General features: G+C 38.6%; 2 protein-coding genes across 8 annotated transcripts; both read left to right on the top strand.

The window, feature by feature from the left end:
- The first annotated feature begins 12,585 nt into the window (after positions 1 to 12,585).
- On the top strand, positions 12,586 to 26,671 carry LOC131223375 (sulfate transporter 3.1-like). 2 transcript variants are annotated; one of them, XM_058218784.1, is made up of 12 exons: positions 12,587 to 12,932; positions 13,024 to 13,231; positions 16,106 to 16,277; positions 17,100 to 17,165; positions 17,644 to 17,757; positions 21,246 to 21,362; positions 21,460 to 21,586; positions 22,848 to 23,134; positions 23,357 to 23,547; positions 24,355 to 24,440; positions 24,773 to 24,849; positions 25,926 to 26,671. In XM_058218784.1, exons 1-12 carry the CDS (start codon positions 12,620 to 12,622, stop codon positions 26,118 to 26,120), a joined length of 1,953 nt encoding a protein of 650 aa, XP_058074767.1. In that variant the 5' UTR covers positions 12,587 to 12,619; the 3' UTR covers positions 26,121 to 26,671. The 2 variants fall into 2 exon arrangements, with proteins under 2 accessions (XP_058074768.1, XP_058074767.1); XM_058218785.1 differs by lacking the exon at positions 17,100 to 17,165 and having other exon boundaries at positions 12,586 to 12,932.
- An 8,043-nt stretch (positions 26,672 to 34,714) lies between these two features.
- Positions 34,715 to 70,327, top strand: LOC131223374 (coatomer subunit beta'-1). Of its 6 annotated transcripts, none has more exons than XR_009160405.1 (26): positions 34,716 to 34,913; positions 35,131 to 35,151; positions 35,253 to 35,314; positions 35,816 to 35,870; positions 45,297 to 45,333; positions 45,417 to 45,742; positions 45,863 to 45,994; positions 46,089 to 46,237; positions 47,925 to 47,993; positions 48,309 to 48,459; positions 48,569 to 48,634; positions 54,680 to 54,868; positions 55,349 to 55,489; positions 55,591 to 55,665; positions 55,798 to 55,974; positions 56,075 to 56,166; positions 56,251 to 56,367; positions 57,522 to 57,636; positions 57,786 to 57,857; positions 59,667 to 59,863; positions 59,972 to 60,065; positions 60,318 to 60,424; positions 65,919 to 66,054; positions 66,598 to 66,751; positions 69,160 to 69,215; positions 69,708 to 70,327. XR_009160405.1 is itself a non-coding variant. In XM_058218782.1 (26 exons), the coding sequence occupies exons 1-25, from the start codon at positions 34,911 to 34,913 to the stop codon at positions 69,177 to 69,179; spliced, it is 2,712 nt and encodes a 903-aa protein (XP_058074765.1). In that variant the 5' UTR covers positions 34,716 to 34,910; the 3' UTR covers positions 69,180 to 69,215; positions 69,708 to 70,327. The 6 variants fall into 6 exon arrangements, 2 of the variants coding, with proteins under 2 accessions (XP_058074766.1, XP_058074765.1); XM_058218782.1 differs by having other exon boundaries at positions 66,598 to 66,706; XR_009160403.1 differs by having other exon boundaries at positions 34,717 to 34,913; positions 66,598 to 66,757.
- Positions 70,328 to 72,089: the final 1,762 nt, after the last annotated feature.

The following is a 72,089-nucleotide window of genomic DNA, read 5'->3' as shown; positions in this document are numbered from 1 at the left end:
GCCTTTATTGTGGACCATCTATCATGTGGGGTCCACTTAGAATATACCCTTCGTTTAGTTAATTTAAGATAAGTATAAATCACAATTTGAGAATGTATTCATTCCAATTGTCATTTTGGTGTGACACGTTTGTGTGTCGTGGTTATACACCAAGTGTAGATATGAAAGCATATACAAAATAAAATAAAAATAAAAAGATAATTAACTTTAAGACTCCGTTAGACTGATAGTTGATAATGCGTACACATATTGTACACGTCATATGCATTTTCTTTGCCTTTCAGAATTTACTTATCACATCCTATGTGGGGCTTACTTATCACATCCAATGTGGGGCTCTCCAACAATGCCTAATCCTAAAGGTCTAACAACAAATTCAATTCTCAATCCAAGCCACCAAGATGGAAAATTCTAACATATAACTGGCCAATAAAAATGTAATATAAATTGTAAGTCGGCAAATAATGAATAAGGTTTGTATTATTTAACCAAAATCGATTTTGGGTTTATGACACCACTCAATTTGGACAGTTTAATTTTAGTTTGTGTATGACATCTATAGAGTTTCTAACTTCACCAGATAAAATCAAATAACGTCCTCAAGAGAAAATTAATTAAATGATTAAAATAGATTCAGGATTTATATATAAAGAAAAAAGAAATAATTTCCCAATTTTTAAATACAAAATCTTTCCAATTCGACCTGTTTCTACAACTAAAAGGTGTGCACTGCAAGCTCATCTGTGTCAATTCCATAAATTATTTAGAAAGGAAGTTATTTGATACTCTGCCAGAGTATGCCATTTAATAAGCAGCCACTATTAGTGCCCAACATTAATTCACGTAAAGGTAACAGAATTGCAGAACCCACTGTCTGACCTCTGATTTATGTACATGGATACTTGTTTATTGAAATAGGACTCCAAAAAATTGACCTCAAATAACTAAATATGCAACCCTTAAATTGGATAGTTTAGTTTAGATTACTTAGATGCATGTACCTTTTTTCTTTTTCTTTTTAAACTTTTTAAACACATGCACACACCGCCACACACTCACGCCGTAGTGGGATTTCACCACCTAAGGGTACTCGAACCCTTGACCAGGTGTTGAAACTCCCAGGAGTCTACCACCGGAGCGAGAGCAAGGACCAGATGCATGTACCTAATTTCTAAGTTCCTGTGTATCATCTTTCACACTCTGCCTGAGTATTGAATTTTTTTCTCATGGAGCTGTTGGGATTCTTTAACACTATTTGACACCCTTTTTATCATCTGTCAATTTAAACTTTTAACAAGGATGCGGCAAAGAAGATTCTATCCAAAGTGATAAGTTTCGATGGCTCATCCCACCATGTGTGTAAAGTCCTTTGTTACAGAACTTCATGCGGGTCCACTCATTAGGTGGGCCACAGTGTAAGAAATAAGTGGGCAGATTTGAAAAACTTTGGGCAAGTTGCTTTGTGCGACCAGCCCATAACAGATTAGAAAAGTAATATTGACCAAGTTTTTATTAGTCTTATATTAGTTTTGTGCACTGACAATCCTGATTCATGGGCTACGGCATATACACGATGGGACCCACTTCGTGTATGGCTCAGATGTTTCAAGGGGTTGGGCTACGTACCATAAATGCCTGGTTTTTACAAGAAAACATGGACCAATTAATCCAAAGTTGCATTTACTATTTGATATTTCAATCTTGCACGTGGGTTCAGGTAGAATAAGAAATTTTCAAAATTTGCAGTTTAATTTTCCTGGGTTATTTGTTTTTTAATAATAAATGGGTTGGCTTATATGATCTTGTTTATAGACCATACACCAAAAATCTGAATACAATATTAGGAATTACACCCGAGTTTCAAATCTGACAAATGAACCCAAGGTTTTGCAAAGTGGAAAGGACTACTTAGACATGACATCGGTATTGTGGGTGTCTTCACGTGGTACTAAGCCGTTGCCTTTGTAAAAGGGGTTACATGTAATTGATTTAAAGCCGTTGTAAAGTGAAAAGGGCTACTTGGACATAAGCCCAATGTTGGCTACAAACCTTATTAGCAAAAGTATATTAAAAGAAGATAAAATTATTTAAATTAACAGTAGGCTGAATCACATATAAATACATTATCCTTAAAGCTTGATTTGCCCACTTCTTAATTGTTGATGGGTTATAGGTGAATTGCTTTCAGGATAAGATAAGTCTTTTCTATAAGATCTTGAGTGCAACAATCACGAAGGGATCTTCTCAGGAACTTGATTAGCGCAGCTAATCGTCTAGAAAAATTTTCTTAAAAGGGAGATGTTTGGAGAGATAAAATCAGATTCTGGTGGGATCTGTTGATTCTAGACCTGGATGGTCTAGTTTATATAGCATCTGAGGTGTGGATCGTTGGTAGGTGGTCCTCAATGGTTGAGAATGTTTGTAAAACATTTATGACCATTGGTACTAATTTCTGTGCGTTTCAGATTGTTGGATCAGCAATCTTACCATTAGGCACATCTCACATTTCCCGCACCGCGATCACACCGTGTCGTGAAGTACAAAGTACACCATTTAGCGCTACTACAGACATACTACCCACACCTTCGCCCGTGCCCGAGCTGGAGCCCAAGAGCAGGCATGCATGCGTTTATAGTAGCACTGGAACACACAAAGCGAGCATCTCATCCTCCATTTCTCTAAGTAAGATCAACCACTTATAAACCACAACTTTTCTCTCACTCTTTCTAATGTGGGACTAAAGAAAACACACTTTTTTTTTCTTTTTTTTCAAAACCGTTTTGGAGGAAAAATAAATTTTTAAAAAAATATATTATTTATTTTTTAAACCAAAAATTTTAACAGACCCATCATAGTTGTTGACTATAGAAAACATTGCTATGTTACATTTCCATGCTTCCATCGATCTCTAGGGCTTTAGTCCATATTGAGTCCCATCACATAGTGACTCGTGGAAAGGGCACCTCGTAGGAAAGTGAAAGATGCTACTCAAACATTAGTTACGTGTAAATACCTATGGCATCATATAATTGAGCCCTAGACACATCCGGTTTGAAGAAATTTACTTTAGATAGGGAGAAATCTCTGTTTGAAGTGTGAACCATAAATCGATCATAATTTTTTTTTTATTCAGGTATCATTATGGGACGCACGACCGATCAATCTTTGCCGTAACAGGTTATTCGAGGTCAACCGATCCACATAACGGGTCACATCTATCTATTTCGTTAGAAAATGCACGCTTCCCGTTCAAAAATGAGATTTTAATGAAAAAATATTATTTTTGTCATATTTCTTTATTTTAGAAATTTAGATTTCCAATCTTTTTTAGAGATTAATTTTAATCATGCCACAAATCTTCTTGTAAGGTTGATTTAGGACTTTTTTATTTTTTAAAAAACTTACTATTTTGTAAGTTCTATTCTAGCCAGATTAGGATTTCTATTAGGGTTAGAATTTTGTTATTTTTTTGTCATTACGAATTAGGTTTTATTTTTCTTTAATAGTTGTGCAAGATTAGGATTTCTATTAGGGTTAGAATTTTGTTATTTTTTTGTCATTACGAATTAGGGTTTTATTTTTCTTTAATAGTTGTGCAATCGAGAAATCATACACATTAGGCATTATTCAATAAAAATATTTAAGTTTTATCTCTTTTTCTTGTGGATTTAAGGTTTTGATTATTTGAGAATGGCAATGATCTTTCACATTATTATTTTACGCTCTTCCTTGCGTCAATACTCCACTTGGTAATGGATAATCAATCACGCATGATCCGAATGATCGATTTTTATATGGAAACCTTAAACCACACATACTTAAGTCTATGTAAGTTAGTATAAGCGGTCCAAATTACCTCAATCTAATTGAAATTGACTCAAAGCTTAATACAAGCCATCCAAATCTAAAATAAGACTAAATGGGCCAATTTATTTTTTTAAAAAAAAGAAAGTGAAAATCCAAAATCTATCCCTAACAAAATAGCAAGTTTTTAAAATTAATAAACTTCTAAAAATAGCAAGAGTGGAAATCCAAAATAAGTTCACACCTTTTCTCTTCTAGAGGATGCCAAGTGTTTTCAATAATCAATGGGCAATTAGTCAAATATCATGATTTGATTAAATATCATAAGTCAAAATTATATTTTTATTTATTAATGGCGACTTAGTTATGACATCATTTCTCAATTTTTTCCAATTTCCTATCATTCAGCACTTATCAAAAGTTATTCTTCAATTTCTTTATCAAAAGTTATTCTTCAATTTCTTTATCAAAAAATCTTAAAAGAAAACCACTTGATATTTTTTCCCATAAACTTCACCCAAACTACCGAACTAACTATGCCAATTACCCAATTGTGAATGCTCGATCGTGAGGATTGCATTCACTGGGGTTTTTTCAGGTTTTTCTGGTTGTGCGGTTATGAGTCGGGGTATTAGATGTTTTACTTTGAGTCACCACTAGTCAGTAAATCAAATTTCCGCAGTCAGCTAGACCCCACAAAATCCTTAGAAATCAAAGAATTCAAGAATTCTTTATTTTATAACAACTCCTGATATGCAACTTCGAATTCTGAGTAAGGACCACAGTGACAAAGAAAAGAAGATTTAGGCACCTTCTCTGCCCATATTAGCATATGGTCTTTATTTCACTAAACTTGGTGAATTATAAAGAATCTAATTAGTCCATCATCGAACTATGCAATGAAATGGTATGTGATACAACGATGTAATGTCCAACTTAGGAGTGGGAGAAAGGGATGAGCAAGGGAAATCTGTAGGACCCATTTACCTGAGAGTGACGGTAAAGAAAGAAAATGACTTCAATTGATCCAAGCTTTTGATGTGACAAGAGTTGAACAATTGATAAATCATAAAAGTAGACAATCAAACCTAGTAGAGTATGGCGATGATGAGAAGATATATATTGATATAGATATTTAAAAAATAATGCAAATGAGGGGTGCAATATCCAACTCAAGAGTGGGAGTAAGGGATTAATACGTGCAATCTACCATGACCCGTTTAATTAAAAGAGATAGTAAAGAAAAGAAAAATACTCTGCTCACTCTAAGTTTTTGATGTGGCAAGATTCAGGTGAATCGGTAAGCGTTAAAGTATAGACTTAGATAGACTAGAAAAGCAGGGAGCTTACGGAGAAATGTGATTATGCAAATGCTACATGTGAGACTCGAATCGGCTATAAGAGCAAGATGTGAGAAAGAAGATGTGTTGCAACTAATTATGAGAAAAAAAAAAAAGCCATGTGGAATTACTGTAAAAAAAAAAGATGTGAGAGACGAAAGAAGAGACCCAATACTTTTCATAAAAAAGATGATCAAATATCTTCAACCCCATCCCTACTCCGCAAGATCTAAAACATTAAGACAACTTATATTGATTGGACGATGGCTTTAAGCAGGTTAGACCAGATTAAATGTGATATAAGGCTTAGATGAATGGCTTGGATTGGCTAGATTAAGTAGGATATGCTAGGTTGACTAGGTTGGATGGTTTGGATGGTGCCTTTGATGATTTAAGTGGTTTTGGAATTGTGGTTTTATATTGGTGATTTTGGAATGGTAGTTTTAAATGGGGGTTTTTTTATGGTGGTTTTGAAAAATGGTTTTAGATTGATGACTTTGGTTAGTGGTTTTGGTTGGTGATTTTGGAAGATGGTTTTGATTAGTGGTTTTGGATTGGTGCTTTTGGAAAATGGTTTTGGTGGGTGATTTTCGATTGGTGGTTTTGGATTGATGGTTTTGGTTGCTTGATTTAGAAGATGGTTTTGCTTGGTAGTTTTAGATTGGTGATTTTGGATTGGTTGTTTAGGATAGGTGGTTTTAGATTGATGGTTTTGTCAATGGTTTTGGAAGATGGTTTTATTTTGTGGTTTTGAATTGGTAGTTTTGGATGGGTGGTTTCAATTTAAGTAGTTTGGGTAAGATGGATGGAGAGTGTTGGATACTTATATGGGCTAAATGGGCTAGGTTAAGATAAGTTGGGCTCAGTTAGGTGGCTAGGTTGGGATAGATTGGGATAGGTTGAGCTAGATTTGGCTAAGTTGGATGGCTAGGTTAAGGGCCTGTTTGGGAGCGTGGATTTGGAACCCCCTGGATTCAGAACCCCCAAGATTGGAAACCCCCTGGATTTGAAATCCTCCCAGTGTGTTTGGCACCCTGGAGTGTGAATCAACTTTAATCCAAAAGTACCTGTGCATGGTATATTTACAGGGGTTTGAATTTAATTACTAAATCAACTTTAATATCTCTAATTAGTGAGATATGTAATTTTTGACCCAATGGTTGTGATAAGCTCGCTGAAATATATGTTTTGCCCGAAAATGATGAAATTCCAAGTCTCGGGAGGGCCACAAGCACAAGATCATGTCTGAGTGACACCAACAATTTTTAACCGTTGATTTACATGGACAATGTTTGGACGGTGCTGATTTACATGGACAATGTTTGGATGGTGCTGATCATCATTAGTGGACCATGTGCCCAATAGAATGATAATGTGTATAGTGACACACATGTTACACCTACAACTATTGAAATGATTTTAGGTGTAATCCAAACTCTCACCGTGGATTGCAAACCCCCTCAAAGAGGTGATTTGAAACCCTTAGATTTGAAACCCCCAGTTACTTTATGCCGTCAAACAACCAGGGGATTTGAAACCCCCTCTAATCCACGGTGCCAAACGACCCCTAAGGGTTTAAGGAGAAGAAAAGTTTGGGTGAGCTCTCTCCTCTCTCTTCTCTTTGGTGTGTAGAAAACGAAAGGGAGAAACCCCTTTTTATCGTTGGAGGAATGGAAAGAATGTAATTAAAGGTTACATGAGGGTTAAAAATAACACATGAAATGTTCTCATTAACAAGAGGGGCTTGATGCCATATGACATCCTCTCATTTGCTTTGGGAGTGGTATAGGTTAATTAAGAAGAAATCCAAGGGCATTTTGGTAAGAATGTTGACTTTCGTATGCGTTCTCGCTTGGATAAACCTTCTCTTGATGCACTTATTGGATTTTTCTTGAGTTTGAATTTGGCTTAGATTTTGAGATTGATTAGACTTAAGGAATGTCTTAAGATCTAACTTGGGGTTTGGCTTAGGATTGGACTTGGCTTGGCTTATGATTTAGCTTAAGATTAGACTTAACTTAGCTCAGGATTTTGCTTGATTTTGGGCTTAATTTGAGTATAGAATTGAGACTTGCCTTTGGGCTTAATTTTGGGCTTAGATTTTGACTTGGTTTGGGTATGAAATTGGGCTTGGTTTGGAATTTTTTAAAAGTGGATGAATTCAAGATTTTAAAAGTCATCAACGATTTGGATCTTGATGCAATTGGTCATCCCACCCAGGATAAGGTGTCTACACCAATGAGAAGATGTCCTATGTCTGAATGCTTCAAAAAACCAATCACAACAACTCACATTGATCTATAAACACCCTTCACTCCTCTTATTTTCAATAAACTAGTAGATCATTGTTGAGAAAAGCCATAGAGAAAAGTATGAAATATTATCCTCTCTCTAAGGATGGACCATCCTAGGCACTTGAGTTATAAAGACTCGGTGAGGAAGTCCTAGTGAAGATGATAAATATTCCCCTCTCTAAGATCTCTTCTCCTCAAAAGCTTGGTGTGAGAAGGTCCTAAAAGTAGGGCACAGATCGAAAAGCTCCGATCAACTTCTTTAATCGAGGAATGCTAGTGTTTTTCTTCGCTCACACTAATTAAAGTTTGTCATCTTCTTACAATCGAAGATTTTGCAAAGTAGAGTAAGAAATCTAAGAGCCTCGATCATCTTTTCCTTAGGAGTGTCAAAATTATTTCTTCTCTACTCACATTTTTAGGCCCTTGATTAATCTGAGTGGCTCATTTACTACTTTCATTTACTGTGTTACTAACGATGGACATTATCATCATCACATGCATGAAATAAACAGTCATATGCCCAACTATGTTGGAAGTCTGTGATCATGACTTATCATATGCACTTATATATGATCCAATCCCTCCACTACCATAGTCATTCACTAAAGACCCAATGCCCATACAGATTAAGTAGTGGAACTCTAGATTTGAACCATCAAACCATCATCAAGTGGGATTAAAATCATCTTAATAGTTGAAACAAAAGTTTAACAGTTGATAATATTTGTACAACCTTTTAAGTGCTAGGTGCAACAATAAATTACTTAATAAACATCCGATCTCCTAGATTTAAGTTATAAATAAGTTCTTAAAAAACTAGTGGATCCTTTGTTGGCCCATATGAACTCAATGGACCTTGATAGACATACCCAACTACACCCACTTTTATTGGTCACAAAAAAGCTTTATAAAGTAAGCCAAAGCACATTTAATCAAGATCTTAATCCCTCTCATACATCCTCAAGTTTAAAAATTAATCAATTTTACAGCATCCCCAAGTCAATCACATTTCAAGTCTGATGGGCCTCGTGGTTAAAGTCTTGATCTCAATCCATCAATTCAAGTACTGCTTAATAAATTTACCCAAAAGCAAGTATCCATGCACACTCATACTCTTATATGGAATAGGAAGAAGACACACCAACTTGTCGTCATGCCCGATGGTGGATACCTTTCATCCTAACTCATCATTAGTCCCTCACATACGATGACCATATACAAAATAATAACCACAAATTCATCATAAAATCTACTAAGTGATAATGGTACAACACGGTACTGAGATCCATGGCCCACAACTCTCCCTTGGTCAGTGAAAATTGTGTCCAATCTCAAATTTCCAAGGACAACCAGAGGAATCCCTCTCCTTTAACACTTAATACATTTATAATACTCTCACATATCAACTATGGCATAATCACGTCTACTTAGAATCCATGGTCATCATAATCTATTGCTAAGATCTCTAATATCACTAATACATCACTAGTGGATAAGGTCTACATTGGTTTTTTAGGGCATAACTCCAACAATTTACATCTAAACATTAATCTTTTCAAAACCCATTCTCTTTTAAATATGTTATTATAAGAAAATCATTATGAATACAATACTTGTTGAGATGAAATTATTACAAAATGTACCCGAAAAGGTCAAGCCTAAGGTTAAAACCCATACCTTATCATTAAGGGCCTGCTTGGATAAAATACAAACTGAATATGCAACCAGTTTAAATTGACAAGACATTTGCACTTGTTTGGAAAGTAGGGAATGTTATAATAATAGCTAAGACTTCTACTATCTTATCCACATCACTAGCTCCACGTTGGTTTTCCATGGTGTAACTCTAACAAATAACATCTAAACACTAATCTTTTCAAACTCATTCTCTTGTAAAAAGGTTATTGTTAGAAAAACATTATGAATACAATGCCTGTTAACATGAAATTGTTATAAAATATACTTGAAAGGGTCGAGCTTAAGGTTAAAATCCACACCTTATTATTAAGGGCCTATTTGGATAGAATACAAACTAAGGAATGTAATCAATTTGAATCAATGAGACATTTGTACTTGTTTAAAAAGCAACGGATGCTATAATAAAGTGTTTGCATCCCCATCTCAATAGTCCCGAATTTCTCACAGAACTCCCATCCTATCTCAGCAACCCGTACCATCCTTGACCGAACCCTGCTGCCACTATTGACCATACTACTAACAATATCTATCATGGATGAACTTTTCAATATATGGCTATTATCCATAATATGAAGAAATCTCCACAAACAAGTGATGAATTTGATACTATTGATGGAAAGTTTGAATAAAATTTGTTTACAAAGCTACTTGTATAAACATTAAGCCCTAATTTCTTAACTTTCTCGAAATACTAATTTTTTATGAAATAGTAAATTTTAAACTAACTCAAATCCGTACCTATAACCAAAAGAAGACTTTAATCTATAAGGACTCTTTAAATAGTAAATTTTAACTAAAAACTAAAAATTATCCCATAAAGCAACCAATTTTTAGGAAATCATTTAGAAGTCGATAAGCATGAGCATTGGCTAACATGTATAACTTGCAAATAGCTTTCTAAACAACATATTATATGCACAAAATGGATAACCTTCACAAAGTTATCGTCATCAGATATATAATAAATGTTGGAATCTTGGATTGTTCTAACCCATTTTCCTTCAATCATGACTGCGCATGAGATCTCCCTTAACTTTGTCCAGTATCTAATTTGCCTCTGATGTAATATTTTAAATGAAATTTTTGGAAGAAAAAGAGTTTCCCTTTGTGGGATTACAAAATCCAAACAATTGCAAATGCAAAGAGTCAAAAATAAATAAATAAATAAATATAAAATTAAAAAATTAAGACTTTTCTTTAATAAAAATTTTCAACTGGATTTTTTTTTCCCGAGCAAATAATGTCACTTTGCATACCACTTATATCACAAGTTTGCTTGGCATCACCTTTTCCGGCCTGCTCTCCACCTAAACAAGTCCTAAATAGCCAAGTTTGAAATTTGCCTCACCGATACATTTGAGCTCTTAAGACGAGCTGGCAACAAGGTCAAGCCAAGGAAAAACAATTTTTTAAAACTGCCATAGGAGGAAAAGTTGTAATGGCCAAAGGTTTGAAGTAGTTTTAAGAATTATTTTTGTATAACCTCCCTACGCAACAAGTCCCATCTTATAAATGGTTTGGACCATCCAACCATGACATTGGATCTCAAGAGTGTCTTTAAATTATATATGTATAATTAATTGAAAATGCCAACCACCTACAAGTATCGATCTTTAAGCCTTATAATCTTTTAACATAATGGGGCCCACTTGATTATTGGACCAGGCCAGGCATATCTGAGCCATTCATTGTTAGCTCAGGCCCAATCCTGCCCAATCCCTTTCTGCCTGGGCCACCGTACTAGGCACGGGTTTTTGGCTTGCGCCTCGAGTTAATTGGGATTTTGATAGAACGCTGTCCTGAGTCATTGTAACCTACCACTGGGGGTGTGGTTCTCACCGTTTGATGGATTGCGTGTCAAAAATGTGGGCCACTAATCAGGTAGCATACATTGTCAACCGTGGAAAGAAAAATATTGCTCCCCTGATCAGTTAGATCACACTAGTGCACTCGTTCCAGAAAAACACAGGAATTTAGAATTGTGGGGCCCATGTGATATATGTATGACATCTAACCTGCCCGACAGATAGATGCATCCCATCGTGATTATCAGGCGGCCAAAAAATCAGGCCAACCCAATTATCAGGTGGGCGATAGGTAAATTTGAAAGTCTTGGGTAGTGGACATTGTTCTCTATGCCAACACCAAAATATTGGGTGGTGGCAAAAGAACTCCCTTTCTTAGGCATGTTTTAGGGAAGTGCAACCATCCCACATCAATGGCTTAGAAGAAAGATGGCCATAGAAAGGGTTGTTTGGCACACCCTCGAAATCTTATATCTGGGGGCAATTGTCAGGATTTGTAAAAGTGGATCATTTGGCACTTCTTCTAGAATCTAGGATTTCAATTCCCATGTAGTTCAAAATCAAAGATTTTCACCCTTTCCAAATTCCAAAGAAGAACCTGACTCACAAAATTCTGAATTTTCTAAATTCTCTAGCTATCTTAACTAACCATTTTCCTCTCTCAAGGTATTCATGCTCATTCATATTCTTGGATATTTTCACTTGCAATGGCATTATGATAATGGGATACTACAAACATTAAGATTAAGCAATTATTATAATAAAATTACAACTACCTAAAAAGAAATATGAGATTTTCAAGCCACCCGTTAAATCACTTGTGAAATTAGTAGCCTACTTTTGTGGGCTATCTAACACTTGGAATTGCCTGATTTTTATGTCAAGATTATCTTACAATGGGTTTATTATAATTATTTTCTTAAATGTTACACTTGTATTAGGTTAAAATATTGGGGCAAATTTACCTCATTGTATGTAATTTACCTCATCGCATTCATCATCTTATAGATATACAAAATAATTCCACAAATTCCCAAAGTCAAATCCAAGCAACTGAATATAATTTTGAATTCCAAGATTTTTAAAATACAGGATGCCAAACATAACTAAAAATTCAGGTCTGTAATCCAAGATTTGGAGCATGATATGTGTTTTATATATATATATATATATGAAGCAACGAGCCTACCTATGATTATCTTACTCCCGGATCATCAATATATCCACACCATTTACCATTTTTTAGAGTCAATTTCAAGGCCACTAATCAGATGGATAGATTATCTAAATCTACATCTACAACTACAGTGAGAGAAACTAGATGGGCGGTCCAAATGATGATTCATCCTGCCACGCCTACGGTGGGAAATGGCTCTACCATATTCCGATTCTCACTTGCCTTTCTCAACCATATACACCGAAACCACGGTGTATAAGAGAGATAAGACGACCTTACTTTCATTCATCTAAATACAATAAAAAACCGTTTTAGCAGTTAAAATGAGAACAAAAACCCAACATAATCCATGTAATTACTGCCCATACCATAATAGTCGAAAAGATCCACGTCAACAGTCATACCCACTAGAAACCAATCACATCCATACACGTGTCCATCTTCCCCATACTGCCGCTCTACATATACCCTCTCTCTCCCCTCCTTGAAACCACAGCAGCCATGGCAGATTCTTCAGAATTCCTCCACAAGGTGAATTTCTCATCTTCCAGAACCTTCGGAAGCGCCTTAAAATCCTCTTTCAAAGAGACCTTTTTCCCCGATGATCCGTTCCGTCAGTTCAAGAACCAGACCCCGTTACGCCGTACAGTCCATGCACTCAAATACTTCGTGCCGGTTCTCGACTGGGCACCGAAATACAAATTCAAACTCTTCCGTTACGATCTTCTTTCCGGCATCACTATCGCCAGTTTGGCGATCCCTCAAGGAATCAGCTACGCCAAGCTCGCGAATCTTCCACCGATTATCGGCTTATGTAATGTTCTTGATCTGTTCGATCGGTTTCGTTTCGAGATTTTCAGATTGGATTGTGGAAATGAGGTTTTGGGTTATTCTTGTTTTTGCAGATTCGAGCTTTGTACCGCCTTTGATTTATGCGGTGTTTGGATCTTCGAAGGATCTAGCGGTGGGGACGGTGGCGGCAGCATCGCTGCTCATGGCTTCGATTATCGGAAGTGAAGTATCGGTGGTGAAGAATCCGACATTGTATCTTCACTTGTTTTTCACTGCTGCTTTCTTCACCGGAGTTTTCCAGACTGCGTTAGGGTTCCTAAGGTATGCATTGAAGGTGTCGCATCTGACTCGCCCGAGTCGAGTCGGTTTTGGAATTCTCGACTCAACTCGAGTCACCGAGTCGGAAAAAACATGATGGAATTGGAAAAGATGCTTGTCCCACACTCATGGCACACGTGTGATTGATCTGGGCCTTAGCGGACGTTTAGCATATCATATGCCGAAATGCGGTGTAGTGTGGTAGCCAAGCGAGCCACACGTGTATGTTGAATTTGGACCGTTGGAGTTTTTCTTCTAGCCGTCCGTTTTCTCATTCAAGTGTGATCTCTTTGATCAGCTGGCCAAGTAGTTTTTTGGTACAGGACTAGTTCACAGAGGCAGTACCTAATAAATGGTCCATATAAATCACACGTATGCCATCTGGCAGTTGGAAGGCGGGGCCCTGCGTTCCATCATAACCGTGCATCCAGATTCGTGCACACCATGGTTCGGCGATCCAGACCATTGGTGTGTTGCGTCCTTCCCTAAAAATCGGAAACGGATTGGCTACTCCCCTGCCACCAGCCCCGTGGCTGATGGTCGGTGTTATGTGGGCCTCACCATGATGTATGTGTTTCATCCATTCCGTTCATCCATTTTTAAATATCATTTTAGAGCTTGATACCAAAAATTAGAGGAATATAAATCTCTGGTGGACCACACCACAGGAAAACAATAGTGATTGGATATCCACCATTAAAATCCTCCTAAGGTCCACTGTACTGTTTATTTGACATCCAATCTGTTGATTAGGTCATACAGACCCAGATAAATGGAAAAAACAAATATCAGCTTGATCCAAAACTTTATGGCCCCCAAAAAGCTTTTAATGGTTGACGTTCATTCAATACTGTTTCCTGTAATGTGGTCCACTTGAGATTGATATATACCTCATTTTTTGTCCAATAACATAAAATGAACTAGAAAAATAGATGGACGCATGGATGAAACATATACATCATGGTGGGGCCTATAAAGGACCGACCATCAGCCAATAGCTGGTGGCAGGGGAGTAACCAACCGTTTCCGATATTACCTGGGAAACAGCTAATCTGCTCCCATGCATTCTATCAGAACCCTGTTGGGGAATGGATGAGTAGGAACACACCAAATGAGTAAATTCGTGTATATCATATCCCTTCTGGAAATCCGGATGGATATCCTTCTCCCTAACTATAAAGACGTATCTATCTCAATAATATAGAAGTTTTTATGCACTATACTTGGAGAAGCGTGTGTGAATCGGGGCCGTCTATCAGGTAGGACTCCGAGTCATCTAATACAGGTCCTACTGGATGAACAGTCGTGATTCGCAAATGGCTGCCACGTGTACGGTGGACAATGGTTACTATCTTATTATGATAAAGATGCACCCATAATTAATACAACTCCAATAACCCTATCGTACACATGTGTACGTGTGAAATATGCAAACTTTCTTGTTTCGATACATACCCCGCATTTTCTACTTTTTGTGTATTCAAGTAGAAAATTGGGTTAAACATTAAAACATTGGGTGTAAATTATCTCATTTGCTTTTCTAATACGTAAGGATAGGAAACGGATTGGCTACTCCCCCTGCCATCAGCCCCGTGGCTGGTGGTCGGTCCTTTGTGGGCCCCACCATGATGAATATGTTTCATCCATTCCGTTAATCCATTTTTACAGATCATTTTATGGGTTGATACCAAAAATGAGATATATAGAATCTCAGGTGGCCCACACCACAAGAAAACAATAGTGATTGGATATCACCATTAAAATCTTCCTAAGGCCCACTACACTGTTTATTTCACATCCAATCTGTTGATTAGGTCATGCAGGCCCATATGAAGGTAAAAAACAAATATTAGCTTGATCCAAAACTTTTATGGCCCCCAAAAGATTTTTAATGGTCTACGCTCATTCAACACTGTTTCCTGTAATGTGGTCCACTTGAGATTGGGATATATCTCAGTTTTTGTATCGTATCATAAAATGATCTAAAAAAATAGATGGACGGCATGGATGAAGCACATACATCATTTTGGGGTCCACAGAGCACCGACCATCAGCCATTGGCTGGTGGAAGTAGTCAATCCGTTCCCGTAAGGATAGATATTCTCGGACGCGGATTTCCCGCCGAAGCCTTTCGCAGTAAGTTCCTTCACAAGGATGCTGGGTGGGGCCCACTGCAGTGTATGTGAGAAATCCATTCTGCCATCCGCTTTTCGAGTTCATTTCAGAATGCGAGACCAAAAACGAGGTGGATATAAAACTCAAGTGGGTCACACGAGAGGGAAAATTGGGGAAAGAAATTCCTATTGTTGGAACCTTCCTGGGCTCCAATTTGAGGTTTATATGCTATCCAAACAGTTTATAAACACCAAAATATGGCCTGATAAAAAACTTTTATCGCCATAAGAACGCTTCGACAGTTCTCACTGAATGTTCACTGGTTCATCTCGTGTGTCCCATTTGAGTATTGAATACACCTCATTTTTAGTCTCACGTCATAAAATAATCTCATAAAACGTATGGACGGGGTGGATTTCTTACAAACATATCCGTGAGCCCCACCCAGCATCCTAGAGCAGGAACTTCCTGCTAAAGGCTTTAGCAGGAAATCCGCGTCCAGATATGCTCTTTGGTCCATCTGAACTGTACACAATGTCCAATATACATTTCATGGTCTACCATGCACCGCTTAAACAGGAGGCCAACTTCTAGATGGATCAGATCATCCAACCGGTGTGATTTTTTCCGAGTATCCCATTAATGTGTGGGGGACCTAATGGACAGTATCGTACTGTACAAGTGTCTCGAGTGTATGTTTTCATTATATACATGCATGATAGCATATATACGAGAAATGGCCACTGATATTTCATCTCCCAGGCTTGGAATTTTGGTTGATTTCTTGTCACGGTCGACGATCCTTGGGTTCATGGGGGGAACGGCCACGATCATCTGCTTACAGCAATTGAAGGGCATGTTTGGACTGCAGCATTTCACAACTAATATGGATGTGATCTCTGTCATGCATTCAATCTTTACACAAACTCATAAGGTTTGGAAATTTATAAAATCCTCCTCAATAATCAATATCCATTAATTTGAGCTAATTTTCTAATTAAGAGAAATGATCCAATGCTCTCTTATCCATAATCCAATGCCCCTAGCTGTACATTGTGCAGTCTAATCGATTGATCTGGACTGTCCATCAGATGCAGCATATATTTAATTGGATACCATCTTAAAGTAACTCCAATCAGACAATTCTAAGCATCCCATCCATGACCTATAAAATGGACGGCTCATGATCAATTACACAAAAGTGGGTCTAATCAATAATGTCAACCATCCTTCTTTTAGGTCTTACTATGGATCTCTTATGGTTCCAAACAACCATTTCTATGGTGCCTATCATACCCTTCTGAATATCCCCACCATAGATTAACTTACAGACGGATCAGATAATCCGATCAGCATGATCTTTTTTCTTTGGTAACCCATTGCATGTGTGCTGGACCGAATGGATGGTCCGGATCAATCAATTGGACTATCAAAGAACCCCAATGCAACTACGAGCACTATAGCTTACATTGCTCTAGGAACACTGGGTCAATTTCCTCATACCAATACCATAGTGTATGACAATCAGAACCATCCAAACAGTGGCTAACCTTTTTGATGAGCTGATCGAATGAATCTAACCGTTGATGATTGAGATCATGCAATTTGAGAGCTGTGGTCCGTATAACTGGCACTATTTGTAGGGTGTAGATAATTGTTATACTCTTGAGTCTTTGGTGTATGATTTATACACAGAAAAACTGTGTATGACTGATCGACTGCTGTATGATTTTCACTTCTTATTTTGTTTTTACAGTGGAGATGGGAGAGTGCCGTTTTAGGAATTTCCTTCCTTTGCTTCCTCCTCTTCACCCGTTATCTGGTGAGACTTGTGATTGGACCAACGATTTATCGGTCTAGATTTTCGATCCACGGTGGAGCCCATCATATCAAATGTCTGGACCACCGATGGGACCCACATGTATGGACAGATATATACATGGTGACCTATGATGAGAAGGCCTCACGTGCACCTATTTGGACGATGAGGTAACGAAATCCAACCTATTCAGAATGTTGGTCCCACCATGCAGCAAAAACCAGGCCAATACATTCATCATGTGTATACTGTGGTCCATCTGATTTGTGGATTTGCCTGATTTTTGCTTTAAGTGATCTTCACGGTGGGACCGACCTGTTGGACGGGTTAGATGTCACACAAATGACACGTTGGAAACCATACGATAGTTGGGCGTGTCCAACTAGTTGCATGTGAAATGTCAGCTCTTTTTATAATTCCATTAAAATACCCTTTGAATAGTGCAAAATAACTAAAAATACATGCGTATCAATGGATGCAGAGTAAGAAGAAGCCAAGGCTATTTTGGGTATCGGCGATTTCACCCTTGCTGACCGTGATCTTAGGCTGTCTTCTCGTCTACTTCGCACGTGCCGAAAAGCATGGAATACAGATAGTTAAGCTTTCTTATCCCTAATATACACCGTAATGACTGTCTATTAGGATTTAGATAAAACGTGCCCCGCTTGAAAGCTCTTGCACGTGAGATGGCACAACTGCCAGCGATCCTGGCCATTCATCAGGTAGTGATAAGTGTGATGATGCATGTACCGAAATCAAAGTGTACACTCATCTAGTGGTCTACACATTACATTTATATTATCATCCAGAGCATCTTAACAGTGTGACTGATTTGATGAATGGCCTCGATCTCTCACACGTGTCTCATTCAATCGTGAGAACTAGTCACTGCATGGTAGCAGCCATGCGGGCCCCGCATTCTATCAAAATCCCTCTTGCTTTTGGAACTGTTTTGTTGCTATCACTTCCTTGAATTTCCCGATATGAAGGTTGATAGATTCCGTTTCAAAGAAGGATTTCACAACTGGAATTTGCTTTTAGGAAAGTGGAAGTAACCATCGACCGTACACGTGGCGTGTGACTACATAGATACAAAACAACTTTAGGTCCTACCGTGGATGAGGGATATACCCAAGATAACAATATCTGATTGATAGATGTTTGTTGGATTTGGATCGATGATATTTTTAGGTCCAACCGTTCGTTCATTGGTTAGATATCAACGGTCCAGATGCTTTTAGTGTGATCTTTACGGGGATTTAAGTGTAGGTATCTTTGCTCCCATTACCTAAAATAGCAAGACCGGGTGGATTTATCCCAAACATCAAGGTGGCCCTACTTATCTTCGGATCGCAAGAACTTCCCGTGAAAGCCTTTTGCAGGAAATCCGCGTCGGTTTGATTCATGGGTCATGGCCCACTTGATACAAAAACTCCTTTGGAAACGGATTGACTACTCCCCCTGCCACCAGCCCCGTGGTTGATGGTCGGTGCTCTGTGGGCCCTACCATGATGTATGTATTTCATGCATTCCGTTCATCCATTTTTAAAGATCATTTTAACTCTTGATCCCAAAAATTAGAGGTATGTAAATTTGAGGTGGTCCAAACCACATGAAAACAATCGTGATTGGATATCCACCATTAAAATCCTCCTAAGGCCCACTGTACTGTTTATTTGATATCCAATCTGTTGATTAGGTCATACAGGCCTAGATGAACGGAAAAAACAAAAATCAGTTTGATCCAAAGCTTTTATGGCCCCAAAATGTTTTTAATGGTCCACGCTCATTCAACAATGTTTCCTGTAATGTGGTCAACTTGAGATTGGGATATAACTCATTTTTGGTCTAATACCGTAAAATGATCTTAAAAATATATGGACAGCATGGATGAAACACATACATCATGGTGTGGCCCACAGAGCATTGACCATCAGCCATTGGCTGGTGTCACGGGGAGTAGCCAATCCGTTCCCAACTCCTATGGCACACGTGAAGTTTTCAATGGTGGGTGTTTAATCCTCGTGTTTCTTGTGATGTGGTCCACTTGTACTTTGGATTTGTCTCGATTTTTAGTCTATGCCTTAAAATGAGCTGTTAAAATGAATAGTCGGCTTGGATCATACAAATAAATCATGGTGGCCCTGCATAATTTTAAACTTTTTCCTTGCTATCCATGTCAAGTCAAATCAAAGGTCACTGCGTATGGGCGGCTGCCGTGTATTTATGGGAAATAATAATTGTTTATGTACTTTTATTTCCAACAATAAATGAGAAAACAAACACTCCCTAATCTTGAGGTCACTTGTAAATTAACATAGGAACCCTTCTATCCAGTAGCCCCATGGTTTCGGTCTTTAAAAAATACATTTCAGTTCTAAGTCTACGCCCGCTGAATGAACGTACTGGAATAGCAGATGTGCCACTTGGCATGTGATTTTAGTTGTTTAGTGGCATTTTGTTTGGTTTGAAATTCAAGTATTGGTATAAGTGTACGGTGGCAGGTATAGCTAGGCCTTTTGTAGTTCAATTTGTATCAAACACCTATGATCTCAAGAGAACGTAAGTAGTTGTTAATGATTAAAAATAAAATAAAAAATAAAAATAAAATAAAATAGTTCATATGTCTATTAAGTGATCTCTAAATGAAATAAGGTAATTGTAAAGGAAATGATTCATCTCTCTAATAAGTTCTTTTTACCTTTAAATCAAAGTAACTTCTTCTCACCATGATAGCAAAGATGATATGATTCATGCAATGTGAGAGTAAAAGAACTTAATTATATTAATTGAAATACAAGTTTTTTTTATTATTATTAAAAAAGAAGCTTACAAAAATATACCTCAATGATTTAGCATTTACAGCATATATGGCAAGGTTGTAGATCTAAATCTTCCTTGGTCTAGTAACTTGTTTGATGATGAATACAATTATACTACTAAAAAAAAGTATTCCTTGTGATCCAACGCTCTCGGCGTAGATAGAAAAATTACACCACACCTAATTTAGATTAGTTCAATGTAGAGATGTAGATGGACGGAATTATACTACTCTTATGTTAAAGCCAGTCCTTCGTACACGGGTTGTCTTAGTCTAAGATAATTAATTAAAATAAAATTAAATTAAAAGGATAGGCAGCGTTGCATTATAAATTTGATTTCTATTGAGTTTGTGAGGACTTGAAGCTTTTCAATATTTCTCTTATTTATAGGATTTTTAAGCAACAGCTAGAGAAATATTTTCGTAGCCACTCCTCATGTCTGCTGATGTAGAAATAATTGCCTAAACCTAAAGATGATTGTGGCATATCAAGCAACATCACATATGCTAATCATTTATCTTAGGTTGCCCATTAGTTGCACACATCCTACTTCCATCATGTGAACAAGATTCTCTCTCGAGATGCCATGTGTAGGTGATGGCTATCCATTTCTACACGTGAATGTATGTAGAGCGTCATGAAATTCATCCAACTTGACATTATTATTACTATGCTCTTTAAATATTTTCAGCTATAAGGACTTCTACAAAATGCCATGGTTAACCAAATTCGTCACTTGCCATGATCATGTTTCAGACAATACACATTTCGATTATAAGGCCACTTTGGTCAATAGTTGTGTCATATAAGTGAGAAATGCGACACGTGTCTCATAGTTGTAGCGATAGGATGATTTTATTTTATTTTTTAATTACTCATGACTTTATGAATTTTGATTACATTTGGTTGTCAATGCAACCGAATAGATTTTTCATTTATCTTTTGTTGAGATTTCATTGCTGCGTGTCTTCATTTGAATGGTTAAATCTGATGTGATAATTAATATCAGACAAACACATTTGACTCTTTTTTCTCTTGTCAAAAACATCAAGTTGCATCCTCATCAAGTGGACCACACATGTATAATAAAAATAAAAAATGGACGGCTAGAAAATAGTGACCAATAGTCAATATACACGGTGCAAGAAGACAGACATGTGTGCACTGACTCCCCGTGCGCACCATGCCACAGTAAACTCGTGTCTTTTTCGTTAAGAATTTCTTTTTTCTTTCCTAATATATTTTATAAGGTTTTTGGCAGGTGGGCCCATTGAAGAAAGGATTAAGTCCTCCGTCCATAAAATATTTGAACTTTGAGCCTCGCTATCTAAAAGTAACCGTTAAAGCTGGGATCATTTCAGGCATCTTAGCTTTAACGGTAGGGATAATGCTACTAAATGACTATTTTTCTTTTTCTTTTTTATTTACTTTTTAATTTTAAATTTTTTATTATTTATTTATTTATTTTTATGCAGGAAGGAATAGCCATTGGAAGGAGCTTCGCAATGATGAAAAACTACCAAATAGATGGCAATAAAGAGATGGTTGCTTTTGGGCTCATGAACATTGCCGGCGCTTTCACATCATGCTACTTGACTACCGGTACATGGCTCTCACACTACACAAAATCCGTTGTTGCTCATGGGAAGAAATAAGCATTCATGAGAAGATTAATGGCCCACTTTCAATGTACATTTATGGCCACTTGATTATAAGATCTGTCTAGTTTTTGGGTCATGACATGTACTAAGTGGGACTAACTTGATGCACGTAGAGCCGTACACGAGTCAAACCGAGTTGAGCTTTGCACAGCTTGACTCAGCTCCGCCACTAGCTGACATCAGCTGAAACTCGGCTCACCTCGGTCCTCGAGCTTGATTGGCCAGCTCAGCCTGGTTCGGTCAGTAGCTCGGACAGTTCAGGCCAGTTCGAGCCAAGTTCCACCATGGACGGCAGGTTCTGATGTTTGATACTAGATCACTTAAAATTTTTACAAGTGGAATATGTCCTCAATCAAACCTATCAGGTCATGTGCCCACTTTAGGTATCCCGTCGTTATGGAGTTCAAATTATTTTAATTTTTTAACATCTAATTTTGAGGATTGGGGAATACAACCTCAATCAAGCCTATCAAGTCATGGGACCCACTTTAGATATCTCATCATTGTAAAGTTCAAATCATTTCAGTTTTTTGACCTCTAATTTTGAGGATTGGGTTTTAACTTCATGCCATTGATTATTTTCATAAGCTAGGCCATGATTTGCATAAAATATTTTCGCTGAATATCTTATTAAAATTGTGACACCAAAACTATTATTTTTCTGAGCCCATATGATCCATATTTCATACACTAATAAGGCCCAAGTATTGGTGAAAGGATATTTTTTATATTTTCTTCTTGAAATTGTGGCTCTTAGGATAAGGTATGTTAGGGTTAAGAGAGAGTTATAAATTTAAGAATTTTTTTTTTTTAATGTTTTGAAAACCTTCAAAAGAAAGCTAGGGTTTTTTTGTTGCAAGTTATCTTCATCCCTGTAATTTCTTTAAATAGTAGATTGATCATCGCTTTTTACTATGATTTTCCTACAAAGATTTTTCACATAAAAATCGTGTGTTCTCCGTGTGAGGTTACTTAAATTTTTTGTTTTCTCTTGTTTGTTTCAATCCGAATTAAGGTGCTTTCGAGCCAGTTCTCCTATATATCTAAGTTTTTCTCATTATAAAGGAAAAGGAGACATGGACCAACAGTTACAGCTATACGGCTTTATCAAATTACTTAGGTGTTAATCTCAATCAATTTACACATAGTAGAGAGATAAACTCCAATGAGAAATCTCACATGAGCAATGTTCTGATTTTCAGGGCCATTTTCCAAATCAGCAGTGAACTACAATGCTGGGTGCAAGACACAAATGTCGAATGTGGTGATGTCCATCTGCTTGATGCTCACTCTCTTGTTCTTGGCTCCTCTCTTTAGCTACACTCCTCTGGTGGCTCTTTCGGCCATCATCATATCTGCCATGATCGGTCTCATCGAGTACGAAGAGGCTTATCACCTTTTCAAGGTCGACAAGTTCGATTTTTTAATTTGCATGGCAGCATTTCTCGGAGTTGTCTTTGTCAGCATGGACGTTGGGCTCATGGTGTCGGTACGGATCTTCTCCCATGCATTATAAAAAAAAAAAAAGTACCAGCTTGCGAATCACCTGGTTCTTATTGGATCTGAATGTGTGGCCTAAACCCTATTAGCTCCTAGCTGGTTTGGGCTTGGGCTCAGGTCATCTTCCCATTTGTCACTACCAAGGAATATCATTTTCTTTAGTAGATGCTATCATTTCTGGTTCATGAATTGTTGGTTAATTCCATTGCAGGTGGGCATTTCAATAGTTAGATCACTGTTATATCTGGCGAGACCCGGGATTTCGAAGCTCGTGAACATTCCAAACACCAAGATGTATCGCGATGTAGAGCAATATCCATCTACAAACGACGTGCCGGGCATTCTTATTCTAGAACTGGGATCACCCATCTACTTCTCTAGTGCTGGCTACCTAAGAGAAAGGTTAATGCTAACAACAAGAATCCTGGGTTGCAGAATATTGTAAAACTCTAGCCCATAGTCTAAGGGCATGAATCAAAGTCCAGCACAGCCCATGAGCTAAATAATAAGGCTCTTGATTGGCCAGTCCCACCATAAAAATAATCAGCCCCACCAATCTAAAAATGCTGGGCCAGCTGATCAGTTTTATCTATTCTGCATTTAAGAAAATGCAAGCACATTGTTTAAAAACTGGGGAGAAAAAAATTCGACAACTCAGTCAAAACTCGTGACAAACACCGACTCCACTCGGAACTCGGTAGAACTCAACTCAACTCAGCATAGCTTGACATTATATATTATATTTTAAAATATTAAAAATTACTGTGAAGGGGCTGATAAAGCATATGGGTTTTCAAGGAAGTCATCCGAGTATTCGAGTTGACTCGACTCGACTTGGTTTCGACTCAAGTCGAATTTTCGTAAATTTGCAAGCCCAGGTCTAGCCCAAGTAATTAATGGGCCTTGAATTCAGATTTGAGGGCCCAAATAGCCAATTCAGCCAAAAGTGGGGATGTACTCAAGCTAGTCCAGGCTGGTTTAGCCCATTTGTCACCCCAACTGAGACACCCGTCTAGGAAGTAAACATGCCATGGCTTCCTCCATTTGAAGGTAATTCTAAGTGGGTCCAGTTAATCTGTTTATCGGGTGGGCCCAGTTCCCTTCGCAGTTGAATCCTTTGGTAAGATTCGTCGGCGAACGCTCACCGTAGAACTCTTTTAATTTCTTTTGTTACTTCCTTCACACTATTCTTATGTACATTCCACACAGGATTTTGAGATGGATCGATGAAGAACATGAGAAGATCACAAATTCTGGCGGAAATGAACTGCAATACGTTATCCTAGATATGGGCGGTAAGCGTTAAGGACCTCAAAATTTCTGTTCAGTCAATGGAAGAGGATGCATGCTAGGAGATGATCTATTGTTTAGTTCATGCACTGAATTGTTAATAAACTCATCGCTGACATCTGATCACGTTTAGATCAGTGAGTTGTGGAGCCCATCGCATGCTTTAGGAACTGCCCCACCCAAGTGGACCACCTAACCTTGTCGATGTCTTAACATGATCAAATGGCAGTGATGAGGCACATACATCAAATTGTCAGAATATGTGATCATTCCAAATTTCTTGAGATATTTAAGAGCCATCATTAAGATGATAAGCTTATCTTATTATATATCATAGGGGTGACGTCCATAGACAAGCCGGGCATCGAAATGCTGCATGAAGTCCAGAAAAACATCCATAGAAAAGGGATCAAGGTATGATATGCAACTTTCTTTTAGTTGCAATTTGGTTAGAGTCACTTCATTAGACTAGTTACTGATATTATAATCCATAATAAGGGTGTCAATGGGTCGAGTAGGCCCGCCTGGTCTGACCCATTTTCGATGTGGGTTCAGGCCAAGTTAAATTAGAAGTGGTTCACATGTGGTTAGAAAATATGGCCCATTTAAGTAAATGGTTTGGGCTCAGGTTAAACCCTATTTGACTTGACCAGACCCACTCGCATAGGTTATCAATGGGCTAGGCCAAGATGACCCAACTTGACCCTCCAAAACTCATAAAGAAAATAATGGAATTTTTAAGTATTATGCAAGTAAAATGATCACATAATATCAACACTACTGTAACTTTTGACAGTGTCGCCCTCAGTGGGGCCAGCATGACATTTTTCTCCATAAAATGTGATCTGTGATATTAGGGTCAAAATTTCAGGCAGGCGATCCCACGTGGAATTATTAGGAAGGGACTCAACCAATAAAACCTCCCAAACTATTTGTGGGGCCCGCCATGTTGCATATATTAAATCCATTCATCAAATGCATCCCATTATGGGCATATTTGGTTTTTCCAATTTCCAATGTAATATATGCAAAGTAAATGAGTCATCATCATCATTTCAAGGTGTTTGTTTAAATAAGAATTATAGCTCATAAATCAAGAGTCAAATAACCCTCCGAACAAAACAAGTAAAAAAATTTTGAAATTATTATAGTGATATTTGGGTAAAACAAACAACTAAAATAAAACCGTCATTAGAGTCAAATATAAGTGATGTTACCATACAATTACAGGAGTAACTAATCGTTACAAATTTCTAGCTATTTATCATTGTAATTGGAAAACCAAACATACTTAGGTTTAAGTGATACACCAAAAAGTTAGGCCACTCCAAAATTGTCATGAGCCATAAATTGGAAATACACTCCTTCCAAGTCTAACTTAGCTATATCATGATTTGGTTACTTCCACTTTATTGGCCTAACAATTACAATTCAATTCAAAAATAGATTGATCAAACTCACCTAAATATTTTGTTGGTTTACTTTCTCAGATGGCATTAACGAATCCCAGAATTGAAGTCATGGAAAAGTTTCTATCCTCTAATTTCCTGGAAACATTTGGAAAGGAATGGGTGTTTCTATCGGTAGCGGAGGCGGTCACAGCGTGCCGGTTTATGCTTCATGAATCAAAGCAAAAGGGCTTTGCAGGACTCAATGATCACACCATAGCAGTTGATAATGCTTAAATTATCAAGGCCGACTTGTATCCATCATGCTAGATCAGGAAGTGCCGTTAATCACCCAATACATGATACATGGTGGTCAATCTAGGCCTTCCAACTAATGGGCCTTATATATACATGGCCCACAGTTGAGAATCAAACTGATCGGATCATCTTTACCATAAGTCTGTCATGGTAGCTAGATTCGTTTTCGTTTTGAATGTTCATTTAAATGCCTACCCATTTGGATTGGATCATAGGGTGCGAATGGGTGGCCCACAATCTAGGCCTTTCAATTGTGGGCCACCCATTCACAGACCCACTAGATGGATGGTCTGAATCCACTGCCCACCTAAAACTTAAGTATTGGGTGACCAACGTGCACTTTTTGATTGAGCATGACAAATGGAAGAGCTCTAAATCATATATGTGTGTGTATGTCAATAACTATGATTAGCAGTTCCCAATCAATAACAGTAAGGGATGTTTTGAAAGGGAGCTTTGTTGCATGTTATGTTGTAACGTTTGGATGATCCAACTAATAAGAATAATAAAACTCCATCGTGTTTAAATCATATGTATATTATAGTGAATTATTGCCCATAAACTCTAGTATATCAAATTTCTCTCTCTCTCTCTCTCTCTCTCTCTCTCTCTCTCTCTCTCTCTCTCCATGACGGCCGTTTCATATGTACGATCTGACACTTTCATAAATGATACCGACCATACATTTTGTAGGCCGTAGATGGGACAGCTAGGATTATCATACCAAAGTGAATGTTGATAGCAATAGTAAAACAAAGATTAAGCTAAAGATCTCTGGATATGAATACGAGATTAAGCTAGTATTAAGATGTATGGTCCAGAGTCACGATCGAATTATTTTTTGTCATGATTAATCGAAAGAGACCATCCAGTAGAATGATAGGAAAATGTAGAAGAGGTGGAAGATCTTTAAAGATTTGTAGAAGATCTCTAGATATGAATACCAGATCTTAACAAATATACATGAATCCACTCATATATTTATAATTTATAAAATGTACGGTTATACATAAATATCCCACTCTAAAGCTCTCCTTTAAGTTAGAGCATGGACATGAATCGTGCCCAGCTTGCAACATGCACTCAGAACACAGTGAATATCAGCATGAGCCACTCATCACATACAACATGTTAGGATATAAAATCTTCAAATATTGCTTATCGTTAGATTAATTAATTGCTTTCGTCAACCGTTAAATCTTCTCTCCTAATAGTAGGCCATCCAAACTAAATAACTATTGAGCGATTAAATTATATATTATTCATATGCAAAATCCTTTCAAAGATACACATGCTACACTACACCATAACAGTTGAAGGGGAGATCCATAGTGGCAAGTGAAGAGCATATGAGTAAACTATATATACTTACTACTGATGATAATGGCCTAATAAGAAAGAAACAATGAACAAAAAATGAAAACTAGAGTACTATATATCTTGGGAGTATTGTACCCTAAAATTAAGGTGATGACAATGGAGATAATGTTTGACGGCAAACATAGGGAGCTTGCAGCTGAAACAATAGGTGGATAGAAGGATTACCAAGATCAACTGGAATAGGCCCACTTGGATTATAGAATTTTGTACTCATGTAGACTATGAAATTGTTAAGGAGCATACACTGGATATACACCCGCAAGGACCAGAAAAGAAGAATAGAGAGGGGTGTGAGTACTACTCTCATGGCCTCTTTTCTTTTCTAGCCCGAGTTGCAAATCTATTTCAAGTCGAGTGACTTTTGTCGCGCCTCGAATTAAATAAGTTTTTTAAATTCTTCAATGCTCGAATTTTTAATTTTTGCTTTAATTTACTTTTTCTATTTTTTCTAAATCCATATTTCCATAATTACAAATTTACATATTCACATTTTCAACAATTATGACTACTCCTATCACCTCTATTTTTTTCTAGCCTAAGTTGCAAGTTTGGGAATAATATACATATCCAAGAATCTCAAGAGAGGACAAGAGTCTAAGTGGGGTTAAGTTTTTATAACGATGAGATACGAATTAAAGGTGGCTGATCCAGTGGAGCATCGGTACTACATGAGTTTAAAAAAGATAGCAACATTAACATTATAATGTGAGAGATGTAGAGGCTAGTTAGATGATGCTGGAGATGCTAAAGAATGGCGTGATCAATCAGATCTGGACAAAAATGTTAGCCAAAGTACTCTCGAGTAAATGTTGGACCAAATCTGGAGTAGCAGTGGTGGAGGGAAGATCTGACAAAAGGATGAACTTAATCCAAAGTAGTAGTAGTACAGCAGATCTGGTGACCAGGTATGGATCTGACTGTTTGGAGTCGTATTTATAGCTAGAATAAGAGAGCAAGGAGTCGAAAATCAATGGCTCAGTACACAGCTGTGGATATCAGTTCATGAGATGGATTATCATCTTGTATGAGAGAACTGACTTGGGTCAGGATAGACAGTCTTCACCATCGGTTTATACCTTACCCTTATCCTACACGAGAGTATGAGTGTACGATTAACAAATGATCCAAGTTTGGATCTTTTGTCACTTACATTGGTGAATCGAGATCAAGTTAATAGTTTGGGACTCATTGACCTGAATTGTGATCGTGAGATCAGGACTTGATGATTCATGAAAGATGATTAATCCTTAGATCTGAGGATGTATAAGGGTCATGATCTTGATTGGTTAGTTTTAGCTCTTTCTATGAGGTACATACAGGGCCAATAAAGTGGATATACTTCCATCAAGTGCCATTGATTCTTGCACAGTCCAACAAGAGATCCATTGATTTGCCTAGGAACATGTATATGATTTTGATCTAGATAAATTAGGGACTCATCAAGTGATTTTTTGTTGAACCCAGCGCTCTAATTGTTTTAATCAATTTTTCAAATGCTTTAACGGTTGAATTTTGTTTTACTCGTTAAAATTACTTTGATCGCACTTGATGATAACTTGATGGCCCATATCTGATAGTTCATTTTTTTTTTTTTTTTGGTATGAGATATAATCATTAGTGGATGGCATGGTAATGGAGGGATTAGATCATGAGTATATGCATATATGAAGTGGATCAATACACTTCCCTCATGACAGGTTACAAAGTTGTGTGTAGGGTGACAGAGTACTGTACCGGTATTCTCTTAAACTCCAAATTCCTCCTTATTTATTTATCATATCACAAAAGAGTTAGTATAAGAAGCCCTAAACACCATTTTATTTTAGGTTTGTGAATTAGAGAAATGAGAGAAAAGTGTGTAAAGAGAGCAAATGAATGAGTTTTCACCCTGTTCCGCATCTTATCCATCTTTATGTGGTCTATCCTTGTGTATTGTTGTGGGATTTATGGGCACCTACCAAAGAAAATTCCTTACACTACTTAAATCTCTCCATTTCTGAGATAAATCAAGGACACACCTCCTAGATTTGAGGGTCATCATCGACATTAGATCATTAAACATTATCAAATTCCACGTATAATCTAACATTCCCAAGTTAATTTTTTTATTCTAGAAAGTGTACATAATTGTATTTCAGAAATCGTAGGTTTAAGATTTCAATTTTGAATTCAAAAACAGTCATATTTTGTTGCACGATCCAATGAAATTTCATCAATTCCAATGGTTTGGATCAGCCTTATGGTGGGACTCACAGATAACCAAGGGTCCAGTTCTCCTTACTCTTCTCTCTCTTTCATATGGAATAGAAAAAGAAGAAATAAAAATATTTTTATACAAAAATCCAAAGCTAATGGCTTCATTGGTGAGGCTTTCTATTTATAAACTATGTGGAATTTATAAACCCAAAGCTAGTGCCTCAATAGATAAGTCTAATGCTCAGGAGTTTTCATATCCTAAATAACTTCTTACATTATTTCAACCAATAGAGAAATTCCAAACTCGTTAGCCAATAAAAAGCACATATTTAAGACTATTATCCCAAGATAACTTAAACCAATAGAAAATAAAAGACATGAGAGATGAGAAATAAAAAATAAAAAATTGTTGCACATTTAGTCTTTCCTAATTTATGAAGTTCTTTAGCTTAATATGGGATCCACTCCTGTTCTCAGAGCTTGACATGTAGATTAGAGACACCTCCAATCGACTGCAACCAAAGAGAAGATGAGAGAGGCATGCACGTTTGAATTTTTGGATGTGGTTGCCCTTCAGAACTCGTATTCAGGAGAACTTGAAGAGATCCGTATGCCATCTGAGACAAGTTGATTGGCATGGAAAAATAATTTTCACATCCTAGCAAGGTGTCCAATGGGCCATGAAAATTCTATTTCTATGTCTTAGAAAGGGTACACGTGTATATAGAGCCATCAAAACTTTTAGAAAGCAGTTGTAACAGCTGTTGTGATTTTGGTTTTTCTCTGACTTTGGATAGCCCGCGCACCATGTAGAGTCTACAAAATCTCTCAATCAAACCGGATCTTGACAAGTGGTCATATGGATTAAATGAAATCATATAAAGTATGTCACAAAATACTTGGGGGTTATTTGTTTTTTTTTTTATTGAATTCTATGGTAAAATAATATAAATGGCTATCATTATTATTTTTCAATATTTGTTTAAACAAGTATCATGACATATAAATCGAAAGTTAAATGCATATAATAAGATAGGTAGGTAAATGACTTTATAATCATTATAATTTTACATTATAAAATCTCAATCAGTAGAATATTTCATAGCTAAGATAAATAATGAAAGCATGTTATTATTGTCGTTAAATGTAGTTAACATCACCAAACAAGTAAAGCAAATTATAGTCATTGTCCCTTTTATTTCATTTACTGAGGTAATTTAAAAAACAAATATTCCCATAATGAAAATTAGAAGAAATCGTGACCGAAAAAGTATTCATTAGTCAATATGTTTTCTGAAAACTTCGTAATACATGGGTATTTTCACATCGGGCTCGAGTGGGCTTGCTCGTGAGATGTAGGGGCACACTCGAGGTGAGCGGCTCATGTGAGGCGGGTGGCTTGTATGAGGCAACACCCATATGATGTAGGGCCCATAAGGGATTTGGCCGATGTCCTAACCTATGAGATATGGGACCTAAGATACGAGATAAAAGAATCAATTCATCATGCTCTATCAATTTAAGCTTTTAGAGCAAGTAATTAATTATCTTGCATCACTTTGAAGCTTCTCCATCACCTTGTGAGGCTTGCTTATCATGATCGTGAATGACATGTTCTTCTTCTCAATGAAAGCTCTACAACAGAACATAGATAGTAAACAACTGATGTAAAACTAGAGAGATCCATGGATAAGTTCACTATTCGTGCATTGCGTAAGATTTTGATGCGGAATAGCCAAAAGATCTTTTGTGCATTGGATATGGAGATCTGAAGAAGTGAATGGCTTACCTTGTTGTAATGTCATTGCTGTAGATAGGGATGCTGAGGTCTTCCTTTCCTAACACCCTTTAGAGAAGATATGATGGGGCTCAAGCTTTTGTCGATGGTGTTGGATTGAGGACCCAGCCCTGGTAATATAGGTTAGAGGGGTAAGGAGTTTGAAACCCATCAAAACTCCTCTTCCCAAGGCTCCATACGAATTGGTAATTCTAGTTCCTCTAAAACACTGTGTGCGTATCACAGTTGCAACACTCCGCCCCTTACATGAATTTTTGAATGTATCTCAACTTGGCGGGCCCGCTAGTGCACCCGATCACATTATCCAACCCTTAGGACAATTCAGACCATTGATCAATAAGGCCCACCTTATAGAGTTCTTACACATTGCTCATGCACTAGCTGTGTTCTCTTCATGACATGGTCTTGTTGATCGAACCACCTAGATTTCATGGTCTGGTACAAACATACATGACCCACCATGATCTAATAAATAAATGTGGTCCCCAAGTTGATCGGGATAGTTATATATATTGACTATCATGATTGATCTAAACAGGAGCTTATCTTCTTTTCATCCCATCAGTCAATTCAACTGATTTGGATGACCCAAATGTTCTCTTCATCCTCCCCGAGTGGGAGAAAACTCGGCCTCAAATTTAAATCATGGGATACATCTTTGCAGCACACTTCCTTCCTTAGCTAAGGTTGCTGATGTAAAGAACCTATCATACCTGGGCGAACATATTTTAAGGCTCTTAGCCTGACTTTGTCTATTTTATTCAACATATCAAGTAAATGAAATAATAGATACTGCTGGATGATAGGCTCAATGGATAAAGGTTTCTTTGGTGTAATTGGGCTTATTGACGGGCACACTGGATGTCTAAAATCGAGAGGCTCAAGCTTAATCGTCAGGTGGAGTTTGTCCATATTTTCAGAGAAGGTAACACGCCGGCTGATGGTATGGCCCGTATGGACAATGAGTGTCAATTATATTCTCTGGTTCGTAATTTCTTGAATCTTCCTTTCCATATTCGAGGTCTGCTATTCCTAGATAAGGTGGGCCTGGGTGCTATTAGGCTTGTCTCAGACAGTGACTCCTAGTATTCAGGCCGCGGCGTCTGTCTGTTTAGTTTTTTGCATAGCCGTAGTGTAGTTTTCTCCTCTCTTTTTTTTTTTTCTCTTTTCCTTGCTTTTATGATAGGCTTAGCCTGGTCCTTTTTCTCCAGGGGAAGCCACGGTGTGTCAGGAGTTGTATATGTTGTCTTTTGGATTGCAATGCAGGAGAATTCTTCCTTAAAAAATAAAAAATAAAATTAGGCTTATTGACACTATGATATAACACTTAGATCCCACCCAATCTAGCTCCACAACCAAAGTGAAGACTTAACTCGACCGGAACAAGTTAGACCAAGTCATTAACCAAGGTCTGAAATTAGTATTATTATTTTTACTTTTAAAATTTTAATTACTCACTAGGGGAGTTTATGAATGGGCACGGATTCCATCCGGTCTTTTCAATAGGCCCCACCTTGATGCGTTTATTCTATAACACACCATCCATCCATTTTTCTAGCTCATTTTGGAAAGCCGATTGGTTACTCAGTAGGCTAAGCATACTTAGTAAACTCTATGGGGCCTATTGTGATTTAAGTATTTTATCCACTTTGTCCATCCATTTCACTAGATAATTTTAAGGCTTGAACTTGAAAATGAAGTATATCCAAAGCTCAAGTGGACCATACTGCATGAAACAGAGTAAATTCAACGTCTACTATTGCAAATTCCTTGGGGCCACGTAAGTTTTAGATTAAGTTGATAGTTGTGATTTCCCTTCATTTATGTTTGTGCCTTCATTTATGTTTGTGTGATCTTATGAACAGGTTGAATAACAAATAAACATCATTCTATGCCTTGGATTTCAACTATGGAAATCATTATTATGGTTTACTTGGGCTTTGGATATGCTTCAATTTTGAGATCAACCAATGAAATGAGCTAGTAGAATGGATGGCATGGATAAACTATATATACTCACGATGGGCCTAATAGAGTTTACTTGGTACAATAAAAACAGATAAAATCGTTCTTACGCGTGCACAATCCTCAATTTAGGGCATGGCCCAAAATTGAAGTAGATCCAAATATCTGGTGGACCACGCCACATGCAACGTTGGTAATTGACAATTAAAAACTTTTGTATGCTACAAAAGTTTTGGATCAAACTGATATTTGTGACTTCCCTTCATTCAGTCCATGTAACTTTATCAACATGCTGGATGGCAAATAAATATCACAAAAGAGTTAGTAAGTTTGTAATGGTGGGTGTCAATGATCACTGTTTCTTATGGTGTGGTCTACTAGAGATTTTAATTTGTCTCATTTTTTGGCCCAGTATCGAAAATGATTAGGAAAAATGGATGGACAGCGTGGATATACAAAAAATACCTCAAGGTGGGCCCCACATAAAGACTAGATTAATTAAGCGCCGGTATGAGATTGTCTCTAGTTAGAGGTGTACACGAGTCAAACCAAGTCAAGCTTGGCACAGCTCAACTCAGCTCGGCCACTAGCTGACCGCAGCTTGAATTCAGTTCAGCTCAGTCCTTGAGCATGACTGGCTAGCTCAGCTTAGTTCAGTCAGCAACTCGAACCAACTCGAGCTTGTGCAGCATTTTCACAAACACATGAAGTGCATTTTCAATTTCTCATTGTATGTAAAGCAACAATTATTTATAGGTATTTCATCAAACAACTTGTAGGTAACATCAAAATCAAGAAAAAAAAATGGTATTTATTTCATATACATACCTTTCTTGTCACCTACTGACACTTCGTTGAGCCATTTCATCAAACACTTGGTAAGCAACATCAATATTGAAGTAATCGAGTCACCGAACTGGTTTGATTCGAGTTGGGGTTCGATCTAGGCCGAGTTGAGCTTGAACTCGGTTCGAAATTTTTTCGAGCTAAAAAAATCAGCTTGAACCCAGTTTCGAACCAAGTCGAATCGCGCTTTTTGGAGTCGAGTCGACGAGCTAACTCGGTTCGTGTACAGCCCTGGCACTCTCTTGTCCTTGGCCATTTTCCCGCAGCCAGTGGCAATCCCGTAAAATACCCAAAAAACCTAGACGATTATGTAAACATCGCATGCTTGCATCGAACTCAACTGAGGGCATTATCGTAATATGGCCTCGCTCTTACAAAACCAGGCCATTTTGCTCGAAAATCTTCTCTCTGTTGCGAGAGAATTTCCAGCGAAGAATCTCCAGATCCTCTCTCCTCTCTCCTCTCTCCTCTCTCCATTCCCGATCTCTCCATCCCTCTATTTCTAAGGCTTTTCCAATCCCCGATTTCCATTCTAATCCCCACTTAATCGATCTCAGACTCTTCTCGCGTTTCCAGCAGCAAAAATGGTAACTTTCATCGTCTTTTTCGCTCTCTTCCTCGTTTTCTCGCTCAAAGTACTTCAGATCTAGCACAAATCCGCTTAAATTTGAAATTCCTCTCGAAATCGTGATTTTTTTTAGTTCGTAGTTTGAAATTTCTCGAGATCTGTTGTTTATGCAAGAACTGATTGATTATTTGCATTTTTCTTTGCAATTTTTTGCTTCTTCACGGTGGCAATGGCAGCCTCTCAGGCTCGAAATCAAGGTACTTCTCTTCAATCCTTTAAAACTTCTTATATTTATCAATTACGTATACTATTATTGTTAATTTCATGTTTAATCTGATATTGATGATTTCTGGATCAGAGGAAACTTGCGCAAAGATCAGAACGAGTGAAATCTGTGGATCTGCATCCAACAGAACCATGGTAATTTTAATTATATTAAAAAAGATATCTCTAGCAGGTGTTTGGTTGCACCAAATATCATGATATTTTGCACCAAATTAGATTGTTTAATAATGAAATTTCATGATATTTGGTGCTACCAATGCACCATAAAGTATCTGCATTATGGGAATTTTCCTTCTTTTTTTTTCCTTTTCTTTCTTGAAACTCTCTCTCTCTCTCTCTCTCTCTCTCTCTCTCTCTCTCTCTCTCTCTCTCTCTCTCTCTCTCTCTCTCTCTCAATAATTAGTAAATTGATTCAAGATCTGGATACTTCACCATTTCCTTTGTTTCGTTAGTTTTGTTTCTCAATTGAGAAGGAAAACATTTTGACGATTAAAAAAAAATAAGTTGACAGAATTAAGCACTTATGGTTGAATTTTGATGATAAATATTATTGTTTAGTGCTTTCAGAAAGTGGCTCTTATCCTAGAAATTGTTTGTTGTTGGGAATCATAATTTGTATTGAATTTCTTTGTGTAGGATTCTTGTGAGTCTTTATTCTGGAAGTGTCTGCATCTGGAACTATCAGTCCCAGGTAAGTAATTATTGTTGAATGTCGTTCTTCTTCATTTTATTTTCTTCTTGGGCTGTTCTGTTGTTTTAGTTAGTGATAGTATAGGATGATGATATAAGATACATTTGTTAGTCTTTTGAGTTTTGTGCAAGCAGCGGGATTTTTCTGTTTTACACGACCTGCTATGTATTGGCTTTTATTTGTCTATTGAACTTTGTATCAGTATGGGGTCTAAAGAAAGTAAATCCTTTGGTTTGGATTTGATGGTGGTCCACAATGTCTTCAGACAAATTCTTGACCTTGGGGATATTTTAATCGCTTATTATGTTTCCAGGGTCTCATTGCGGTTTTGGAAAACCTTAGCAAGTTGACTCAACTTGATCAAGATGAACCTCCTTTTTAAATAATAAAACAGAGTTGATTACTCCAAAAACTCAACCCGATAGTTGGTACTCTTGAAAGACATGAAAAATCTAATTATACCTTAAGCCCTTTTAAACTCACAAACAAGTACCATAGCAAGTTTCGCTGGCTCTTACTTGCGTTTTGATCTTTCATTCCTAGTTAAGGATATGACATGGGTGTATACACGTTGTGCATGGAAACAAGGCATGCACCTTTAAATGGATTCACAACTCCACAAACAAGCACACTAGTAGGAGTGGACACTATAATATAAGGGCTGAAATTTCAATAATGTAACAAAACTAGGAGAAAACTCCAAATTAATCAATAATGATTAGAAAACTTGTCCAAAATTCATCTCTTCAAAGACCCGTTAATGCAGGGGCATTTTCACACTGGGCTCGTGTGGGGTGGCCTGTGGGATGTAGGGGTACACTCGAGGTGGGCAACTCGTGTGAGGCGGGCCCCACCCGTGTGAAGCAGGTGACTCATGTGAGGCGGTACCCATGTGATGTGGGGCCCATGAGGGGGGTTCAGCCGAGGTCCTATCCTACGGGATGTGGGGCCTGGGCTATGAGATAAAGGGATTAATTCGCCATGCTCTATCAGTTCAAACTTTTAGAGCAAGTGGTTGATTGTCCTGCATTAAATTGGTATCAGAGAAACTCCTCACCGGGGGTGATTAATGCAGGGGCATTTTCACATTGGGCTCGAGTGGGGTAGCCTGTGGGATGCATGGGCACACTCGGGGTGGGCGGCTCGTGTGAGGCGGTACCCATGTGATGTAAGGCCTACGAAGGGGGTTTAGCCGAGGTCCTAATCCACGGGATGTGGGGCCTGGGCTATGAGATAAAGGGATTAATTCACCATGCTCTATCAGTTAGAACTTTTAGAGCAAGTGGTTGAGTGTCCTGCATTACCCGTATTCATAACCGCTTGAAGAACTTTAAAACCAAACTAAGGGCCCATCAGTAGTCAATCCTAAACACCCACAGTTGGTGATCTTAATCATATTTGATCCATTACCAGTCAAACACAACCATGCATATTTCTATGTTGGGCCCTCATTAGATGATCTTAACCATGTGGTTATCTTTGTTAGTCAATCATACGCATGTGTATTTCCATGTTGGCCCATCATTAGATGAACTTAGCCACATGAGGCCCATCATTAGTCAATCATAACCATGTATATTCCCATGTTGGGCCCATCGTTTGATGATCTTAACAATGCGGGGCCTATAGCTAGTTGATCAGAACTGTGTGTATTCTCTCGTGAGTCCATCATTAAATGATCTTAGTCGTTTAGACCAATCACAAGTCAACCCTAACCATGTGTATTTCTATGTGGACCCATGGCAAATGATCTTAATCATGTGGGGTTGTCACCAGTCAATCATAGCCATGTGTATTTGGGGTCCATTGTTGGTTCATTTTGATGTTGTGGAGCCCATTGTTAGTTGATCTTAGCTATGTCTATTTCCATGTAGGCCCATCATTGTGTTTATCCCAGCCATTTGCACTTCCATTTGGGGCCCATCATTAGATTATCTTAAATATGTGGGGACCACCGTTAGGCTATCCCAACCAACTTTGCGCATGTGTGGCAGTAAGAGAAAGGCCATTGATCGCAGGTATTTATTAATGTATATCGTGATAAATTTTTCGTGGAGATGATGTGAGTTGCCAAACAACCATATATATATATATATATATAATATATATATAGAGAGAGAGAGAGAGAACAAATTCCGTTAGGGGTTGGGTGAGGGATTTGGGGCAAATTGAAATTCCTAAAAATCTAAAGACTTGGTAAATCCTCAAAATAAGACTCTTTTAAAAGAAAGAAAAAAAAAAAAAAAAAGTTATGGCAAGATCTTACATGCCACTAGGGGTGTGCATTGAGTCGAACCAAGTCGAGCTAGCCTCAGCTCGACTCATCTTGGCCACTAGCTGACCCCGGCTTGCTCGGCTCGGTCCTCGAGCCTGACTGGCCAGCTCAGATCGGCTCGGTTCAGTCAGTAGCTCGGGCCAGTTCGAGCCGAGTTCGAGTTGAGTTCGCCTGTGCAGCATTTTCACAAACACATGGACCGCACCTTCAAAATCTCACTGTATGTATAACAACAGCAGTGGTTTTACAGGTATTTTATCAAACACCTTCTAAGCAATATAAAAATCAAGAGAAAAAAAGGGTATTTGTTTCATATACATACCTTCCTTGCCACTAGCCACACTTCGTTGAGTCATTTCATCAAACACTTGGTGAGCAACATCAATATCTAGTTCGATTCGAGTTAGGTTCGATCCGAGTCAAGTTGAGCTGGGGCCAGCTGAAACTCAGCTCGAACTCATTTTCAAGCTAAAAAAATCAACTCGACTCGGCTCGAACTTAGCTTCAAACCGAGTCGAATTGAGCTTTTTCGAGTTGAGTCGAGCGAGCTAACCAAGCTAGCTCAGTTCGTGTACACCCCTACATGCAACTAGTTGGGGGTGTCAGGTCTCCCATGGTGTATGTATGGATACAACCAGTATAACATAGTTGCCCCATAATGAAATTTGGATGCCCTCAAAATTATACTGATCCAACCATCAAGTGGGCCACCATGTGAATTTCAAGGTTTTTGGGTAGTTGTCCATTGTTTTCTATCATGTGGTCCACATGATTATTGGATTGACGTGATTTTTGAGTCATCCTATTTTCATGATGGGGCAACCCCGTTGGATGGATTGGATGTCATAAATACACCATGTTGGGGCAAGGTGGTTAATGAAGAAAACATGCATTTAGCCGACCCCAATTAATTGAGATATGGCTTATGACCTGTTTGGATTCGCGTATAGTATTGTATTGTATTGTATTGTATTTGGGTACTGTTCATGTATACATTGGACGGTTTTCAGAATACATCCAAATCAATCAGATACTAATCAATGTTTGGATAGGAGGTATTGTTTGGCATAGTATACAATACATTATACAGATCAATGTTTGGATAGGACGTATTATGTCTGCGTATTGTACAATCTTAATTGGGTCGGGTGGCCTGTTTGACGTATGGAACTTTCTGATTTCTAGCCCAGATGATTTTCACGTTGAAATGTACCAAATGAACGGTCCCGATCTTACACTGCATAGGTACCAGATATCTTGTAATCGTACAAATTTCAAACTTTCATCCGCTGCCGAATACAGCGCAATGAATACGAAGTATTGACGGCAACAGAACCCACTGACAATACTCTACCATCAGTTCAAAAATTTGGCTGGAGTTTGTATTCGCACGCATGGGATTCAACTCCTATTCACTCCAATCCAAACACGGTAAACGTCAAATCATAACTTCTAATACGATACAATGCATCCCAAAACGCGTATCCAAACAGGCCCTTAGGTGATGATGATGTTGATGAAGAAAAAAGGATGAACATTTTGGAGAGGACTTGCAATGGAAGTCTGGGAAGACTATGATGCAGGACGCATGATTTAATGTTAGCATGCAACGTGGAGATTATGAAAGAGTCCATAAAGTAATTCAGTTAACAAAATATGCTAACCCACTAAGTAATTAAGAGTAAACAATGGGAAATAAAATCTGATTTAATCTAAATCACATACCCGCATGCTAAGACAACACATAAATCAATTAAAATTAGGCTCGATGAAAGATAGAACTTCCAATTTAGCATAGGTACGTTCCACACTTAAGGAACAAATTTATAGGTTTTATGATCAGGGTTGGGAATGTGAAAATCTGAAATTTGGAAAATCAAGATTCATGGGAATTGGGGGGTTTTGGAATTAGGGTTTTTAGAAATTGGGAAAAATAGGAAATTAAATATCTAGGGTTTAGAATGTTGTAATGGAAGGGAAAAGAGTAAGAGAAGAAGAAGAAGAATACCTTTTGAAGAAGAGAAAGAGGAAGGATGCACCTTAGGGAATCCACCACCAGACAAGCTTCTACCCTTCCATAATTTAATTGGAATGGAACCCTAGAAAATAATGAGGAAAATTCCTCCACACAAGAGAGCTTCTCTCTTCTTCTTTTATTTTTTTCTTCTCAAATCTCCACTAGGGTTGGAACTCCACCCCCTTGTGGTTTTATAATTAAAAAATTCGGAATTAAAATTCAACATAATTACAACTATGCCACTCACTTAAGTAAAGTGATCAATCATCCAAAATAAGAAAACTAAAACATTTATTATCAATCCCAACCATCAAATAAATCTTAAAAATAAAAAATATATATATAAAAAAAGCAAGATCAGAGTCTAAGGGGCACAGATTAAAAAGATTTGGTGGCCCGATGGCATGATCGATAAGATCTAATGGTCGGATCAACACGAAATAGAAATTCTATGACTAAAATAGTCTCTTAAACAGCCCACATGCTTCATCCCAAAGTGGGGTCTTCCTGATCCACATCCAATGCATGTGGGGTCTTCAAAATGGCTCAGCGGGCCTCATCTGGAACTCGTCTCCAATCTATAAAGAAAGTTATGCTAATGTGGGTGATTGTCTCCATGTCTGGTACATCTGAGTAGGTCCTCCGATGTCCTCATCAGACTAGGAAGGAATCATTCTAATTAGCCCAGGAGTAGTCCTAGTAAGTGACAAAATGGCGAATTATTGATCGAAAAAGAAAAATACAATAACAGAGGTACGATCAAGATGCGTAGGCATGTGCACCGATGACCAAAGAGAGCTTTTGAAGGAGGGGGATGTGGTCAAAAGGTAAAGGCACGAGGCAAGGTATCTAGGCCTCTTGAAGGATACGACATAAGCTCCCTCCCAATTTGCTTCTCCATTTATCTAAAATATGGAAAATTAAGAGTAAATTTTAAAAATGTCTATAGTTTTGTACATATTGTACTTCAATATTTTATGTGAATCATTTATTTTATTGGTTGTATTTTGTTTATTTATTAGTCATGTTTTGTTTATCAAATAAATGAGAATTTGATACATTGATCGCTAAAAAAGGCGAAGGAAACACACGGCACAAGGATATTCAAATTTTAAGTAGCATAATGCCTATTTGCATGGTACTTAAATAACAACTTGACAGAACTCAAAAAACTTTAATGCCTCCATCTCTTAGAAGTCTAGAACAACCAACCCATTTATTGGATGCTAAAATATTTTCTAGAATCTTTATTAAATAATTAATGATTTCACGACTATTAGATGGATTCCAAATTAATCAAACCCTATCCAAAATAGGATACTAAGTAGAAACAACTGAGGATGCAAAAATTTTGCAAAAAATGTAATGGCATAAAAATAATTTATGTGAATCTAAAGAATCAATCCCCAAGATCTTTAGAGAATGAACAAAATCATCAACTAGAATCCTCTAAAAATAGTGATGTGAGACCCTACATTTGGCCTTGAAAATTAACAGCAAAAACCAATCAATCAAGACATGTTGGTCCCTTTTGTGGACCTGATGCAAGTCCACGGCCCACTGTAGTGCCCAACCCAGCCCATCTAGGCCCACTACAAGCAAGGTGTCCCATAACTGTAACGGTGGCCATAACGGCCACCACTGTTACCCTTATGATAGGGGCTGTAATAGCCGTTGTAGCCTTCTTCTTCTTCTTCTTTTGTTTTTTTTTAAAACCTGTCACTTGACCGTTATGCGGCCATTACAGCCTGGTTTTTTTTGTAATGGCTGTTACGTAAGGGGGTGTTTGGCGCATGGTATTGGGAACGATTAGGTGGGATGGGATTTTAAAAAATGTAATTATTATATATGGCAGGGATTATCCCCTGTTACCATGGGATAAGCTTAATTCCATGCTATGTTTGTAATACGGTGGTACATTGAATGGATATACCCACCATCATTTGAAACTATTGAGAATAACACATATGTGTGATATCCAAACTGTTCATCTGTTTTATAACCTCATTTTATAGCATGGGCCTAAAAATGAGGCAGATCCAAAACTTATGTGGCCCAAAGAAGTTTTCAATGGTAGGTATTCAATCCCCGCTGCTTTTTATGGTGGGGTCCACTTGAACTTTAGATCTACCTGATTTTTTGGCCCATGCTCTAAAATGATCTCAAAAAATGGGTGGGCGGTGTGGATATAGCCCTCACATCATGGTGGGACCTACACAACTTGCTAACATTGAGTGGAATTAGCACGGGACCCAATGCAATTCCATCTAATCTAATTCCAAGCTTTTCCATTCTTCCCAAACATTGAGTGGAATTGGCACGGGACCAAATGGAATTCCATCCCGCCTAATCCCATCTAATACCATGCGCCAAACGCCCCCTAACCGATTTGGGATACCTTGACTACAGGACCCGGCAAGACAAAACCATAGCCCACCATAGAGCCCAACATGTGCTGATTTTTCGGCTGATTATTTACAGATTCAGAAATTATTATTTACTATTTTTAGGAGATATGAGGGGTTGCTTTAAAGATGTGATGAGGGTGTACTTGATACGATTGAAGATATAGACTGGATTTAGAGATTTGATTGCTTTCCATGTTTGCTTTTCATTAGGCTTTTGTCATATGAAGAAAGATTAGATTAGTTTGTAATAAATTGTAATTGATTCTCTTAGTTGTAGAGATTTCAATTAAGGATTCCTCTAGGAACTATAAAAGGAGGGTAGTGGTGTAGGAGATAGCATTCGAATATTTTTCTAAGTGTGGTTCTTCTTTAAGTTTTTGTAAAAGAAAAGGCTGATGTCAATAAATGTTCTCCCTATCTACTCCATTGTTCTTGTGAGTTTTTTTTTTTTCTTTGCAATTTGCATATCGAGATCTCATTGACTCAACAACCGGGTTGCACCAGGACCTTGGGCCACGTTATCCCCTCCTGTTTGGAAATACTTGATTTCAATGAGCTTGACACTTTATACCGGTAGATGTTCAGATCCAACTCTTCTAATTTGTCGCCTATGATCCACATGCATTTAGAATGGGGCTTATTCTTCCATCTCACCAACTTCTTAGATTGGCCTTGCAGGGCATCAATATTTTTCATGCACAACACTTGTTCAACTTCTTCCTCATTTTTCTTCAAGAGCTATTTGCCTACATGAGTAATAACTTTGTTTTACATGTGAGGCCACCTACCTATGGTACTTTAACAAATCATCCACATTGAAAGTTGGCAAGATGTCCAAGTCTTTTGACAACTCAATCTCATTTGTCACCCGATTCCACTTTACTCATCATTTCCCTATTTCTTAGACTTGAGTTGGTTATAAGTTCCCGTGAAGAACCTTTCTTTGTGAAGATAGATAATACCAAGTCACCTCTATTCTATATCTTCTCTCAATGATGTCCATTCACAACCAAGGTATTCCATAATGGTAACGGTGATTGTAATGGCCACCACCGTTATCTTTATGATATGGACTGTAATGGGCATTATGGTCTCTCTTTTTTTTTCTTTTTTTTTAAAATTGAAAAACAAAACCTAAAAAACCTATATCAACCCTATTATGGACTGTCACGGCCTTTACAAGTGGTGTAACGGGCTGTTATGGGGGTTGTAACGGCCTTTACGAGTAAACTGTTATGACTTTTACGACCTCGTAACGTGTAACGGTCTATACGGCCCCGTAACGACCGTTGTGGCACACCATGTCACAATGAGTTTATACATGGCGTTACTCTCTTCAATCTTTCTTTTAATTTGAGCTCGCAAGTCTCAAATGTATTCGGTGAAAGCATCGGCATTGTCACTCACTCACTCTTGTATCAGAGAGGGCACTAAATTAAGTAGATGATGTCAACCTCTTCCATTAATGTTTTTAGATGGGGATTTTTCCTGCGGGTATGATTTACTAACCTGTTGTGGGCAAACCCAGCTTGGGGCAGAGAAGTTTCCACTAAAATTCATTGTTGCTTACAATACTCCTCAAAAGGTTTCCAATGCTCCTGTTGACTACCTCGGTTTGTCTGTCTATCTACGGATGATATGCACTAGACAAATGAAGCTTAGTTCATAGATGCATCTATAAAGTGCACTAGAAATACCCCACAAACTTTGAATTGTAGTTTGAAGGTATAATTTTCAATATCTTGTTAAGTCACCCAATTCCCTCAAAGATGTTGGCGATATGTACCCCACAAATCCTTTGCCATAGCAATTGCCCCTTGGGGTTGGGTTTTAGATTCTTTGTTGGACATTAGCCTGCCTTTCCTCCATGGGATGCCCTTGGTCCCCTTATTTGGGAAATTAGCTTGCTACCCTATTGTTGAACACCAAATTGTCTCCCAAGCCCCCAATTGATTATCTCCTTTGCTCTCAATGCAAGTGTGTATCCATTAGACATTTCGGCAATTGGGCTCAATCTTTGTGAGAGGGATGCTCCCCTAGATGATTGGGCTTCCTTGATGTAATGTGATAATTGGTTAGGCTTTGGAATGGTTTCTCACTATTAGAAATTCAAAGAAACAAGCCGGTTTTCTTGATGCGGGAGCTGAGATATCATTCATGTGCTTCATCTTTTCATGTTCTTCTAGAAATTTGAAAAGAGCCTGAATATCTTCTTCTTTGTTCTCGAGTGATAACCCAGCCAGTTTCCCAACACAGCCAATTGTATCCTTAAAACATTTCTTCGAGCCCTTTGTTCTAACTGTCCCCCTCTGGATTGTCTGCCTCCAGGTTAGCTAGACCCAAGTTCAATGCTCTTCTTCCACCTGACTTGCCCAACTCATCCACACCATACAGTTCAGGACCATCCTAGAAAGTCTTACGTGATATGAGTTGCCATGCACAGTCATTTGCCTGTTGTATTTTGAGCCCTTCAATAAAGTCATGACTCATGACCATCCTAATTAATCTTTATCATACTTTTCCAAGTATGTGCATGTGTTTTAAAATCTGAAATATGCTTAGATCCTGTTTCAGGTTTCATAATGCTACCACCCAGGACTTTTTGTTCACTCTCTTTGTAATTGAACATCTATCTCCATCTGATAAAAGAAAAGGAAAATTTTACCTTCTTCTTGATACATTTATTGAATACATTGTTAATTGAAAATTTGTTGATTTTACTCCAGACTACAGCAAAGTCATTTGAGGTCACGGAATTACCAGGTATTATACTCTTTCACACAGTCAATTTATGTTCTATTGAAGGTTGATAACTCACACCAAAGTTTTTTGTCTTAAATATGCAGTACGATCAGCGAAGTTCATAGCACGCAAACAGTGGATTGTGGCTGGAGCAGATGATATGTTTATCCGTGTTTACAATTATAATAAAATGGATAAGGTCAAAGTGTTTGAAGCACACACAGACTACATCAGGTGTGTGGCTGTCCATCCAACCCTTCCGTATGTGCTGTCATCATCTGATGACATGCTTATAAAGCTCTGGGATTGGGAGAAGGGCTGGATGTGTACTCAAATTTTCGAAGGACACTCACACTATGTGATGCAAGTCACCTTTAATCCGAAAGACACCAACACTTTTGCAAGTGCCTCCCTTGACCGCACAATAAAGGTGCAGCTGAAATTGTTTGAGAATATTTGGTCATGAATTTCATTTCATTATCCATTGTATGTATACTTTTTTCTACTTGCTATTCATGGTATGCATTTCTTTCAAATGTGAATATTCCAGATTTGGAATCTTGGCTCTCCTGATCCAAATTTTACATTGGATGCGCATTTGAAAGGAGTAAACTGTGTCGATTACTTTACTGGTGGTGACAGACCATATTTAATCACTGGTTCTGATGATCATACTGCTAAGGTGCGTCTCATTATTCTTCGTCTTGATCTGTGCTCAATTATTTTTTTATACATTCACCTTGTCAGCTTTCTGTTGATAAACTTCATGGGAGCAGGTTTGGGACTACCAAACGAAAAGTTGTGTTCAGACACTGGAAGGCCATACACACAATGTTTCAGCAGTTTGTTTTCATCCCGAACTTCCCATAATAATGACAGGTTCCGAGGATGGAACTGTTCGCATATGGCATTCAACCACATATAGGTTAGCTTTTGTCTCTTTTCTTAGTTACCTTCAGCATTCTTTTCTTTTTCTTTTTTTTTTCTTTTTCTTTTTTTGAGTTAGAATGGATACAGTACTTCATAATACTTAAATTAGTCATGACATCTTAGATTACTTCATAATACTTAAATTAGTCATGACATCTTAGATGGACAGAACTTCTGAACCATTTCAGTGTTACCTTACCTCAATTGGGAACTGGCTGTTGCGTTCTGCACGAATGCAAGCACTTAATGCACATCAGGAGATTAGAAAGAAGATATACCTGTTCTTCCTCAACCTGAAAAGGTTAGAATAACATTGCAGAACTGTGAAGTTAAGAAGAAATTTGTGACAAAAGTCAAGCAAAAACAAATCTGTTATTAAGGACCAAAGATAACTCAAGCATGATTTTTCCCCAACTTGAGACTGATGCAGTTAAAAATTTGCTACTTATTAGCATCAAAGCTGAAATGGTGATGTTTGACTTGTTTTTTGATGCATTTTATACTTTGGGAATCTTGCAAGACATTGATGAATTCATTGGAAGATCATCCAGAGGTGTTTTTTTTTTTTTTTTTGGAAGATCATCGAGATGATATTGTTTGAAGCATTTTGGCATTGGTCTCATCCCAATTGAATGAAGAAAACTAAAGATTACTCTATTTTTCCTTTATGCTATGAATGTTTTCATGTTTTAAAATGATAACAATAATAATAATTTAGCGTGATTCAAATAGGAATTACATCATATTTAGGTGGTTGTGATTTTAGTCTGACTGTCAGTTAGGATTTAAAGCAAATTTCGCAAGGACTAGTAGGTCATTTTTAGGTAGCCGGTATAGGATGTTCAATTCTTTTCCTATTAACTCAGGTTCTTTGAGGCATTTTCGATTAAGATTCAAATTGTTTAGTTGGGCTTTTTCAGTGAAGCTAAGCACCATTTGTTCTATGTAGGATACTTTCGTCTCAGATTTAGATGCTGTCAGTTACCTAAAATTTCTGGAAACTTGTGCCTCAGTTAAAAGTTTATGGTCTATTAACAGAAGGGAAATTATGCTGGTTCAAAGAGTGTTTTTTTTAAATAAAAAAAGAAAAAGAAAAAGATATGCTGGTTTTAAAGAGTTTTTAAGGGTTGAGCTAGATTCGATGCATGGTCAGAATTGTGAAGAAACTACAAGTTCTGACTTCCGAGTCTTCTCAATTGTAAGTTAAATATAAATATTGTGAACCAATGTTTTCTTAAGGAGAGACTCTAGACTTTGAGAAGTACTTTCTCAAATCTGTCAGATGTGATGCTCTTATGATTAGCATTATGCTGTGTGATTAATGATCCTAATCAAATATCAGATGGTGTAATGCCATCCATATCTGCGTGGTAGGATCTAATTCTTGATTTTAGGTGTATCTATTTGTTGAAATTGCTTCATATATTACTTGCTTCTTTAAATTGTGATTGTGGGATTATGAATATCCAACAGCCTATAGCCTTCACATTGAGTAGCAATTTCTCACTAAAATGCTGTTTTAATAAATTGTTATTGAAATGTGGACATTAAAGCACTGGTAGTAGTTGATCACTTTTCTATAACTGTTATGTGTGAGCGCATGTTGCCTTCTGCTTTGCTTGGTGATTAGTGTTTCACTTGAGTTATGGCATTAATTTTGGGTTGGTTTCTTGACCGTACAGACTTGAGAACACGTTGAATTATGGTCTTGAACGAGTGTGGGCTGTTGGATATATGAAAGGTTCGCGCCGGTGAGTGTTTTAACCATTGTCTTTTTCATTCTCTCCCTGCCAATGAGTTTTAAGTTACAGGAAGAAATTTTGGTTCCCAACAATTAATGGATAGTTCAAGGTGGTTTGCAATCATTGGTTTCATGGCATCATAGTATGTAGATATTTATATTTTTGCTTGAGAGAATGATGCAACTAGTTCTATTTTACAAAAGTTTTGTGTTCACAGTTCATTAAAGCTTATTGACTGGTAAACTATTCAAGAAGAAACAGGTTCAAGTAACTTGTCGTAAAGTTGTCTACTTGCTTAAAGATGTGTCTTTGTTTTGCGTATAGGGTTGTAATTGGATATGATGAAGGAACCATTATGATAAAAATTGGTCGAGAAGAACCAGTTGCTAGTATGGACAATAGTGGCAAGATCATATGGGCTAAGCATAATGAAATTCAAACTGTGAACATCAAGACTGTGGGGGCAGATTTTGAGGTTAGTTCACCTTGTATTTATCTTTTTGCAAGACATGTACCATATCAAAGTTGAAGTTGTATTCTGCTGAAGTTAACATGGTAACATTGCCATTTACTCAACTTCTCAGGTTACAGATGGAGAACGATTGCCTTTGGCTGTAAAGGAGTTGGGAAGCTGTGATCTTTACCCTCAGGTAAGTGAACTTTGCTCAAAATATTTCTACCGACTGTGTGGATATCCTAAACAGTTGTTGAAATGGAAGTTTTTCTTCTTTAAACTCTAGCATGGTGGAGAACATTAATATTCATGTTTCAACAACGAAGTTGAAAATCATTGAGTTGTTTCTAGGCAGTAGGTATAGACTTGACTTTATTTTCAGAGATGCACAATCAGAAGATGATTTGAAGCAGTGGATGAAAGAAGATTCTCAAGGATAAACAGTATTGAAAGACAGGTGAATAGCAGTACTCTTCTTGAGGCTGCCATAGAATTGTGGAAGACAGTACATGATATCTATTCTGAATAAAATAACATTGTAATTGTCTACCAAGTACTTCTGCTCATACCTCAGTTTAAGCAAGGCATGAAAGTGTGGGTATTATGCCTCACTACTTCCAGATTGATGCACTTCTTGATGGGATTGAATTCTGAATTCCACAATGCTAGGGGACCAATTCTGATGATGAATCCTCTTCCAACAATTACCACTGCTGCATGCTCTCTTGTGAAGGAATATAGGTTTGGCGATGCCACATCCACCGAGGATTATCATCTCCCAACCACTTCTGGTCAATCAGTGATGTTTTCCAATTTTTGTGTTCCTATGATTACCAGTGGAGGTTGTGATCATGATCATGATATGAAAGGAGGATTTGGCAATGGCATTGGTAGGGGAGATAATGGAGGACATGGACATGGAAGGAGTGATTCTAACCATCCACGTACTCACTGTGGTGGAACTAACTATTGAGTTGATGGAACTAACTCATTAAAGGTTCAATTGACCTTAAAATTTACTCAGAAGCGTTATGTCACATAAGGAAGTCACTGGATGGTGTGGATTTGATCCATGATGATCAGATCTATTTAGGATTGAATATGGACCATGAGATATGTTTTAGATGGATCTCATTTATTAAAATCAGATTGGGTTGAAACTTGACATGTAGCTCAATGATGATGCGTTAAACACATCTGTTGGTCCAGATTGAACAGTGGGAGGCCTGATCATGTACCTTAGATACGTTGGTATATTGTTTTGATCACAAGTCCTCGAGACCTTGGCATATGATCTCACAAATGTTTATTCGGGTAGTATCTTGAGGCATTACAAACGCCATAAGGTACCTGAGTCGCATTCCTGAATATAGGAAGCAGTGCATGAGGGATAACAAGACAGTCCAAACAAACACCTTGCAAATCGTGCATACGATTATGCTACCTGCTGGTTTACTCTATGATGATTGTGCCATATCTCATGGTGGGTGTTAAGTTGGCCTTCGGCCCTGGTGTTGGCACATTGTGAGACTTTGGCTTGTGCATGGATAATTATGATTATGGGGCGTGGTTACATCACCTTTGGCTGCATCATGCATAGGAGGTCTTCGGGTAGTGCTGGGGACACAACTTAAAATGACTTCGCATCTATGTGCCTAAATCGTATACCCTTACACAAGACAAAAGGGACACTTGTATATTGGTCTGAGCTTTAAATAGTCATGTTGAAATATATTGAAACTCAACACGGTATCTCAGATCATTACATATAAGAAGCTCAGTAGGAAGAACTCCATAAATTTATCACACTGGAATTAGTACTCACTTTGGAGTGAATATTGTATGTTATTCATAACCCTCCTCCTGAGCCTAACCCAGTAGATAATGATGAAACCTTGGTTGTCTCTACTAAACATTCTAAATGGGAATTAGATAACAAGGTGGCCAAAGTGCAAATCCTAGCCTCCATAGCTGATGTGCTCCGCAACCAACTTGAAACATGATTAACACCAAGAACGTATACCTACACCTGAAAGGCATGCTCGATGCCCAGATCAACATCCAAGTCTAAGCCCTTGAAAGAAAACTATAAAACATGAAACTCGAGGAGGCCCATCAATAAGTGAGCATGTCATGAAAATGCTTGCGATTGCCAATAAGCTTGAGATCATTAGGCATGCCAAAGGAGAGGGTGCTATTGTGAACACTATCCTCATGTCATTGACAACTACGATTTGATTGAACTCAAATACAATGAGGAGAAGTTGCATACGCATTTGGCTCTCTATGAGGCCAATAATATGGGACGTCAGTCTCCCACTCGTTAGATGAGCTGGCGGAGACAGTGAGTGTGTGTGAGTTTTCTAGGGTTTATGATTATCCTAGATTTCATTGGAGGGTGTTCATGTCAGAACAAACTAGAAATTGCTTCCACCTATGGGGATGTATACGCTACTCATAAAGATGTGTTAGATGTCAAGTTAGTTATTTCACACATATGGTAGCACTGTGGTTTAGCATGTGATGTGTTGGGTAGTTCCATGATGATCTAAGTGCATAGTATGCACAAAAGGTTTACTCTATCATGGATCAAAGAAGTTCTTAATTGAACTGTGGTTAACGGTGATCATGCTTATGATCACAAATGTTTTCAAAAAAAAAGAGGCTTGATTTGTGTGCGACAACTATGGCATGTGCATGAGTGTGCTAGATGGTGGTCGTTACCATTAGAGAGATAACATAAATCAAAAGAGGATCTATATAACTCCTTAATTCTCCAGCTAAGAAGTCCTATTCGACATGTGTGCTTCATGTATTTAAGCACAAACTGGTTTTAGGGCGAGTGGAAGATTGTTGGAGTTGTACCCTAGAAAACCCATGTGCACTCTAATCCATTGGCCATTTAGAGAGAGAGAGAGAGAGAGAGAGAGAGAGAGAGAGAGAGAGCATAAATCAAAGGAGGATCCATATAATTCCTTAATTCTCCGGCTAAGAAATCCTATTCGACATGTGTCCTTCATGGATATAGCACAAATTGGTTTTAGGGCAAGTGGGAGATTGTTGGAGTTGTACCCTAAAAAATCAATGTCTGCTCTAATCCATTGCCTATGTGGATGTGATAGGTTCAATCTCAACAATTTATCTTGTTGATTAATAGTTCCTTAGGACATGTGATGTGTCTTAGCTAATATTTGGTATTGCCTTAATCTTATACTAATACGCGTTATGTGAAGAGTGATTCCTTTGGTCCTGTAAACTTGAGATTCGACGCAGTGGTCATTGACTAGGAAGAGTTGTGGTCCATGGATCTCAGTACCCTGTTGAGCTATGTTAGGCCTAGATGCTTAGGACACATCTGTGGACAAGGACACATATGTGGACATCATACTTCGATATCCCGATATTGGACCTTTGGATAGAAGGTCTTTATCATTTGGAGTCGACTTAATGTTGGTTGTGCCTTTGCCTTACCTTACACGGGAGTGAGTGTGCCATGAACATAGGATCTCAGTATTAGACCTTTGAACACTTACATGGGAGGATCGAGTTCAAGTCAATAGTATAGGGGCCCATTAGCCTGAAGTATGATCACGTGATCAAGGACTCGATGGCATATGAAAGGTGATCAATCCTTGGACCCAAAGACATGTAAGGATCATGATCCTGACTAGACGGCTTTGGCTTTACGAGGTTTCCTAGTGGCCATTGAAAGTGGGTTATGTTGGGTAGGCCTATCAGAATTCACTGAATCTTGCTCGGGCCAACATGGGATCCATTGGATTTACCTAGTGACTTATTTATAGCTAGATCTAATTAGATTAGGAACTCAACGAGCAATTTGTGAGATCTAGCACTTAAGGGATTTTACTCGATTTTGCGAAGGTTTTCAACCGTTACGGTTTTGTTTTAATCGTTAAAATTGTTGTTTTATCAAACTTAATGTTGACTTGATGGCTCAAATCTAATGATTCATCACTTGATCAGCATGGGATGTAGATCAATGGTGGATGGCCATTATAGTGGAGGGATTAGATCATGAGTATATGAGGTGGATCAACGGGCTTCCCTCACAGTAGGGTACAAAGAAGTTCTTAGGGTGGCAGTGCACCATGCCTGTGTGTACACCTGAAACCCTAACTCCTTATTTATAGATCCTATTGCGGAGAGGAGAGGAGAGGAGAGAAGAGTAGAGAGAGAGAGAGAGAGAGAGAGAGAGAGAGAGAGAGAGAGCTTAAGTATCCTTGAAATAAAAGTTAGGATTGTTCAACCAATCTGATTTTGGGTCTGTGACTAAGAAATGGTGGGCTCCACAATTAATTAGTTTAATTTAAGTTATTGTGGCCATGTGAACAATTTGAGTGCATGCTCTGCCAATGTATCAAATAAACCTAACATTCAAATTCAGAGACAATTGTTGTAAACATTGAAATGGCAGCTCATGTACATGGCATGTCACCAGTACACGAAGCGGTTTGTGGGGCCATCATAATATACATGTAGCATCTAAGCGGTGATCATGTGTGGCCCACCATGATGATAAGGCACCCAGATATCAAGCTGGTCTAGAACCTACGTGGGTAACACCAAAGGGAATAATATAAATGTCTCCTAAACCTCTAAATGTCAAGTGGCGTGGTCCACCTGAGTTTCTGATCAATCCGATATTTTGGGTGTCCCTTCATCTTGATCAGGTGCATCTTATGAACGGGTTGGATGCTTATTTCATAGACACAACTGTGGGACCATTTCATAAATTTCTATGGTGGTCATTCTCCCCCACTTTTCCCCTTATTGTGGCTCACATGTGGTCATTTTTGGCTTGAAATTTGGGCTAAGGGCCAATCATGGATAGGCTCACCATATGAACAAGATGGATAACTTAATAAACATCATGGATGGGCCTTGCACAGCTATCTTTGTATCTAAAATAATAATAAGTATAACTTGGTCCGACTTGGCTGAGCCGACCCACTACATGCAGGGTGTAGTCGAACCATGCAGGGGGTAGGGTGCATCTTCTTGGAAACTACCAATACCAGTATGTATCAGTCAATACATACCAGTTTCAGACGATATTTAAAACCTTGGTTCGGATGGGTGCTCAACTTGCAACTAGGTCTCTGAATTGTGATCAGTTAGATACTGAGCATATTGACATCAATTGTCACTTTATGTGTGTGGAGGTAGTAAACAAAGAGATTGTTACTATGTATGTTGAGACCAGCAATTAACTTGCAGATGCATTTTCTCTGAATAAGTATCTATTAAATAGTATTATTTACAAGTCAGCATCGTTGATATATATGCTCCAGCTTTATCAGATTCATGCGATGTCATGCATGTGTGCATCTCTGTGCACAAACCTCATTATAGTGGATTTTGTTTTACGTTGAGTGTAGGTTGTTTTTGTCCTTTTGGACTCTTATTCATAGAAGTGGTTAGTTGGCTGGTTTGTATGACTAAGAAGATTAGATGCATATCTCTTCTTCTTCCTAGTTTGCCAGGGACTTCATTCAGGCTTGGCATGGTGTTGATGTGGGTAAAAGACATAAAACTCTGTGGCATCTCACACTGCTTGCTGGACTGTAGTTGATTTGGAACAACCATGAAAATAGTACATTTTGCGAAAGAGAAGAATCTACTAGTGACACCTTTCAGAAGGCCCGAGGGAGAGTGGTCAGTTGGGCAAGGGGCATCGAAAGTTTCTGCAGGTTGTAAGCGATCTCAGGGTGAAGAAGGTGAGGAGAGAGGCTAGTAATGATATATGAATCATTTCATGTATACTATGCATGTATATTATTCATATTTCTCTACCAGGCTTTCATTGTGATGGGAGGGATTATCACTCATCATCTCTCCCAGTGGTGTCTATCTGGTATTGATTTTGCTTTGTTGCTCTTAGCAAAAATAAAAAAATAAAAAATAAAAGCTGCTAGTTGCCATGTAAAGAAATATTACTTATAGCCACAATAAACATTAGATGTCAAGTATCTTGACTTAAATTGATGATATGTTTCTGCAACTGTTTCCTTTGATTGTTTAGAGAGCTGGGCCTGACTTGGTCGGGTGGGTGTTGTATTCTTTGCTCGTTTTGCGAGCCTTTTTAATAATAAATAAATTGTCATCTCTCCAAAAAAAAAAACTATTTCCTTTGATTGTTATTCTTTATTGACCCAGATGTTAATAATTAGGCCAAGTTTTTTAATGCTTCTGATTTTCTGTTTCTAAAATGTGTTTCCAGAGCTTAAAGCATAACCCAAATGGTAGGTTTGTTGTTGTCTGTGGGGATGGAGAATACATTATATATACAGCTTTAGCATGGAGAAATAGATCCTTTGGTTCGGGATTGGAATTTGTGTGGTCATCAGATGGAGAATACGCAGTTAGAGAAAGTACATCAAGGATTAAGATCTTCAGCAAAGCTTTCCAGGTTGTTCCCTGTCTCAGTTCATTATCTCTCCATACAATAGCATTTGGATAGCAATAGGCAGTATGATTCCCAACTCCCACCACCCCACCCCCCCTCTGAAATACCAGATCATTCTAAATTATTGAGGCAACCCTCAATTTAGATTCCTAGCCTCTGGAGTTCCCAACCTTTGACCTCTCCCATCTCTTGGCTGCTCAAGGCTGTTTATATCCTTCACTTTAGGAGAAGAATGTTGACTTTTTTTGTAATTACAACTACAAGGAACTTGAATTCTCATAATTGAAATCTAAGCATGTAATATGTGTGGATTGTGTTGAGAATAATACATTGGAAGATGTTGAAGACAGAAATTGCATCAAGTGGGAGGTGTTAGAAATTATCAATTTCCCATCTCTCCCTCACAAATAGGTATTAGAAAAATGAAAGCTAGTTTTCCTTTGGGCAAGTTGGATGAAATTTATTTGATGTTTTTTCTTCCAGGAAAAGAAAAGTATGCGACCAACATTTTCTACGGAGCGTATTTTTGGCGGAACGTTATTGGCAATGTGTTCAAATGACTTTATTTGCTTTTATGATTGGGCTGAGTGCAGGTTGATCCGTCGAATTGATGTTAATGTCAAAGTGAGTAACAAACTCTGCTTAAACATAGTCAGTTACCAAGTTGTCATTTATAGCTTGTTTCGGTTGTTATTTCCAATTCGTATACTGTTTCATTGTTTCAGAATCTTTATTGGGCTGATAGTGGTGATCTGGTCTCAATTGCCAGTGATACATCATTCTACATCCTGAAATACAATGTAAGAACACAGAATCGTGTTGTTCTTTCTTATATGACTATCCATCTCTTTCCCCTTGAATATTGAGTAATATTCGATATTTTTGTTAATTGGAATGGGTACATAATATTGTAACACAATTTTATTTTGCAGAGAGATGTTGTATCATCATATTTGGATAGTGGAAAACCCGTTGATGAGCAAGGTGTTGAAGATGCATTTGAGCTTCTCCATGAAACAAACGAACGGGTCCGGACTGGAATATGGGTTGGGGACTGTTTCATTTACAATAACTCATCTTGGCGACTTAATTACTGTGTTGGGGGGGAGGTACTGGATGTACTCTGTTTAATCTTTTTGCCCCTAAATTTTCAATCTGCATTTTCCTCAATTATTTTTAGCCATTTTATACTTGTACTTGTAAATGCAGGTGACCACTATGTTTCACTTGGATCGGCCTATGTATCTGTTAGGCTATCTTGCAAGCCAAAGCCGGGTCTATCTTATTGACAAAGAATTCAAGTGAGTTGGGCTTAGGAGCTGGTTCTAGAAAGCAGTATCAGTTCCATTGTTTCTTTCTATTGCTAATGATCTGCCTGTTTGCAGTGTTGTGGGATACACCTTACTTCTCAGCTTGATTGAGTATAAAACTCTTGTGATGCGTGGAGATCTGGACCGGGCAAATGAAATCCTGCTCTCAATTCCGAAGGAGCATCACGACAGGTTCTTTCCATATTTCACCAATTACAGAAAAGCATTTTAGCATTTGGTAATGTTGGCGTCTTGGCGAATGTTTTCCAGCCCAACGTGTTCATGTAGTTATTTATGGAAGGTGGAATTTTAGTGTTAGATGATGAAAATAGCAGTTTTTTCTTTTAAAGATGTGAAAAAGTAAAGGTAGCTTTTTGTTAATGTTCTCGAACATTTCTGTTCAAAGCCATGATACCCATGTATGGAACGATATGGCATTGGTATGGTGCCAGTACGGCTTTGACACTCGATATCGAAGTATTGGACAAAGATACCATATGGTTGTGACCTGAAATATCTGGCTGTTAATGCTTGTGGCCTTCTCTATATTTCGGCAGGCTCTTTCATCTGCCAAGTCATCTGATGTGCTTAATGCCAAACGAAGTGGAGTTGTGTCTGAGTTCTAACTTTTGTAACAAGTGTATGAAATCAGACAAACCCAGCCTAAATCACAACCTTGAGTCTTTGACCCACATATCTAACCAGATGTTTTCATTTATTTGAAAATTTTTTGTTGACTCTTTTTTTTCCTTTCGAAAGTCTAAAATCAGAAGAGCTTTTCTTTGAGACGCCTGTTCTTTTGAAACCCAGTGCAAAATGTCGGGGGCATATATTAACCACAGTATCAAAATTGGTGGTGATTGGCCCTCTTATGAAGTTTTAAGCTGTTATAGGACATATAATTTATCTGAAATTGGAACCAGTTTATTAGTGTAAGTTGCAGTCCAGTCTACATATACTACAAGTCCCGATTTTTTTTTTTATTTTTTTTTATTTTTGGAAAGGCTACTACAAGTCCGGAATTTCTAGTTTCTGCTGACATATTATTAGATCGGCATTTTTGGAAACTTCTGACCTATCCCTCTCATCACCTTGTTGCCTTGTTATGATTTTCCTATTCTTGCTGCATGTCATTAGAGTCTGAAATTTTAGATTTAGTATTGGCAACATAGAGTTCTATTGTTGCCCATTCTTATTCTGCTTGATCTACTTGATGTGGAAACTGTAAAGGTCTGACAGTAAACAACCTTTTTCCATATCCTGAACCTGAGATTCTTCCTATTTATGTGTGTTATGTTGAACTTTGAATTCTGATAGTCTTGAAAACTGTATTTTACTTGCCATAGTGTGGCTCATTTCTTGGAATCTCGAGGTATGTTGGAGGATGCACTTGAAGTCGCTACCGATCCTAATTACAGATTTGATCTAGCTGTCCAGCTTGGGAGATTAGAGGTTGCAAAGGTATGTTTCTCTTGATCTAATACATGTGTAAATGATGATCTACTGGAATTTGTTTTATATTACTCAACTTCTTCAGTCCTTTTCTAGAACGAGCCTACCCTCGTAATCATTTGGTTCCTGTTTGAGGACACGCGACCTTCTCTTTGTAGGCAATTGCTGTTGAAGTAAAAAGTGAATCCAAATGGAAGCAGCTAGGAGAATTGGCTATGTCTACTGGAAAGGTACTTATTTAACTTGAATATTCATGGTGTTTCATGGGAGGTGATTAATGGGCATAGGGTGTGTTCTGGAATTTTGAACATTTAAAAGTTTTGTTTTCAAGCTTGTAGAGCCTCATAATAAAATTCTGGTTTTCTGGGATCTAGAAAGGCTAAGTGCTTGTTTGTGTTGATCAGAATAAGTGCCAGCTTAAGTAAATCTAGATGGATTAATCATACTGGCTAAGGTAATCTTAGATGGATTAATCATACTCTTGGTGAAGATGACTTGTTGAAATGAGTAATATGACAGTTGCCATGAATGCCATTGTCGAAGTGGCATTTATCTGAATTCCTGACAACTCATTGGGTTAGCTTGAAACATTTTATCTGATGGAAATGAGAAGCACAGAGAAATCCCAATTGCAAATACCCCCACTCAAAAAAATACAGTGGTCAGTAGCCCTCCAAATTCAACTTTTTCATTCAAATAACAACGAATGGTCTACCTTCATTTAAAAAAGCAAGTCCGTATGTGTTTTATACTTTTTTTCTCAAACCAAAAGAAATCCTAATATGATCCTTACCATTCATTACTTCTAATTTTAGTTGTGTGATCCTCCTAACTAGGTGCAGTTCCTGCTTCCATTCACACTTTAGACTTGCAATCCTGCTTCATGGCTTTTTATTCTTGATAACATTTTGAAGATAATGCTTCCTGTGCCATTCATGTCATGCTTAGTGCAATTATACGTCTAATCCTAACAATCTATTTTAATAAAACATTAAAATGACCAGAACACTTTTGAATCTCGTTGCAACCTTATAGGCTATTTTTTCAATGGGCTTTATCTCCTCCAATGGTCTTGTTGCATGATCTTGGCTTTTTTTAAAGTAACTGAATAGGCTTTTTCAAATGGGATCAATTTTGTGTTACTCCAACATCGTTGATATACTTGTTATTTGATATACCCAAAAAGTGGTCCACAAAAGAAGTGACGTAAATACTAACGATAAACTAGGTCTACTAATTCAATCTCTAATAAGGAACTAAATGACTGCTGATTTGATCCATAGTGTTCATTGGACCACTAATCTTCAATCAAATCAATCTAGACTATCAAAGTGATCTATATCTTCAATCTGGATGGTTGGATGCTCCAAATCCTTAATCAGGGCTACCCTTGAATAATTCTTTTCTTCGATCAGCCTGCTTGTGTGGCCTGGATGCATTCTGAATGCCTCCGTTCCTCTTGTAGGTTGCTATATATCTCACATGCTCCTTATTGATTTTGACCATGATGAATATGTTGCTGACATGTATGGTCCTTGTATTCTATTTAAAAAGAGGAATCATAAGACCCTGTAGACCAGTATAGGTATAGTTTGTTGATGCTCAGGATTCTATTCATGTGGTGCCCATGGTTTGGTGATCTAAACCATTAATCTGATGTGCCCTGCTGTGGAGGTGAGCTGGAAGCCTCCTAGATGAAATAATACCATTTGATTAGTGGAATAAATTGATAGAAATAAATCAATGACCCACTGTCAACTGAAAGAAGCCCAAATATTGAACGGTTTGGATCTTCCAATCTGGGAAATTTTCAGGGCATCCCCAATCTAAAGTGGGGTCCATCAGATCAATGGTTTGGATAACCCTGCCATGAACCTCTCATGTGGAGGATCCTGCACATCAGCAAACTTTTCTTTTGCCAACCATAGGACACTATGACTCTTCATTCAGAAAATGTTCTTGAATGTGTAAATTCACGGAAAATCCATTCCCTGGAGATCGCCAGCAGCTTTGACTCAGAATGCATTTTCTTGCTGCAGTTAGAAATGGCTGAGGAATGTTTATCACATGCCATGGACTTAAGCGGATTGTTGCTTCTTTATTCCGCCCTTGGAGATGCTGAAGGGATATCTAAACTTGCATCTCTTGCAAAAGAGCAAGGGAAGAATAATGTTGCCTTCCTTTGTCTATTCATGTTAGGTAAATTAGACGAGTGCCTCCAGCTATTGGTAGAGAGGTAACTTTTCTTCGTCTCCCTGTCTTGGCACATGAACTCTTGAGTTTCCTATTTTATTATCTTCAATATTATTGTTGTCCCTTTCACCACCATTCCATTCGTTTACAGCAATCGGATACCAGAGGCTGCGTTGATGGCACGGTCCTATCTTCCAAGCAAGGTTTCGGAGATAGTAGCAATATGGAGAAGCGACCTGAACAAGGTTCCTTCTTGTTTGTGCTTTCTTCTCTTTATTTTTATATAGAAAGGCAGAACGAAGGGACTACAGGGAAAAATACAAATGACTTCCTTCTGCTACGTGCAAATTTTTTTTTGTTGTTGTCTACAGTAACATCACCACTCTGTCCAATTTCCTTAGTTTGTCCCGCTTGGTACTCAAATCAGGAAATGTGTGCATGTGTGCATGTGTGTGGATTCTGCTTGACTGGCGAATCTTGTTTGATTTTGTTTTAAGGTTAACCAAAAAGCTGCGGAGTCTTTGGCGGATCCTGAAGAGTACCCGAATTTGTTTGAGGACTGGCAGGTTGCTCTTGCCGTTGAGTCTAATCTTTCAGAGGAAAGGTACCTCCCATGTGGCTCCATCTATTTTCCCCTACACTTCCTTTCTTCAAGATATTACACCTTGGTTCTTTATTTTTCTGCATCAACCATTTCAATGGATTTAATCATATTAGTATGCTCATGCTGACTCTGCATGGAGGGATTTGAGTCTAAAAGAAATTCATGCTACTTTCTTCTTCTTCTTCTTTTTTCTTGTTCTTTTTCTTTTCTTTTCTTTTCTTTTCTTTTTTGAAACACAACTGAACTTTTTTTGAAAAATGCAAATAAAGCCCTGCCATCTCAAACCGTTCACTATGGTTAGAGGAGAAAATACTTTTTTTTTGAAGAGTGAAGAAATTTTATTAGAACACCCGCATGCAACAGCAAGACGGGGAAAGAATACAATAACAAAAGCCACAAACAATGCAAAAACTGCAGTAGTGCTAAACAGAAACTGCTATAGAAGCTGAAATCCAATCCAAAACTGACATACTAATAAACTCTACAATAGACACAAAATGGCAATTAAGGCAAAAAAGTTGTAAGAAAGGCCCTTCTATCTCAAACCATTCACTATGGTTAGAGGAGAAAATGCAATTAACCCAATCTAAGACATCTAGCTTCATCTTCTTGAAAACATCTACCACCAACCCACAACTTTCACGGAAAATCCAATTGTTCCTCTCCCTACAATGCCCATAAAGTCACCAACAAAGCTAACCTCCTAGCCGCCTTTTTTAAAACTCCCTACTCCCCTATGCCACGCGAGGAAGAGAGCGTCGATAGATCCAGGCATCACCCACGAAGATGCTGAGTAAAGCAAGAAATCTCCCTTATAACGATTGAGGGAAAGCGCAGTGAATGAACAAGTGGCAGCATCCAGCATGCTCATAACATTGGGGACCCACAGTGCCAAATGTAGGAGGTTTGACCAAACCTCACACTTATAAGAATACTGTTCAACATCCTATAGAAAGAATGAACTGAGAACTGCCCAGGCTTAACCTTAGTCCATATCACCAAGTCCCTCTTGCCCAAAGTCAGCCTAACATAATGAAGCCTTGCCAAAAGTCAACTTCTCTGCTTCCTCGTCCTTCAGATTCCTACTACAAGGAGGCGACCAAATCACTCTCTGGATGCAGAATAACAACAAGCAACTGTTACAGTTTGATTTGGAGCAAGGCAAGCTAACCTCAGAAACTCCTCCTGAAGAGGTCTTTCTCCAACCTAAAGGTCTACCGTTAACTCGATTCTCTACCCATCACCACAAGAGAACCAAACCCCCTCAAACAAATTCACTACTCTACACACCACCTTCCACAATCCCAAAGCTCTATAAACTTACGAGTCTTTACCCACCAGCCCCCTTCTGCCATTTTGTATTTCCAAGCAATCATCTCCCTCCACAGCTTCCCTTCCCCACGAACCTCCACAAACACTTGCCAAGCAATGCCAGTTTCATTTGCTCCATTCTCCTAATCCTTGTACCCCCTTATCAAAATGGCTTGCACACTTGTTCCTCCTTTAAGAGGTGAAATTTCCGCTTCGCTTCTGCTCCTTGCCACAAAAGGTCCCAATGTAACCTTCCAGCCTATCTATCACCACTAGCAAGCACCTTAAGAGGGACGTGGTAGATTGGAAGATTCAACATGGCTGCCTTGATCAACATGATCTACCCCCCCAACAAAAAATGACGGCTCTTCCACTTTAATAGTTTCCTCTCCACTCTTTCAATTACCATATCCTATAAGTATTTAGCAGACTTGCCAATGCACAGCGGAAGCCCAAGATATGTAGACGGAAGAGACCCCGCCCAACAACCAAACACCTCCACCAATCTCTCTACCTCGTCCATGGAGGTGTGAACGCCCAACATCTCGAGAATGTTCACCTTTAAACCAGACACCACCTCAAAACAACTCATTATTTAGGTTGTCCACCATGACAACATCTGCATCACAAAAGAGAAGTATATCTTCGGTGAACTGAAGATGTGAGATCTAAAGATTGGCATTCCCCACCCTGAAACCACTTATCGGCCTAGCGGCTTGACCCTTTTCCATCATCTTACTCAAAGATTCGCCAATTACAACAAAGAGGAATGGAGAACACAGTCTCCCTCCCTAAGACCCATTGACGCCTGAAAGAATACTTTGGGAGATCCATTGACGAGTACAAAGAAATTGACAGAACGGGTGCATTCTTGTATCCATCTTCTTCATCTCTGACCACATCCCAACCTCCATATTATATAATCTAGGAAATGTCGGTTCACATGATCATACACATTCTCAATATCCAACTTACAAATGATATCCTTTTTCTTTTTCCTATACCACAAGCTTTTGAAGCGCTATTAAAAGATTTTATCTCCCCAGCACGAATGCAGCTTGGGACTTGGAAATGGCATTTATAACTATTCAAAATCTAGTAGCTAAAATTTTTGCAAAGATCTTATGAGGACTTCAAATTAAACTGAGATTTTGCAAGATGATAACAAGAAACAACGCCCCCATTTGTGACAATATACGACCTCTTTCCTAAAATTCAGATAGGAATTTGACCACATCAACTTTCACTACATTCCAGAAGACCTAGAACAACACCGTCAGGAAACCACCAGGACCTAGAGCTTTATCCCTACCCAGCGAGCCAATTGTATTTTTGATCTCCTCCTTAGAAAAGGGTTTTTCTAGGTCTTCGACTTCAACCCACAAAAGTTGATTGAAATGAAGATAATCCAACTGAGGCTTTGTTGATCTTTCATCCAATAACAAGTCCCTATAATACAGCATGATAGAGTTGCATGCCTAGCTCTTACCTTCAACCCTTCTGCCTTCCACCATCACATTGTGGATCATATTATGCCTGGCCTGAGCACTGGAAATTTCATGAAAGAACTTAGTATTTTTTTATCCCCTTCTTTTAACCAGATCGCCCGTTAGCACTGCGTCCATTTATTCTCCTCTTCTTTTAAGCGTTTAGCATATTCAAGGGATAGGTTGGCATGTGTGGTCTTTTCTTCCTATGAAATCTCACCGCCCTACTCTTTTAGATCAATGGCCTGGATCTCCTAAAGGATAATTTCTACTTATGCTTCCCTTCCCTTCCCTTCAAGACATCCTTTTTTCAGTCAATTATCTTCTTTTTCAAAAGCTTGAGTTTTTTAAACAAAATGAAGTCAACAAAACCTTCAACTTAGAACAAGCACCACTAATCTTTTACTAGCTCCATGAAAACCTCCACCTGGAGCCACATCAACTCAAGCCAGAATGGCTTGAGACCCCAGTTATCCTCAATCACTAACCAATAAAATAGGGCAGTGGTTGGTTACTAGCCTTGACAGGCCCCAATGCCTCACTAAGGGAAATTTGTCCACCTAATCCATGGAAATGAGGAATCGATCTAATTGAGACATGACCGTCTTTTCCTACCGGTTCATCCAAGTGAGCTTTACATCACTCATTGGAAGGTCTATCATCTCATTCCTATCCACTCAATCCGAAAAGTCCTGCATGCTTCTCATGATGCGGCCGCAGCTTATTTTTCAAGGGTGAACCTGACCACATTGAAATCTCATCCCTCCCCATCATGGTTGTTGCCACCTATGCTGAACGGAGTCCAAATTTGGGCCTTAAACATTCATGAATGCCCAGCAAAAACCCATCGAAACTCCCTTTAGTAGAATAGAGATAGAAAAAGGCAGACACTAGCAATCCTCCTTCCAACAATTTAAATCCCAGATAACCAAAATTCCCCCAGCAGAGCCATTGCCATCTAGCACTGCCTAATCCAGCCCAGCCCCCCCCCCCCCCCAAAACAACACGCACACGCACAGAGACATAAAATTGCTGAATGGAGTCCAAATTCAGGACGTAAGCATTCGTGAATACCTAGCAAAAACCAAACTCCCTTTAGTAGAATAGAGATAGAAAAAGGCTCGCACTGGCAATCCTCCTCCCAACAACCGGTGTAGCACTAAAAATCCCCCAAAAAAAAAAAAAAAAGAAAAGAAAAAGGAATCCACCATAGAGCATGCATCCCCAACTCTTTTTTTTTCCTCCCTAACCATAGAGCACACATCCCTAACCCCCCAACGTTCCAACAGAGAATCTTCATTACAATGCTAGCTGATCCCCTTTACCCTTCTTGGCACTTATTCCAGCATCGTAATTGATTGAGGATATTAGGTTCTTTGAGCACTCTCCTCCCTCTAGGAGATTTCTGAACCATCCCCTGTTGTCCAGATTGGCCTTTCTGGGCACTTCGTTCCTCCACGAACTGAAACAATGCAATGAGATCCACCTTGCAGTCACAAAATATCATCCCCACCATTTTACCAATATGGCTTATCGCATCTTTAATCCACCTCATACCCTGAGCCACAGACACATTGCCCCCTACACTTGCTGCAAGCAGCACCTTTTCGTACGCCAGAGACCTGATCAAAAGTCCTTTCTCCAAAACATTGCCTCTTACCTCTAGGAGCAGAGGAATGCCTATTGCATCCTGCTGGGGATCCTTACTCTGACCATCTCCTACCACCACTCCATCTCCACTTCTGCCCACAGAAGCCCAATCTATGTGAATCACCAAAGCCATATCCTGCACCACTAGATCTTCTTCACTCGGCCACCAACTGAGCCACTCAATGACTTGGTAAGATCACTCCTCCGGCCGAGTTATAGCCACACATCAGTCACCCTTGTCTTTGGAACCTGATACCATAAACTTCAATTAATCGATGGAGAAACATCGACCATCTCCCTCTAGATTTCCCTCAGCGTTCTCCTGCAATGGAATACAAAGCATCTGACTTAAGGCTTGCATGTGAGAGAGGGTAAATGGATTGGTGCACGAGTGGCACGGTCCAGGGTTCCTACGGAAGAATCTGGACGAACAAAGCCCTCGACCCAATTCGCAGCCCCAACATGTCTCCATCTCTGTAGTTACCGTTTCCTCTGCTTGATCTGAACCTGACACAACTCTCCATCTACCCACTCCATCCTCCTTTGATCCACCACGCACAGCCCCAGATTCTCCACCTGGAACCTGAACCAACTCCCTCCCTCCTACTCCTCCCTAGACGTATCCTGAACCTCTGGACACATCCCAAACAAATTCATGGGGACTGTTAAGTTGCATTGTCCACACTCGTAATGATCTTCATCATCTGTAGCCTCAGCTATTCAAACTCAAAAATAACTTGACAGCACCCTGAATCTTTTAGAACAGCTAATACCAGGCAAATGAAGGAAAAAAATGACCTCAGTGACTTTGGAACGTAATTCATTTCCCTTTGGCCATAAAATTAGATGATGTTACTGTGTTCAATTGAAGCACAAATAGGGAGCTTTGATTTTTCCCCAAAAGCACTTGCCATTTGCATCTCTTTGGATGCATCATCCTCACTTTGTTGAGAGCTGATGGCAGCTAAGTTTCTGGTCATGTCTGTGGGATAAGGCTTAGACGATGCTGATGATGATTGGGTTTGATTGATGTATTGCTGGTATAGGGGCATTCATCCTCCCGCTGCAGAATACTTGAGCCACGCTGAGAAAGCCAACATCAATCTTGTGGAAGCATTCAAAAGCATGCAAATCGATGGAGAGGATGAAACACATCTTGAAAATGGAGATAGCAGCCACGAGGTATACCATGCTAGCAACCATTTCTTTTCTTTTCTTTTTCTTCCCCCAATTCATGTACAGGGGAATACCAAGTAGGGCAGCAGGATAGCCCCCACATGATAACTTGTGTGGCTCTTATGTTCAGAAGCGTGATAAGCCGTGTGTTATTACGATTTGCTTTGCTTTTAAGTTTCTTGAGGCATTGTAATTGACCAAAATACCCCTTCTTATGTGTCATTGGCTCTCTCTCTCTCTCTCTCTCTCTCTCTCTCTCTCTCTCTCTCTCTCTCTCTCTCTCTCAAGAAACCATTATTGTATAGAACGCCTCTCTCTCTCTCTAGTGGCCTCTTTAAAGAAACCATTATTGTATAGAATGTCATAACTGGTTACAGAAGCACATCCCAGATGGTACTAGAATTGTTATCATTGGTTGTCTAAGCACATTCTTCTTGATGTTTCATGTGTTTATTACTCGTTTTCCTTTTTTCTCTCTTTATTCAAACCATTTTCTACTTGTAAACAAGGTTCTATTGAAATAGATAATGAGATGTTTTTATGTTACAGCTGGTAGAAGAAAATGAAGAGGGTCAAGAAGAGGCCGTTGAGGTGGATGCTGATGATTCTTCCGATGGCGCTGTCCTTGTAAATGGCAACGAGGCAGATGAACAGTGGGGTACGAATAATGAAGGAACTCCGTCAGCCTAAAGCAATTGGTTGGGCAAGTGTAAAATTCCAATTTTTGTCTCGGGTGATTAATTGATTTTCGTCTAACATTCCCTCTTGCAACCACCGCGCTTTTACTAATGCCAGACATCATCGTCATTATATTTTTCTGTCATTGTTATTCCTTTTTATTATTTATATAGCTCTTGTTCTTATTACCATCAGTTGAATCATTCAGTGCGTATCATATATACTGTAATTCAGTTAGACACTATTCACCACCATCCAACGGGATTAGAAAGTGATGTGTGGGGCCCACCACCATATTAGAGTTACAGACCTTGTAGAGGTGCCACCCATCACTATTTCCTAACTGAATGATCAGGTAGTAGTAAATAGTTTATACACCACAATTCTAGCGCCATAGCTATACACCAGATGCCATGATTACTAACAACAACGCTAGGCTTGTCAGCATGCTTAGGCTGGAGTTGGCTTTGGCCAGATTTTGAACTGTTTGGGCTGAGCCTGCTATCTTTCCCTAATAATTGTTTGTTGGGATTGAGTAAGCTAATATTCGACAATTCTGGCATAATGGTCTGATGGACTAGAATGTTTGATAAATGGAATTTTGGTGTCAGATGGGATCTATGAATGGACCTTGCAGAAAGAATGCGGTAGGCTGTATGCATTCAACAGCAAAATTCTGCTGATCTGATGGCTACGGACAGATTAAAACTTCACTGATCTTCTGATCCCAGGCATCTTTTAGTTAACTTCTGCCTATGGGATGTGGATCTTTGGCTGCATTCAGTTATAACCTCCACTTGCAGGCCCCTATTGACGGCTCAGATCTTTTTCTCCTATGATTTATTGGGATGTAGGCTTTGCACAGCAGATCCACTGGGTCAACAATCTGGACTAACACACATCTACATGTTTGGTTTCTATAGATTGAATCTAGGGAATTGTGGTACGTGTACAGTTATGATGTGTTTTACATCATTGTTTTTTGTTTAACCTGAACACACAATAATCCCTCTTATTTCTTCTATGTGACAATCTGCTGGAGGAATGTTAATCCCATGCCCACATGGGTAAAGGTGCCTACACGCACTTTGATTGGTTCATGTAAGCAGTGGATGGAGTGGGAAAACGTTGTCATGTGAGATATGTGAGTTCCGCCACCTTGGAACCAATCAAAGTGCATGATGGTAACCTTTCTCCCACACTGTTTGAGATTAGCATGCCTCTCGAAAAACTTTGAACGTTGACCAAAATGAATTTAGCATCCCCCTCGATCAATAGTGGTTTTCAGTATAATTGGTTATTCTTGTGTGTGTGCGCGCATGTGTGCATGGGTGCTGGCGGTCAGGCGGGTGCGTGCGCGCGTGTGCATGTTTGTGTGTGCATCGTCTATGAAAAAAAATTTATACGAAGACCATATGTTCACTCTCACATCCACATCTCTCTGGGGTGTTAAATTGGGGATGTTATCTAGTGCATACATTCTCATTGTGTTTATAGTGCAAATGCTGCCGTGGGCCCCACTGATTTACTGATGACATGAATTCCAACAATCATGCACGCCCCCATATGAGTGGCCATGGGCCCGGAAAATCAGGTTTATCCAAAACTCAGGTGGACCAAAACAACAGGAACAGTCGTGAGGGGATGCCCACCATTGATTCCATGTAGGACCCACTGTTGTGTATGCACCATCCAATGCTTTCAATTCAAACATCTGGCCAGATGTTTCATATGAATACATTGGATAACATACACAAGAGAGTGGACCCTCCATGAAATCAATGGTGGGTGTCCCCCTCCCAACGTTCCTGTTGTTGTGGCCCACCTGAGTTTTTGATTGGCCTAATTTTTGCATCCATGGCTAAACGAAAGGGTGCCTGCGTGATGGTCGAAGTGGATGTCATCAACACATCACAGTGGGACCCAGAGCAACCGTTCGCACTATAATTATAGTGAAAACATTTGCACTTAATAATTTCCCATTAAGTTGAACAAGGCTAAAATTGGGATGAAAGGGGTGTGTATGGATTGCCGTTTTGTGCAGCAAAGCATGATTCTATTAAAGTTAATTTTTAAAACAACAAAAGTGCCGTTGAAAAGTATGAGATTATCAACACTGAGAGTATATTCATCATCGCATGGATGTTGGTCTGGATTTTATTTTAGAATCCTGCACAACTTATTTCTCTGTTCCATAGTTAGTGAACTGCCAGACCCCCTTGTATATCTCTGCCAAGTGACACATTGTTGATCTTCCAGTTTTTCTTTTTTCTTTTTTTCAGTTCAGTTTTTCACCTTTATGTTAAGTTAGGTTGGTTTCTATAGAGGGAGGTCCTGGTAACTAACCTTATATTTCTATCGCATGTGTATTTTACTGGGGTGGTGCCACACGTTTGTACCTAACCATGTCTTCTTTTTTTGCTGATTTGGCAGTGCTTGCACCACATCATTAGGTCCCACCAGGATAGCCAGTTCCAGCAGTTATACAGGTGATCATTACCTCTTCTTCATGCAGTGAAAATTACCACCCATCAGAAACTAACTCCTTGTTTTCTCTAGGGCATCCAATGCAAAATGCTTATATATCTAGGTTCACTCTCAAGTCTTCTGTAGATCAAGATCATTGAATGTGTTGGTCACTATTGTGAATTGGCAGTAATCCAAATAATTACTACAGTTGGATGATCCTATTACCTGCTGATTCAAGTACTTCATCTCATTGAATGCTGGCCATCGGTTGGACCTTTTTTTTTTCTTGCCATCCATTCAAACCATCAAAGACCTTTGATAGTTTTGATTTGTGGGTTACACACAATCCATGGTAGGGCCATACATCACCATTGGAACACCTGAACATATGATTAGATGGCGATGATGTGTTACACCCTCTCTGAACAATCCACTGATAGTTGTGTGCTATGTCATTATTTAAAAGCATTTGTCTGAACGTGGCAAAGGTGTTTATCTCTCTTTTATAACAGGTTATTCAGAGGAAACCAGGAAGAGGCGATTACCAACTGGCTGTCTCCACTTGTACCAATGGATTTTGGAGTACAGAATTTTGTCATACTGCATTAACAAGCCAGTCGATGGTTTTGCCATACTATATAATGTTTGAAGCTTCCGCATACACCACTGGAACGGCATGATTTTGTAGGGGACAACCAGTTCCATATCTTTTAGCGTTATTTTAGGGGCTCCAAATTCAGTACACTGTAGAGATTGAGATTAGGCATGCATCAATGCCGCGCCTTCTGCATCCCAAAACATTCCAATATGGGATTTTCAAGATGAGCAGGAAAATTCATGTTGTGAATTCCCCCGCCCGTCCTTTGATGTTCCGAGATATGCATGCACCGTCTGTGGGCATACGTACAATCTCCTCTCCATAAATTCATATTTTCTTGCTGTTGTTTAACTATTTGGAGTGTTGGGTAGGAAGGATGATGTTCTGACCATTCTTTGATTGGCAGTAGATGGGTTGTGGCTAGCTTTGAAATGGAAGAGATGTATGTTTGTTGCTTGAAGAGGAAGTATAAATGCTATTATTTGTACCTAAATTAGTCTCTGAACATGCTGCACGATCAAGGCAGTTCATCTACTGGGCCCAACCATGTATGAGTTGCACTCCAAAAGCCACAATGTTTGGATGAGCCTAGCCACCCATGGGAGGACTTTTCAATGGAGGTGTTATGCAATGCTCAGGCAGAGAACATCTACACCGCATCAGCACGTCGGCCTATTGGTTTGCACAGGTGGGATCCGTGCTTCAGTAATCCGAATTGTTGATACGATAAGTCCCGCTTGGATGGCACATACACTCATGTTTATCATGTTGGGAGATCATTGCCAGTAATTTCTTAGGCCTTCTTGTGGTTAAATAAGGACCGTTGCTGTAATTTCTTTCTTAGGCATCAATTCACTAACCACCAGTTTCATGGGTTAAGATTTTCCCAGTTGGGAGAATTTGGTTAAGGCGCATCAAGAGATGGGCCCGTTGTATCAACTGCTTGGATGACTGTCCCATGGGCCCCACCTGCACAAACCAAAAACTTGACGATGAACTCAGATCAAGTATCCTCTGATAACATGGGCTGCACTAGTAGACTCTTGTTAAGAAAAGCTAAACCCATGTGTTGACATCCAGTGAAAGTTCTCAAGTAGGTAGCTGGGAACATCATGCTTGTATTTATTTTTTATTTTTATTATTATTATTTATGGAGGGGACATGATGTGCCATTCAAAAGAGGCCCCACTGACCAAATTGTAAATATCCTGTACATCTATGCCCCGTATATAGATATGGATAGCATGATCCCTTTAATTGGCGTCCAGCAAAAAATGGTTGAGAACATGCAGTGGATGTCCATATTCAATAGAGAAGGCCAATGAACCGTTGGCTAGGATTTTCTTATGTAAGAGATCTGGTGTGCAAACACTAACAGAATAGTAGATATTCGTAGGTCGAGCATGCCTACAGGCAGGCAACTCAAATTGAAAGATTTCCTTTAAAAAAAGACCTCCCAAAACCATGCACTTTAGGCCATGCGGAGTCCATGGATGATAAAACTAGGTGGCCTAAAGATAGTCTATGTATTTCTGTTCGTTCAATGAACTGGCCGCTGATGGTACAGAATCCAATAAATCTTTCCTGAAGCACGACTCGTTGTTGTAGAAATCAATATGTCAGGCTTAGCAAGGTGCGCCTCCAGGCACTGAAACAACCCATCCAATTTTGTTTTGAATTTGTAGCAAGATGCTCCCATGTGTGGTCCAATTGGGATTGATAGGAACATTCGGGTCCCCATGGCACAAACTACTGTGTATGCAAGATGTGATGCTGTGTTTTACGTGGGAGAGATGGTCCAGTGCTCTCCCAACACTAAGTTGTAGTGCTGGTTGCATTGGGACACTTGGGCAACCTATCCATTGATCTAGACCGTTCACTGGATCCAACACATTTCATTGGCAACCATGCAAGCATTGCACTAATCTGGATCCTTACTCTTGCTCAGGTGGTAGACTCTCAGGAGTTTCAACACCCGGTAGAGGGTTTGAGTATCCATAGGTGGTGAAATCCCACTACCACGTGAGTGTGTGGGGGTATGTGCGTCTGTATAAATTTAAAATTATAATTATAAATAATAAATAAATAAATAAAGCATGCAAAAATCTCTGACCGATATTAACCGTTCAATCAATGGTGATGGTCAAGATTATTTGCATAAAAAACAGGTCCAAATCAACAATTTCATCCACCCATTTGTTAGAGACCATCATGGATTGTTTATGATTCTATAGAATCACTTTGGTTAGGCCACTGTAGCCATCCCATTCATGGCTTGAGAAAATGATGGTCATAG

The sequence above is a fragment of the Magnolia sinica genome, chromosome 13 (assembly GCF_029962835.1).
Source record: "Magnolia sinica isolate HGM2019 chromosome 13, MsV1, whole genome shotgun sequence".
Classification (NCBI taxonomy): Eukaryota; Viridiplantae; Streptophyta; class Magnoliopsida; order Magnoliales; family Magnoliaceae; genus Magnolia; species Magnolia sinica.
The sequence above is the reverse complement of the archived record's forward strand: the minus strand, read 5'-3'. Positions and strand labels throughout refer to the sequence as shown.

Bases quoted from the DNA above. Each gene is read 5' to 3' on its own strand.
- LOC131223375 (XM_058218784.1), top strand. From the start codon at position 12,620: ATGGCAGATTCTTCAGAATTCCTCCACAAGGTGAATTTCTCATCTTCC. The intron at 21,587-22,847 runs GTACATGGCTCT...TCTGATTTTCAG, and splicing joins ATCATGCTACTTGACTACCG to GGCCATTTTCCAAATCAGCA. The intron at 24,441-24,772 runs GTAAGCGTTAAG...TATATATCATAG, and splicing joins CGTTATCCTAGATATGGGCG to GGGTGACGTCCATAGACAAG.
- LOC131223374 (XM_058218782.1), top strand. The intron at 35,871-45,296 runs GTAAGTAATTAT...ATTTTACTCCAG, and splicing joins TCTGGAACTATCAGTCCCAG to ACTACAGCAAAGTCATTTGA. The intron at 48,635-54,679 runs GTAAGTGAACTT...ATGTGTTTCCAG, and splicing joins GCTGTGATCTTTACCCTCAG to AGCTTAAAGCATAACCCAAA.